This window comes from Lepus europaeus, chromosome 3 (genome assembly GCF_033115175.1).
Source record: "Lepus europaeus isolate LE1 chromosome 3, mLepTim1.pri, whole genome shotgun sequence".
In the NCBI taxonomy this organism is placed as follows: domain Eukaryota; kingdom Metazoa; phylum Chordata; class Mammalia; order Lagomorpha; family Leporidae; genus Lepus; species Lepus europaeus.
This window is the reverse complement of record NC_084829.1, coordinates 134,041,824-134,113,912: the sequence shown is the minus strand read 5'-3', so window position 1 is coordinate 134,113,912 and position 72,089 is coordinate 134,041,824. Positions and strand designations below refer to the sequence as shown.

The 72,089-nt window shown below is 38.5% G+C and overlaps 2 pseudogenes; one reads left to right on the top strand and one right to left on the bottom strand.

Moving 5' to 3' along the window:
- Positions 1-44,287: 44,287 nt before the first annotated feature.
- LOC133756668 (eukaryotic translation initiation factor 5-like) lies at positions 44,288-49,602 on the top strand (annotated as a pseudogene).
- A 3,566-nt stretch (positions 49,603-53,168) lies between these two features.
- Positions 53,169-55,555, bottom strand: LOC133756667 (cold shock domain-containing protein E1-like; annotated as a pseudogene).
- Between the last annotated feature and the right edge of the window lie 16,534 nt (positions 55,556-72,089).

The window sequence follows — 72,089 nt, the reverse complement described above, 5'->3', positions numbered from 1 at the left end:
AGGGTTGTTCCTTCATAATTTCCTAAACATTCCTGTACCTAGGCACTGATAACTACTTTTAATTCTTGCCCTCTCAATCTGCACATTTGAAAGTTGAGGCCTAAAGAGGTTAAATCCTAGGTTCACAATCATGTAAGTCGTCTGAGCCAGAATCAGGATCACTCACCAGGCTTAGGGATTTATTGACCTTATATCTAATTAGTTTCAAAGCCTCTATGCAATCTCGATAATGGCATAAATCCTTACATCCAGGCACTATTTCACTTGTTTTTTGTTATATCCTATAATCTTTCTCCTGGGTTATATCTGCATATTAACCATGGCTAAGACATGCTACATTGCTATCATTTTTTCATGGCTCTCTTGCTGAAGATATTGTCTCTGATCATTTTTTTCCCCAAATATAGTCTCGTCCATGAAAGATTTCTTCACACCCAGTCCTGGAATGGTCACTCCCTCTAGGTATAGAATTCTCTACAGAAGTCTGTGTCCAGACCCTTGTCTTGACTCATTATTTTGAGATTACGTCTACCTTGTACACACTTCAATGGCAGAAACAGCCTTATTCTCAATGTTCTGCCCACCCCTTATCACAGTCATTTAGCTGATGTTCGGTACTTACAGTTGGGTCTTAATTTTTACTGTTGCATCACTGCAGTGCATACTATTTTCAGCCAAAGGGACACTGATAATTCAAGTTCATCTATTTCATTCATCCAGACTGAGGCAACACACAGCTTCAAGCAACAAAGCTGTGCTGGAGACCATCTGGGAAAGAACAACAGAGACATGGGTCTGGCTTGCAGTGGTCAGGAAATGAAGTGGTTTGTTCCTAGCAACGGTCCACTTTGTATTTTGGAGGCAGAGATATAAACAATGAGCGACTCTGTGAAAAGCAGCTGCAGTCACAATTTCCCATATGTGCAAACTTCAGAAAGGACTCTGGTACCATATTGGGCTTCTCAGCCACACACAGGAGTGGAGTGATCACTGTCAGGGATATTGTCTTTGAATATGATGCAGAACAACGTGCCCATTTCCCACTTGCTGTGTGAGTGAAGGTAGAAGAGAAGTGGGGTAGTGTCACTGATACCAGCTGGTCAATTTTTAGGCTGCTTATTAACACTCTGCAAAATCTGGATGGAAATTTCATCCTTAAATGAAAAATACAAATTTTTAAAGTTTAAGTCAAGTCTAAGCTTTGAATTAAAGTCACACCAGTTTTATAGAGCATCCCTACCTTTGGGTTTCATTTTTTCAAGTGTTTGCTGATTGGTTGTCAAGTTGTTTGGGTTACTGCCTTCTCATCTGAACGTTTTATTGTGAAAGTGCAACATATGAGATCTAGCATGATGTATTAGGCATATAAGTAATCAGAGAAAAATGTAGTTAAGCCCATGGATTCTTTGGAAATATGCATAAATATTTACAAATTATAGAGTTAAATCCAACTTTTTTGGTAAATGAACTATATCCCCTCTTCTTCTTTTTTTTTTTTAATGAGAAACATCAAATTCTAGAAGGCAGTTGGACAGCAAAGCATAAAACACTGAGCAAATTGATTCACAACCTCAGTTACAAAGTTATCACACATAATTTTCTTTTTTTTAAATTAAACTTTTATTTAATGAATATAAATTTCCAAAGTACAGCTTATGGGTTACAATGGCTTCCCCCTCCCAAAACTTCCCTCCCACACACAACCCTCCCCTTTCCCGCTCCCTCTCCCTTCCAATCACATCATGATTCATTTTCAATTCTCTTTATATACAAAACATCAGTTTAGTATATATTAGGTAACGATTTCAACAGTTTGCCCCCATATAGCAACACAAAGTGAAAAAAAATACTGTTGGAGTACTAGTTATAGCATTAAATAAGAGTGTACAGCACATTAAAGACAGAGATCCTACATAATATTTTTTTAAAAATTAATTAATTTTCTATGCCATTTCCAGTTTAACACCAGGTTTTTTTTTTTTTTTCATTTCCAATTCTCTTTATATACAGAAGATCGATTCAGTATATAATTAGTAAAGATCTCATCAGTTTGTACCCACACAGAAACACAAAGTGTAAAAATACTGTTTCAGTACTAGTTATAGCATCACTGCACATTAGACAACACATTAAGGACAGTTCCCACATGGGATGTAAGTACACAGTGACTTCTGTTGCTGACTTAACAATTTGACACTCCTGTTCATGGCGTCAGTAATCTCCCTAGGCTCTAGTCATGAGTTGCCAGGGCTATGGAAGCCTTTAGAGTTCGCTGACTTTGATCTTATTCCGATAGGGTCATAGTCAAAGTGGAAGTTCTCTCCTCCCTTCAGAGAAAGGTATCTCCTTCTTTGATGGCCCCGTTCTTTCCACTGGGATCTCACTCACAGAGATCTTTCATTTAGGTCTTCTTTTTATTCTTTTCCATGGTGTCTTGGCTTTCCATGCCTACAATACTCTCATGGGCTCTTCCGCCAGATCCGAATGCCTTAAGGGCTGATTCTGAGGCCAGAGTGTTGTTTAGGACATCTGCCATTCTATGAGTCTGCTGTGTATCCCATTCCCATGCTGGATCTTTCTCTCCCTTTTTGATTCTATCAGTTAGTATTAGCAGACACTTGTCTTGTTATCACACATAATTTTCATAACCCTGTCTAATACCTTTATAGATTTTCGTGTTTACAATGTATTTCCTATATTTGTAACTAATTTTTGTAAGGATTTTTATGATGAGTTTTGCAATTGGATGAGGTGATCTAAAATCAAAGCTTTCATAAATATTAGACACTATTCATTATATTTCTGGCTTCTTAACTTTGTTATTCATGACTGATAATACCAAATGTCTAAATAGTTGAACTTGTGACCCATTTTCCAACTCTTTCCAGAATTTGCCTCAATACACAGAAATGAAACCAGAGTTTGTCTATATGTTGGCAGTATGGACAATAACTGATCAGTAGAAGCAACTCCTTCTAGATTTGGCTATTGATCAGAAAATGTTCATTATTCACTGCTTGGTGCATTTCGATTAAGTAATAAACTCTCCATGGAAGACATCCTTTAATTTAGAGGAAACATATTTGAAGTAATTATCTGTGGCTATTATATAAGCTTTAGTTAGCACTTCACATCATCTAATACACTAGAGAAAATGATACAAACGTTGGATAAAATAAGCTTGGACAGGATGGGAAGAAGAAACATTATTTCAGGAGTATCAAGGATTATATGCACCAGTAATAAAAGGAGTTGTTTTATATAAGTCCTAGAAACTAAAGATAAAATATGATGGATAATAGTATTTTCCATTTTATTAGTTGACTTAGAGTGATTATTTTGGGGACTCATTTCTACTAATATGTGTCAGTGCGCTGGAGAGATAAACATGCCACATTAGATGACAGTCCTTTGCAGAAATAACAAACCACGTTGTCTTATCATGCAGAGATGCCCATAAAATGATGAGTATACAGTGATTTCTCCTGATGAATGATTAAGAGCCCTTTCCAGAGGTAAGTACAAATTAACTGGACTACTTTATTGAATCAACCTATTCCATAAAAATTTGTACACAATAAATGTAATTTTTTAAATAAGGCAGCACAAATTCCTTTTTTGAATGCAAATAACTAATTACTTTAGTCAATGCAGGTAAACAAACATGAACATTTATACAAAGACTCTTGGAATTAGAATGGTGGGCTATGAAGGGAGCATATAAATGGTTTTCAAGAAGTTCACAAAAAATGCACATTGTGAAAAAAACTATGCATGGATTCAATTTTATGCATCAAAATGAAACCTTTTAAATATATTTACATAAACTTTATGAAATACTCATATAGAGAAATTGGTGGTGAAAGATTCCCATGGATCTGGGTTTACATGATCTGTTTCACAGTCAATAGGTCCTAGAAGCAAGAACCTGGACTTATTTTCAAGAGTGACATGTTCACATCCCAGAGAATAGTGGAATGAAAAAGAAAAAAAAAAGTTCTCACCCACACAATTAATGTTGGGCAGAACAAAGGAATTTAGCAAATCCTCTCTCATCTGACCTAGATTAGCAATGTCCATCTCTAAATGTGTCTTTTGTCGTAAGAAAATGGATTGAGAAAGGTTCATGATACTTTTGTATTCATAAGACAATCACCTGGATCAATCTTCCGTGACCAGCTAATGCATGGAACCGTACCAAGAATTCCAGGCTTTTTACAAGAATGGGATCACATGTGTACAATGTGTAATACATCAGGTTAATCACCATTTCCATTTCCTCAAATATTGTAATTTCTATGTATTTGGAGCCTTCAAACTCCTCACTAATTATTTTGAAGTATATTATTAATTATTGTAGAATATGGTTGTCCTAGTGTGCTATAGAATATTAGAGCTACATTTCCATCTCTGTATTTTGATATTCATTATCCATCCTTGCTTTATCTCTCTACCTCATACCTTTCCTAGATCCTCTGTTCTACTCTTTACGTCTATATGATCAACTTTTTAAGCTTCCAAAAATGAGTGAGCACACGAGCTAGTTGACATATAATTTTCTTTACATAGTACTTTTATATTTAAAAATGTTCATTTAAGTGACATTTCATTACTGGTAGTGGAACATTTCTTCTAGTTAGTTTGTTTATATATCTGTAGAGATATATGTATATATGTGCCCTTCTTAGTATACACACATGTATTTTTTTTTTGACAGGCAGAGTGGACAGAGAGAGAGAGAGAGAGAGAGAGAGAAAGGTCTTCCTTTTACCGTTGGTTCACTCCCCAATGGCTGCCGCGGCCAGTGTGCTGCAGCCGGTGCACTGCGCCAATCTGAAGCCAGGAGCCATGTGCTTCTCCTGGCCCCAAGCACTTGGGCCATCCTCCACTGCACTCCCTGGCCACAGCAGAGAGCTGGCCTGGAAGAGGGGCAACCGGGACAGAATCTGACGCCCCGACCGGGACTAGAACCCGGTGTGTGCCAGCGGCGCTAGGCGGAGGATTAGCCTATTGAGCCGCGGCGCCGGCCACACATGCATTTTTAAAATTACTTCAGTAGGTACTGTTTTTCTCTTGGTATTTTTAATTCATGATCATCCAATCTTCTTAAATTTGTTAGCTTTTAAAAAAACATTTTATTTAAATATGTATGTATACCAAAAAATGTACAGATCAATAAGGTTTTCTGTCATCTGTCATAACCACCACTTAAATTAAAAATAAAGTATTATTAGTAGGCCACAGGTCCTCAGTGTTCCCCCTCCATTTCTTTTTTTTAAAGAGTGAAATAAGATTATATTGTCATTTATATGGATGAGTCAGTGAAGCAATATTTATAACTGTGTACCAAAATGAATCTAGTAGTTACAATAACTTTTCAAATAATTCTTTTGGTATTTCTGGTAGAGATACACCAACAGTAAAACCTTGTTTTTCTTCTACAATATTTATAAATGTTTTTATTTTCCACACTTTAGTGATAATCTAAAATGCTAATGTTAATGCTAATCTGATTGTGTTTTTTAGGAGTGCCTCTTTCCCTAGTTGACCTGGGCAAGCTAGTAAGCATTAGGCTTGCTTTCTAAGTCATCATATTGATACCAGTAATTATTTTCTAAAAGAATGAGCCAATTAGTAGCTGTAATTAAGGCTGAATATAATCAGTTATATGATACTTGGATTTTCTAATCATTTGCATTTAAATTGCATGTTGAAATCCACATCACCAAACAGGCATCATGAGATGGTGATAGAAGAGAAATAACTGCAAAAGAAGTCTCTAACCTTGTTCCTCAAAGGTCTTGGTAGAGACTAGCCCATCCTATATTGTTAGAGGCAAAAGACAAATGGATTTAAGATTTCTGCAGATTCAGTTGTGTGCGTGTGTGTGTGTGTGGTGTGAGTGTTGACAGTGACAAGGGTAAGTCTCCAGTTAATTGCAAAATAACAGATCCCATTACATGTCTCTCCCTTTCCTTTTGCTATTTCCATGTTTCCTTGTAGGCAGCATAGAATCAGCTTGGGTGGTAATTAGGCTGTTCTTGCCCACACTGAAATTTGCTGCAGCGGGACCAGGCTATCACGTAACTCTTGCTTAGATCTCTTCACTGGGGATCTGAAGCTAAACCCTCCTAATGGGTAAGTAACAAACTCTCTTGGGAAAAGACCTTTTTCCTGCCATTACTACAGCTGAAGAATGGTTTTCATTCTGTCTTCTAACAATGACTCTTATTCAGACAACCTCTATATACAAAGGCATAGCTCACTGGGTTAGACCTTTTCCATGAAAGTCTTCACTCTTAGTCTTTCTTAGTCCCAGATGATCTGTGAAGGGTCAGGATCCTATTTCTTTACATTTACTAGCCTGGATTTACCTTTACATTTACTAGCCTTATAATAAATATAAGAATTTTTCTAGGTAACAATCCCCCTTAACTATGTTGTCTATACTCATTAGTTTGGGAAAATTCTACAGATCAAAAGAGAATGGGATATAATATTCAAGGTTTTTGGCCGGCGCTGCGGCTCAATAGGCTAATCCTCTGCCTTGCGGTGCTGGCACACACCGGGTTCTAGTCGCGGTCAGGGAGCCGGTTCTGTCCTGGTTGCCCCTCTTCCATGCCAGCTCTCTGCTGTGGCCTAGGAGTGCAGTGGAGGATGGCCCAAGTGTTTGGGCCCTGCACCCGCATTGGAGACCAGGAGAAGCACCTGGCTCCACTCTGCCTGTCACAAAAAAAAAAAAAAAAAAAAAAATTCAAGGTTTTAAAAGAAAAAAATCTTCTAATTAACAATATTATATCCAATGAAGCTATCTTTTAGAGATGAAAGAAAAACAAGTTATTCCCCATATGAGCAAAAATGAGAGAATGACAGGTGTTAATTCTTATCTATCAATACTAACCTTGATTGCAAGTTGATTTTGGGCCATCATTTGTTGCCCTTGTAGGCACATTAGCTGAGAGCTTGATAACAGCAGAACAGTGGGATCTCAAATCAGCCCATCAAATTGGGATGCTGGCATTGCAAGCAGGCAGCTTAACCCACTGTGTCACAATGCCAGCCCTGAAATCTTTATATTTAAGGTGTCATATCACCTAGCAACTAAGAGTGTATTGATAAAATGAAAATAACCTAGTGACATAAACCATAAATTAAGCTATCAAATCAGGCCCATAATAGAGGGACTTTATCTAAGAAATTAGAGAATAATTATGATACTTTAAAACTTTTGTGAAAAACTGAAAACTGAAACAACAGTGGCAAGCTTTTAATCTATGGAATTAAATGAATTTATGGAATTAAATGAATTTAAATTTAAATTTGACAGTTGGTTACAAAGTATTTACTACATCTGAATCGTGGTGTCAGGTACTAGTATAGCCAAGTATAAGAGACTGCTTTTCATTGGGGGCAAACTGTTGAAATCTTTACTTAATATATACTAAACTGATCTTCTGTATATAAAAATAATTGAAAATGAATCTTTTTTTTTTTTTTTTGTATACAGAAGATCAATTTAGTATATATTAGGTAAAGGTTTCAACATTTTGCCCATATAGCAACATCGAGTGAAAAAACTACCATTGGATTACTAATTATAGCATTAAATAGCAATGTACAGCACATTAAAGACAGAGATCCTACATAATTTTTTTTTTTTCAAAATAATTAATTTTCTATGCCATTTCCATTTTAACACCAGGTTGTTTTTTTTTTTTTTTCATTTCCAATTCTCTTTATATACAGAAGATCACTTCAGTATATAATTAGCAAAGACCTCATCAGTCTGCGCCCACACAGAAACGCAAAGTATAAAAATACTGTTTCAGTACCAGTCATAGCATCACTTGGCTTTAGACGACACATTAGGGACAGATCCCGCATGGGGTGTAAGTACACAGTGACTCCTGTTGCTGACTTAACAATTTGACACTCCTGTTCATGGCGTCAGTAATCTCCCTAGGCTCTAGTCATGAGTTGCCAGGGCTATGGAAGCCTTTAGAGTTCGCTGACTTTGGTCTTATTCCGATAGGGTCATAGTCAAAGTGGAGGTTCTCTCCTCCCTTCGGAGAAGGGTATCTCCTTCTTTGATGGCCCCGTTCTTTCCACTGGGATCTCACTCACAGAGATCATTCATTTAGGTCTTTTTTTTTTTTTCCCATGATATCTTGGCTTTCCATGCCTGCTATATTCTCATGGGCTCTTCAGCCAGATCTGAATGCCTTGAGGGCTGATTCTGAGGCCGGAGTGTTGTTTAGGACATCTGCCATCCTATGAGTCTGCTGTGTATCCCACTTCCCATGTTGGATCTTTCTCTCCCTTTTTGATTCTATCAGTTAGTATTAGCAGATACTTGTCTTGTTTGTGTGATCTCTTTGACTCTTAGACCTATCAGAGCTATCAATTGTGAGCTGAAATTGATCACTTGGACTAGTGCGATGGCATTGGTACATGCCATCTTGATGGAATTGTGTTGGAATCCCCTGCACATTTCTAACTCCACCATTTGCGGCCAGTCCGATTGAGCATGTTCCAAATTGTTCATCTCCTCCCTCTCTTTTTCCACTCTTAGATTTAACAGGGATCACTTTTCAGTTAAAATTTAAACACCTGAGAATAATTGTGTGTTAATTACTGAGTTCAACCAATAGTACTAGAACAACAACAACAACAACAAATACTAAAAAGGATAAAGTATTACATTGTACATCTAAAGTCAGGACAGGAGCTGATCAGTTCATTGTTGCTTATAGTGTCCATTTCACTTAACAGGTTTCCTCTTTGGCGCTCAGTTGTCATCGATCAGGGAAAACAAATGATATTTTTCTCTTTGGGACTGGCTTAATTCACTCAGCATGATGTTTTCCAGATTGCTCCATCTTGTTGCAAATGACTGGGTTTCGTTGTTTCTTACTGCTGTATAGTATTCTATGGAGTACATGTCCCATAATTTCTTTATCCAGTCTACTGTTGATGGGCATTTGGGTTGGTTCCAGGTCTTAGCTATTGTGAATTGAGCTGCAATAAACATTAATGTGCAGATGGCTTTTTTATTTGTCAAATTAAATTCCTTTGGGTAAATTCCAAGGAGTGGGATGGCTGGGTTGTATGGTAGGGTTATGTTCAGGTTTCTGAGGAATCTCCAGACAGACTTCCATAGTGGCTTAACCAGTTTGCATTCCCACCAACAGTGGGTTAGTGTCCCTTTTTCCCCACATCCTCTCCAGCATCTGTTGTTGGTAGATTTCTGAATGTGAGCTATTCTCACCGGGGTGAGATGGAACCTCATTGTGGTTTTGATTTGCATTTCTCTGATTGCTAGTGATCTTGAACATTTTTTCATGTATCTGTTGGCCATTTGGGTTTCCTCTTTCGAAAAATGTCTATTGAGGTCCTTGGCCCATTTCTTAAGTGGGTTGTTTGTTTTGTTGTTGTGGATTTTCTTGATTTCTTTGTAGATTCTGGTTATCAATCCTTTATCTGTAGTATAGTTTGCGAATATTTTTTCCCATTCTGTTGGTTGCCTCTTCACTTTCCTGACTGTTTCTTTTGAAGTACAGAAACTTCTCAATTTGATGCAATCCCAAATGTTAATTTTGGCTTTGACTGCCTGTGCTGCTGGGGTCTTTTCCAAGAAGTCTTTGCCTGTGCCTATATCTTGCAGGGTTTCTCCAATGCTCTCTAATAATTTGATGGTTTCGGGTCGTAGATTTAAGTCTTTAATCCATGTTGAGTGAATTTTTGTGTAAGGTGATAGGTATGGGTCTTGCTTCAAGCTTCTGCATGTGGAAATCCAATTTTCCCAGCACCATTTATTGAATAGACTGTCCTTATTCCAGGGATTAGATTTGGATCTTTGGTCAAATATAAGTTGGCTGTAGGTGTTTGGATTGATTTCTGGTGTTTCTATTCTGTTCCATTGGTCTATCCATCTGTTTCTGTACCAGTACCATGCTGTTTTGATAACAACTGCCCTGTAGTATGTCCTAAAGTCAGGTATTGTGATTCCTCCGGCTTTGTTTTTGTTGTACAGGATTGCTTTGGCTATTCGAGGTCTTCTGTGTCTCCATATGAATTTCAGCATCATTTTTTCTATATCTGAGAAGAAGGTCTTCGGGATCTTGATGGGTATTGCATTGAATGTATAAATTGCTTTTGGGAGGATAGACATTTTGATGATATTGATTCTTCCAATCCATGAGCATGGAAGATTTCTCCATTTTTTGGTATCCTCTTCTATTTCTTTCTTTAAGGTTTTGTAGTTTTCATCGTAGAGATCTTTAACGTCTTTGGTTAAGTTTATTCCAAGGTATTTGATTGTTTTTGAAGCTATTGTGAATGGGATTGATTTTAGAAGTTCTTCCTCAGCCGTGGCATTGCCTGTGTATACAAAGGCTGTTGATTTTTGTGCATTGATTTTATATCCTGCTACTTTGCCAAACTCTTCGATGAGTTCCAGCAGTCTCTTAGTAGAGTTCTTTGGGTCCCCTAAATAAAGAATCATATCATCTGCAAAGAGGGATAGTTTGAGTTCGTCCTTCCCGATTTGTATCCCTTTAATTTCTTTTTCTTGCCTAATAGCTCTGGCCAAAACTTCCAGAACTATATTGAATAGCAGTGGTGAGAGAGGGCATCCCTGTCTGGTACCAGATCTCAGTGGAAATGCTTCCAACTTTTCCCCATTCAATAGGATGTTGGCCATGGGTTTTTCATATATTGCTTTGATTGTATTAAGGAATGTTCCTTCCATACCCAGTTTGCTTAGAGTTTTCATCATGAAAGGGTGTTGTATTTTATCAAATGCTTTCTCTGCGTCTATTGAGAGAATCATATGGTTTTTCTTCTGCAGTCTGTTAATGTAGTGTATTACGTTGATTGTTTTGCGAATGTTGAACCATCCCTGCATACCGGGGATGAATCCCACTTGGTCTGGGTGGATGATCTTTCTGATATGTTGTTGCATTCTATTGGCCAGAATTTTATTTAGGATTTTTGCATCTATGTTCATCAGGGATATTGGTCTGTAATTCTCTTTCAATGTTGCGTCTCTTTCTGGCTTAGGAATTAAGGTGATGGTGGCTTCATAGAAGGAATTTGGGAGGATTCCCTCTTTTTCGATTGCTCTGAATAGTTTGAGAAGAATTGGAGTTAGTTCTTCTCTAAATGTCTGGTAGAACTCAGCAGTGAATCCATCTGGTCCTGGGCTTTTCTTTGTTGGGAGGGTCTTTATTACTGTTTCAATTTCTGTGTCAGTTATGGGTCTGTTTAGGTTTTCTATGTCTTCCTGGCTCAATTTAGGGAGGTTGTATGTGTCCAAGAATCTGTCCATTTCTGATAGATTTCCCTGTTTGCTGGCATACAAGTCCTTGTAGTAATTTCTGATGATTCTTTTTATTTCTGTGGCGTCTGTTGTTACGTTTCCCATTTCATCTCTGATCCTATTGATTTGGGTCTTTTCTCTTCTTTTTTTAGTTAGTTGGGCCAATGGGGTGTCAATTTTGTTTATTTTTTCAAAAAACCAGCTCCTCGTTTGGCTGATTTTTTGTAATGTTTTTTTGGATTCAATCCTGTTGATTTCTTCTCTGATTTTAATTATTTCTCTTCTCCTACTGGGTTTGGGTTTGGTTTGCTGCAGATTTTCTAGATCCTTGAGATGACTTGAAAGCTCGTCTATTTGGTGCCTTTCCAATTTCTTGATGTAGGCACCTATTGATATAAACTTTCCTCTTAACACTGCTTTTGTTGTATCCCATAGGTTTTGGTATGTTGTGCTGTTATCCTCATTTACTTCCAGAAAATTTTTGATTTCTCTTTTAATTTCTTCTATGACCCGTTGTTCATTCAGGAGCATGTTGTTCAATCTCCATGTGTTTACACGTGCTCTAGGGATTCCTGAGTTGCCAATTTCCAATTTCATTCCTTTGTGGTCTGAGAAGCTGCATGGTATGATTCTAATTCTTTTGAATTTGCTGAGACTTGCTTTATGGCCTAGTATGTGGTCAATCCTAGAGAGGGTTCCATGTACTGCTGAGAAGAATGTAAAGTCCTTAGATGTAGGATGAAATGTTCTGTAGATGTCTGTTAGATCCATTTGGGCTATAGTGTCATTTAAATCTACTGTCTCCTTGTTGATCTTCTGTCCTGTTGATCTGTCTATCTCTGAGAGTGGAGTATTGAAGTCCCCCAGTACTATTGTATTGGGGTCTAAGTCTCCCTTTAAGTCCCTTAACAAGTCTTTTAAATAAGCTGGTGCCCTGTAATTAGGTGCATATACGTTGATAATCGTTATATCTTCTTGTTGAATGGATCCCTTAATCATTATATAGTGCCCCTCTTTGTCTCTCCTAACAGTTTTTGTAGTAAAGTTTATGTTGTCCGATATTAAGATGGCTACGCCCGCTCTCTTTTCATTTCTGTTGGCGTGGTATATCTTTTTCCAGCCTTTCACTCTCAGCTTGTATGGATCATTGTTGGATAGATGGGTTTCTTGTAAGCAGCAAAAGGATGGGTTTTGTTCCTTAATCCAATCAGCCAATCGGTGTCTTTTAACTGGACAATTCAAGCCATTAACATTCAATGTGACTATTGAGAAGGAGTAACTTTGCCCTGCCATTTGCCAAAGATATTTTCTAATATCTGGTTTGAGATTCCTGTGATCTTTTGCTCTGAGGTTTCCTTCCTTTACCTTCTTTCATATTGGTGACCGTGTTTCTGTGTTTCTGTATGTAACACGTCTTTAAGCATCTTTTGCAGGGCTGGATGAGTGGCGACAAATTCTTTCAATTTCTGTTTGCTGTGAAAGGTCTTAATTTCACCTTCATTCACAAATGAGAGCTTTGCAGGATATAATATTCTGGGCTGGCAGTTTTTCTCTCTTAGTACCTGGGCTATATCTCGCCATTCTCTCCTGGCTTGTAGGGTTTCTGATGAGAAATCAGCTGTAAGTCTAATTGGAGATCCTCTGAGAGTAATCTGTCGTTTCTCTCTTGCACATTTTAGGATCTTTTCTTTGTGTTTCACTGTGGTGAGTTTGATTACGACGTGTCGTGGTGAGGATCTCTTTTGATCATGTTTATTAGGGGTTCTCTGAGCTTCCTGTACTAGGGTGTCTCTGTCCTTCTCCAAACTTGGGAAATTTTCTGCTAGTATCTCACTAAAAAGGCCTTCTAATCCTTTCTCCCTTTCCATGCCTTCAGGAACTCCTAGAACCCGATTGTTGGGTTTTTTAATAGTATCCTGTAGATTCCTGACAGTATTTTTTAGATTTCTGATTTCTTCTTCTTTTCTTTGGTTTGCCTGTTTCCTTTCCTGTTCTCTGTCTTCTAATTCCGATATTCTCTCCTCTGCTTCATCCATTCTGTTTTTAAGGCTCTCTAATGTGTTTGCCATTTGATCTATTGAGTTCTTCATTTCATTGAGGTTTTTTTTCACTATCGCAATTTCCTGTTCCACTAGTTGTTTCATTTCATTTTGATTCCTCCTTAATATTTCATTTTCACGGGAGAGATTTTCTATCTTGTCCATTAAGGATTTCTGTAGTTCAAGAATTTGTTTTTGAGAACTTCTTAATGTTCTTGTGAATTTTTTGAAATCTGCTTCTTGCATTTGCTCTATCTCTTCATCTTCATAATCTTGCATTGGCATGTCTTGTTCACTTGGGGGCGTCATAGTGCCTTCCTTGTTCTTGGTAGCTCCGCTTCTATGTTTCTTGCTTGGCATGTTAGAGATAATTTGTGGTGTTTTTGTTTTTGTTTTTTTTTCTCTGGTTATACTATGCCTCTAAGTGAGCTGTCTGTTTTGTTGGAGCCTTAGGGGCTGTGATGGGTGTGGTCAGAGGGCTATGCTTGTTTCTTGAGGTTTAAGGCTGTGTAAAGAGCGACTCTCCCAGATTATTTGCTCCTTGCTGGGACGCTCTCTCTCTCTCTCTTTTTTTTTTTTTGTTTTGACTTAGTTGGGAGTGGGGTTGAGGGTAGTTGAAATCTAGCCTCTGTGAGTATTCGTTTGATCTACCCCTGGGACCATACACAGCGTTTATGCAGCCCTCAATGTGTTCTCCAGTTTCGCTAAAGATACTGAGTTTGGCTGAGCTTTACATATGTAAAATCGCGGTGCTCTTTGTTTTGCTTGGTGAGTGAAGGGAGAGGCCTCTGTTCCCCCTCCCCCCAATGTCTCGGACTTCTCAGGTCTTTTGTCTTTCTTACCCTCCTCCGTTCCCGCTTGGCAAGTTAGAGATAATTTGTGGTGTTTTTGTTTTTTTTTTTCTCTCGTTATACTATGCCTCTAAGTGAGCTGTCTGTTTTGTTGGAGCCTTAGGGGCTGTGATGGGTATGGCCAGAGAGCTATGCTTGTTTCTTGAGGTTTAAGGCTGTGTAAAGAGCGACTCTCCCAGATTATTTGCTCCTTGCTGGGACGCTCTCTCTCTCTCTCTCTTTTTTTTTTTTTTTTTTGACTCAGTTGGGAGTGGAGTTGAGGGTAGTTGAAATCTAGCCTCTGTGAGTATTCGTTTGATCTACCCCTGGGGCCACACAAAGAGTTTATGCAGCCCTCAATGTGTTCTCCAGTTTCGCTAAAGATACTGAGTTTGGCTGAGCTTTACATATGTAAAATCGCGGTGCTCTTTGTTTTGCTTGGTGAGTGAAGGGAGAGGCCTCTGTTCCCCCTCCCCCCAATGTCTCGGACTTCTCAGGTCTTTTGTCTTTCTTACCCTCCTCCGTTCCCGCGCTGACGAGATTCTGTGGCTCTGCCTCCTCTCCCGCCGCTGCCGCTCGGCTTGTCTCGGTTGGTTTTCCACGCGGTGGGTTCCCTGTAAGTCCTCTGTGTTTCCTCCACAAGATCCGGAAGCGATTCCTCTGCAGTTTTTTTCTTGAGTTTTTTCCTGATGCTACAGTAATTCCGCTTTTATGAAAGTTTATTTTCCCAAACTAAGGCACACGTCCTCACTATCCGCCATCTTGGCTCCGCCCCCCTCTGAAAATGAATCTTGATGTGAATGGAAGGGGAGAGGGAGCGGGAAAGGGGAGGGTTGCGGGTGGGAGGGAAGTTATGGGGGGGGGGAAGCCATTATAATCCATAAGCTGTACTTTGGAAATTTATATTCATTAAATAAAAGTTTTAAAAAAAGAGACTGCTTTTTTTTTTGAAACAAGAGAAATTTTTCATTAAAGAGGAGGTAGTAGATAATGGGGTGGAAGAAAATTGGCAGACGCTGTGTGTGTGTGTGTGTGTATGAAGATTGGCCTCCTCATGACATCTCATTCAAGAGCACTGTAATTGATGGAGTGTTAAAAATGGTTAAGTATTTCTCATGGGTAACAATCCAAGGGAGATAATTCTGCTGTAGGGATATAAAAGTAAGGCCCACAGGGCATGATTTTAAAGTAGTACAAAAGATGAGGTACAGGAAAAGATAGAGGCAATGTCCACACATTGGAGTTTTTTGCCTGATGCTGCGAATTCTGCTTATGAGGTTTTGCTTTACAAACCTAAACATCTAAGACTTCCTTGTACTGATTCCTTGCTGAAAAATAGACAATCAGAGAAGGAGGAGAAGAAGGAGGGAGACAACTGGCTGAGGTGGAATTTCTTATCCTATTGTTTGCGTCTTAGGTGGGACCATTGTAAATGCAGCACAGTGAGGGTGCGCGTGAGCGCTAGTGTTTGTGAATGTGGCAGTGATGCAAGCACATCTAGAGCTGGGGAAGACTGAACAGTTCCAGAGAGCTGGAAGGTCATGGAGAAGCTTTAAAAAACGTATTTCCTCCATATAAAGGAAGAATCTATTTCTCTGCAACATAGGGCTGCCATATGTGACTGTGTGTGACTATGACTAAATTTAAGGACTATTTTATAGTTCCCATTTTATTCATCCATTCAGCAACAGTCAATGCTGGCGAGCAAGTCATCATCAACACTAGCACCAACACATAAACCACTTTTTCCTGATTTTCTTTCTTTGGGTTTTTCTTCTCAGTTTTATTTGGTAAATATTTCCTCTCTCCTCATCTATGAAGTGTAATTTTTTTCCAACTCTGAAATGCAATATCACATTGAATATCTGTTTGGGGCTCCATTTTGTTTTTCTTCTCTCACCTTATGTTTCTTCTGATATATTTTTCCTATTCCCATAGTTTCAGCTCTCCACTGGTCTCTGTCTCAAGGCTGTTTTCGATGAGTTCCAACAAACCGGTAAGTAAAGAGGTTTCTTTGGCTCATGATTCTGGTGATAAATTGGAACAGCATGATGCTGGTATTCTGGCAAGGTCCCATTGACTGCATCACAACAAGACAGAGAAGCAGAAAGGGAATTGCCCAAGGGTAGAAGACTTCGAATTGTGAGACAGGAAACAAGAGTTCCCACTCTTGCAGGAACTAATTCTCTCCTTCTAGACCTGCCTCACTGCTGTGAGATGACATTAATCAACTCACTAGAGTAGACATCTCCATGGCCCAATTGCCTTCTACTGGGCACTATCTCTTAGTGCTTCTATCACCCCAACATCTATCACCTTAGCATCACTGCACTGGGTCCCAAGCTTTCAGTTCATGAATCTCTGGAAGCCAAACCATAGCATTATCTACTTATCTATTATACATCCATCATCTCATTGTCACATTGATGAATTACATATACCTCAAATGAACATGTTGGAGAGTGATCTCATTACCTCTAGTTCCCTACTCCAAAACTGTCCCTTTTCTGGTTCCTTAGTCAATAAATATTTCATTCTTCATCTTGTAGCCCTAACAGCATTTCCATCAATATTCTTATGGCTCCTGGCTTCGGATCGGCATAGCTCCGGCTGTAGCGGCTATTTGGGGGGGGGCGGGTGAACCAACGGAAGGAAGACCTTTCTCTCTGTCTCTCCCTCTCACTGGCTGTAACTCTACCTCTCAAATAAATAAATAAATAAAAACTTGCAAACTGATGAAATCTTTACTTAATATATACTAAATCGATCTTCTGTATATAAAGATAATTGAAAATGAATCTTGATGTGAATGGAATGGGAGAGGGAGCGGGAGATGGGAGGGTTGTGGGTGGGAGGGAAGTTATGGGAGGGGGAAGCCATTGTAATCCATAAGCTGTACTTTGGAAATTTATATTTACTAAATAAAAGCTTTAAAAAAATAAAGTGATCTATTTGATATTCAAAAAAGAACCTCTTTCAAACTTCCAACATTTCATTAATCACACATCTCATTTTTTTCAGTAAAAGAGAAAACCTTTATTACATAATATGAAAAATCTCTATCAAAATATGATTTAATCTTTTGATATCTAAAAGAGCTAAGTTTAGCTTGATGAGGAAGGTCAGCTTCCTTGGTGGAATCCCAGTGGCTTCTTATCACATACCATGATACCCAGACTCTTGGTGTGATTAGAAAGTTCTGCCGCATTGGCCATCTTTCTGTTCACTAGCATGTCAAGCCCCTCCCCACCTCAGGATCTGTGCATGTGCCATACTGCCATGTTCTGTTTTCAGGTTTTCTCATGCTTTTTATTTTTCATAGAAAGCTTTTATTTAATAAATATAAGTTTCGTAAGTACAACTTTCAGATTATAGTGGTTCTTCCCCCCATACCTGACCTCCCACACCCACACCTTCCCAACTACTCCCTCTCCCATACCATTCTTCATTAAGGTTCACTTTTAATTATCTTTATATAAAGAAGATCAACTCTATACTAAGTAAGGATTTCAACAGTTTGCAGCCACACAGACACACAAAGTATAAAGTACTGTTTGAAGACCAATTTCACCATTAATTCTCATAGTAAAACACATTAAGGACAGAGGTCCTACATGGGGAGCAGGTACACAGTGACTTCTATTGTTGATTTAACAACTGACACTCTTATTTATGATGTCAGTTTTCACCCGAGGCTGTTGTCATGAGCTGTCAAGGCTATGGAGCCTCTTGACTCCACAAACTCCGACATTATTTAGAAAGGGCAATAATCAAAGTGGAAGTTCTCTCCTCCCTTCAAGAAGATTCCTCCTTCTTTTTTTGGCCCCTTCTTTCCACCAGGATCTCACTCACAGAGATTCTTCATACAGGTCATTTTTTGCCACAATGCCTGGGCTTTCAGTGCATGAAATGGTCTCATTGGCTTTTTAGACAGATCCAAATGCCTTAAGGGCTGATTCTGAGGCCAGAGTGCTGCTTAGGACATTTGTCATTCTATGAGTCTGCTGTGTGTCCTGCTTCCCATGTTGGATCATTCTCTCTTTTTTAATTCTATCAATTATTATTAGCAGACACTTGGTCTTATTTATGTGATCCCTTTGACACTTAATCCTATCTTTATGATCAATCATGAACTTAAACTGATCACTTTAACTAGTAAGATGAGATTGGTAACTGCCAACTTAGTGAGATTTGGAGTCCCATGATATGTTTTTAGCTTTACCATAGGGGTAAGTCCTACGGAATATATGCCAAACTGTACATCTCCTCCCTCTCTTATTCCCACTCTTATTATTATTATTATTATTATTATTATTATTATTGACAGGCAGAGTTAGACAGTGAGAGAGAGAGAGAGACAGAGAGAAAGGTCTTCCTTCTGTTGGTTCACCCTCCAAATGGCTGCTATGGCCAGCGCGGGGCACCAATCTGAAGCCAGGAGCCAGATGCTTCCTCCTGGTCTCCCATATGGGTTCAGGGCCCAAGGACCTGGGCCATCAACCACTGCCTTCCTGGACCACAGCAGAGAGCTGGACTAGAAGAGGAGCAACCAAGACAGAACTGACGCCCCAACCAGGACTAGAACCCGGGGTGCCAGCGCTGCAGGCGGAGGATTATCCTAGTGAGCTGCTGTACCGGCCTCCCACTCTTATTTTTAACAGGGTTCAATTTTCAATTGGATTTAAACACTTAAGAATAATTCTGTGTTAAGTAAAGAGTTCAACCACTGGTATTAAGTAGAAAAAGAAAATACTAAAGAGAATAAAATAGTAAGCTGTTACTTGTCAGTCAGGACAAGGGCTGATCAAGTCATTGATTCTCATAGTGTCAGTTTCACTACTACAGGTTTCCTTATAGGTGCTCAGTTAGTTGTCAAAGATCAGGAAGATCAGGGAGAACATATGATTTTTGTCCCTTTGGGACTGGCTCATTTTACTCAGTGTGATGTTTTCCAGATTCCTCCATTTTGTTGCAAATGACCGGATTTCTTTTTTTATAGTATAGTATTCCTTAGAGTACATATCCCATAATTTCTTTATCCAGTCTACTGTTGATGGGCATTTATGTTAATTCCATGTCTTACCTATTGTGAATTGAGCTGCAATAAACATTGAGGTGCAGATAGCTCTTTTATTTGCCAATTTAATTTCCCTTGGGTAAATTCTGAGGAGTGGGATGGCTGGGTCATATGGTAGGGCTATATTCAGATTTCTGAGGTATTTCCAAACTGTCTTCCATAGTGGCTTTATCACTTTGCATTCCCACCAACAGTAGATTAGTGTGCCTTTTGTTGTTTGATGATTTCTGTATGAAAGCCATTCTAACCAGGGTGGAGTGAAAACCTCATTGTGGTTTTGATTTGCATTTCCCTGATGGTTAGTGATCATGGCATTTTTTCATGTGTCTGTTGGCCATTTGGATTTCCTCTTTTGAAATGGTGCTGGGAAAACTGGATTTCCATATGCAGAAGTATAAAGCAAGACCCCTACCTTACACCTTACACAAAAATCCACTCAACATGGATTAAAGTTCTAAATCTATGACATGACACCATCAAATTATTAGAGAACATTGGAGAAACCCTGCATGGTATTGGCACAGGCAAAGACTTCTGGAAAAGACCCCAGAAGTACAGGCAGCCAAAGCTGTCTGGGATTACATAAAATTGAGAAATTTCTGTTCTGCAAAAGAAACAGAAAAATGAAGAAGCAACTGACAGAATGGGAGAAAATATTTGCAAATTATGCAATTGATAAATTATTAATTAACCTACAAAGAGATCGAAAAACTCCACCACAACAAAACAAACAACCCACTTAAGAGGTGGCCAAGGACTTAAAAAGACATTTTTCAAATCACCAAATCTTTTTAAAATTAAAATAAAGAGAGTAAATTTCATGTATTTCATAGGTACAGTTCTAAGAAGATAAGCATAATCTCCTCCTACTCCCTCTCTGAATTCCTCTCATTTTCTTCCTTCCTTCCTTTCTTTCTTCCTTCCTGGCTTATTTCACTAAGTTTAATGTTCTGTTGGTTGTATACCCAGTAGAGGGATTGCTGGATCATCTGGCAAGTCTATTTTTAGGTTTTAAAGAAATCTTCATATTTTTTACAATTATTGCACTAATTTATTAGTGTAAATTTTATGTTCTTTATAATATTTATTTATTGTGTCTTCAATTCTTGCTGTACAGAAGTTTTGCCATCTCTGCCTTCTGTTTTCAGATTTTATCTCAGTATAGACCAGAGCATTTGTTCATTTGTTAATGGATGGAAACCTAGGTATGTTAATTCTTTCAACTAATAATGAAATGCCCTAACCTCTTTATCACCATCACTTTCCTAAATTATCTGTCATGTGTTTTCTTCCTATATATTATTTTCTAATTTATTTGTAAAAACAAAGAAGGTCATTTCTGCTTCTCATACATTACTTCTAGAATAATTTTCCTCTTTTCAATGTATATTCATAAAAGTGGCTGGTTAAATAAGTAACTATATATTATTAATTTTATAACATAATTATCATTTAACCAATAAACTAAGATACTGAGATTTTTTTTAATTAACATTTTTTGGGTTAGTAAAGCTTTTAGCTATTCATATCACCTATTACATGTTTGTGTCACTTTGCAATATAAGGGGTCCCTGTCTTTGTGAGGATCCAAGACCCATGTTTAGATTTGTAAGGTAATAAGTTCAAGGGGGACTTAGCTGAAGTCTTTATACGCAAATGACTCTGCCTCAGTGTTTATACTTTATATTAAACATGTCTATTTTATGCTTTTGCATTTTTACAAAATCTTAATGACAAGGAATGCCAGTTCTGTACCTCTGGAAGTGGCGCTCATTTCCTCATTTCTAAGATAAGTGGACCTTTTAGAACATCTTCATGTATTTAATTAGCTCTGGGACATCAAAATATAACTTCCTTTATTGAACATGTAAATATTTGGAGTTTTTGGGTCTAATAGAAATTTTAATTATATTTTTATGATCAAACCTTTTCAATAGAAATGAAAAGGTGTCAGATTCATTATATAAGACAGGTAAATGTTATGTGCTAGAAGCTTGTAATATTTCAAAAAATTTTAGCTATATTGGAAACAACAATACTGTATTTTGTTTATTATTTTAAATTTAATATTGTCCACATTTGTACTTTCTTCCTCTTAATCCTAATCTCATGTAATTTAAATAGAAATTTCTTAATATTTTCTGCTTTATGAATAAAACACTTCAACTCACCTACAAAGATGATACCTTCCCTTTGCATGAACAATCTAGACTACAATGTCATAAATTATGTCTGAATTTATTGTCAGAAATTAGTCCCTTCAAGGTGATTGATGGCTAATCTGAAAGGCAAGAGAACACTAAGAGAGAAGGAGACAAGGAGAGAGAGGAGAGAGGGAGAGAGAGAAAATGAGAGTGAGAGTGAGAGAGAAGGATATATATATATATATATATATATATATAGAGAGAGAGAGAGAGAGAGAGAGAGAGATATTCTTCTATCCAATGGTTTACTCCCCAAATGTTGCAACAGCCCTATCTGGGCTGAAGGCAGGAACCAGGTAATCCATCTGATTCTGAGTCTTTCATGTTGGGTCAGGGGCTCAAGTACAAGGGCCATCATCTGCTTATGGCTCTTTGAACTTGACAGAATAGTCACACAATAGAATGTTCCCTAAAGCCTTGTTTATTTGGGCTTAAAGAGCAGTACGTGGGTTTATCAATACTCAGCCAAGATAAAGTTGTTTGAACTTCAGTCTCCCTTCCTGAAAGAATAAAATTTCTTGGTGCTGAGGTTCATTCAAGTTTAACCTGGTACTCATACCAAAATGCTCTATTATACTCATAGAAGTGTATCCATTTATTTCAACTTTACAGAAATAAACTTGTTTGAATAAATAAACAAACTTGTTCACATATGAAGTTACTTTTAATCATACCTGAAAGGGAAGCCAATGGATCACTTTCAAATAAGCTCAGATGTGAAACAGACTCCTTGGCAAGTTACTGGGACTTTCAGGGCAAAGAAATTATTTTTCTGTGAATGGATAGAGTTGAATATTGCATTGTTTTGATTATTACATTTTTCTGAGCAGAGACTGATATCGTTTTAACTGTCCAGCTACCAATGTTATCATGAACATGGATTGTGGGTCTTAATACTGATGTTTATACTGTGTCACATACCTGGTATGGATACATGGGTAATGTTTTGAGTTTCATGTTATATCTTAGCCCCAAATAAATGTGTGTCTTTAAAGAGAAGGAAATAATATTTAATATATTCTTTTGAATTCCTTTATCGAGGCAGATGCCTCAACTTTTTAAATCTCCAGTTTAACAGACACACTTTCACCAATTCATCTCTGGATGCTTGGAAAGCTGCAAATGAAGTCTATTCATAGGAACACTTCACTAATTTTATATCTGTTCTCAGGGAGCAGATTAATAGAATTAGTTATGGCACACTCTCATTCTATGTCCATTTGTTTCTGTTGTTTTATTTTATTTTTTCTTTTTCCATAGGCCAACATATTGCTTGTGGTGTTTATCATCGGATGTGAATGTGTCCTTTTAAATTTAATTTAATTAAAAAATAATGTGTATATATATATATATGTATATATGGTGTGCAATATGATCTTGTGATATTTGCATATATTGCGGATGTATATGTTTTTAAAAATGCATATTGTTATTTTATGTGTGAGTTTGACACAATAGTATTGTGCTATAGAACTTATTCATTTTTTCATAATATCTAAGAACTGTTCATGTCTATATTGTTTCCAATTAGTGGGTAATATCACATGGTACATATTCACCACAATTACTTTCAAATTTCCTAGTTATGGACATTTGAGTTACCTCCAAGCAGCACCATTATGAGTATGCTGGACCAGTTCCTTCAGTTTTATGCATAGAGTAGGATTTCTATATCATCACATGGGCAATAATTATTCTAGGAAAAGGCAATTGTCAGCAGTACATGAACTTTCATGTTTCCAAGTTTCTAAATTTTATAATCTCTTGGCATTAAAAAGCATATCATAATTATTTTAATTTATTTTTCTTTGATGTTTAATGAGGCTAATATCTCTACATATTAAAATTTTATGCTGTCAATGCATATCATTTTTTAAATTTCTTGATTTTTTTTCCTTTTATAAGAATTCCATATATATGAGAGAGCAGCAAGATGGCGGAATAGGAAGGGAGCACATTGATAGTTCGTCAAGACACACGTTAATAAAAGTGGAGATACTGCAGGGTCAAGGAAGAGTAGGGGAAGAAACAGCAGAGGAAACTCTTCTGGAACTAGTGATTCACAGTGGACCTGCGTGGAGAGCGTGGGAGCCCAAGTTCAGGACACCAGCGGCAGACTCAACGCACCAGCGCTGGAACGCGAGGTGAGCCGAACCTCAATAGCCCGAGACACCAGCCGGCAAGCGGAAAGAGGAGACTAGAGGGAACGAGGCTTGAAACTCCGTGGGGAAAAGTTCACCAGGCTAACTAGAAGAGAGAGAGGAAAAAAAAAAAAGTGACCGATACGGACACGAGTTTCTCTCTCTCCGCTCACCTCTCAAAGGCGAGCAAGACAAAGAGCAGGCGCCATTTTGGAGATACGTCATAAGCAGGGCGACCTCACGTCTGCACCAGCCCTGAGCCTAGCAGAAAAACCTGACTCTGGGGGGAGGGGTGAAATAACAGGAGATTAGCATCTAACTTGGCAACCCAGTGGGAGACTGCAGGAGAATTGGAGCCCACACTGAGGGCAGCACAGATTCCCTGTGTGGTCCTTGGGAAAGAGCTTCCGATCTCTGGCTCCTGTGGGTATATCATTTGCCTGCTAACTACCTCCAATTACGTTCAGCTGTGCGGAATTACTTCCCTTTTGAATAAAAAAAAGAAAGAAAGAAAGAGAGATTTACCACACATAACCTGGGAGTGTCATCTTTGACACATCCTCAGCCCTGAGGAACCAAACACAGCTCTCAGTCCACACTCATCTCAAGCCTCTAGGGCTCCACCGAAAGCAGACAGTCCACTTAATATAGAGCCATAGTGTAACAAGAAAAAACACCACAGTGAAGAAACCAAATATCTCCAACATGCCAAACAACAAATGCAAAAATCGAGGTAACAAGAACAAGGAAGACACTATGACGCCCCCAAATGAAAAAGACACCCCAATTCAAGTTTATGAAGATGATGAGATAGAAGAAATGCAAGAAACGGATCTCAAAAAATTGATAAGAACATTAAAAAGTTCTCAAAAACAAATTCTTGAACTACAGAAATCCTTCATGGACAAGATAGAAAATCTCTCTCGTGAAAATGAAATATTAAGGAGGAATCAAAATGAAATGAAACAACTAGTGGAACAAGAAACTGAGATAGTGACGAGAAATCATAATGAAATGAAGAATTCAATAGATCAAATGACAAACTCATTAGAGAGCCTTAAAAACAGAAAGGGCGAAGCAGAAGAGAGAATATCGGACTTAGAAGACAGAGAACAGGAAAGGAAACAGGCAAAACAAAGAAAAGAAGAAGAAATTAGAAATCTAAAAAATATTGTCGGGAATCTACAGGATACTATTAAAAAACCCAACATTCGGGTTCTAGGAGTTCCTGAAGGCATGGAGAGGGAGAAAGGATTAGAAGGCATTTTCAGTGAGATACTAGCAGAAAATTTCCCAGGTTTGGAGAAGGACAGAGGCATCTTAGTACAGGAAGCTTATAGAACCCCTAATAAACATGACCAAAAGAGATCCTCACCACGACATGTTGTGATCAAACTCACCACAGTGAAACACAAAGAAAAGATCCTAAAATGTGCAAGAGAGAAACGTCAGATCACTCTTAGAGGATCTCCAATTAGACTCACAGCAGACTTCTCATCAGAAACCCTACAAGCTAGAAGGGAATGGCGAGACATAGCCCAGGTACTAAGAGAGAAAAACTGCCAGCCCAGAATATTATATTCAGCAAAGCTCTCATTTGTGAATGAAGGTGAAATTAAGACTTTTCATAGCAAACAGAAACTGAAAGAATTTGTTGCCACTCATCCTGCCCTGCAAAAGATGCTTAAAGATGTGTTACACACAGAAACACAGAAACATGGTCACCAATATGAAAGAAGGTAAAGGAAGGAAACCTCACCGCAAAAGATCACAGGAAGCTCAATTTCTCTTTGACATAGAATTAAACTCTGATGCTCTGTTAAAGCAATGTGTTAAAGTAATCTATTATGTTCTCTTGATGTCTGTTAAATTCTAATTGTTCAAAAACAGCTGAATTTTTATTAAGAGCTACGGGTTATGTAAATATGTGCTTATTTTCAAAGATCTGAATAATCACCTTGTAACAAGATCAGATTTGGTCTATGTTATGTCATGATTTTAAGGAATCTTATTTCAACCAGATATTTTGGATTTTGAACCTTCTTGGCATTCTTGACAGGCATTCAAAAAATCAAAGTTTCAAACAATCTGGTCTCTAAAATTTCCAGTAAATCCTGGACTTTGGTTTTTCCAGTTTGGGCCCAACTGAAAAAAATCGAAGGACCTATGTCTCTCATCTTATAGAGACACCAACTAATCAGGCTATTTGGATCATATTAGAAGTACTGCCAAGATGTGATGTGGTACCAAACTTTAGTTTCTATAATGGAAAATGCTATTAATACAAATGTTTGAGAATTAAAAAGTCTAATGATCTTGTGTTACTAGACATGATAGTTATCTTAATGAGAAAGCCCCAGAGGCCTAAAAGGTTAAATACTTGTAAAATCCTACAGGGGCTTTCAAAAATACTGTGAAGTAAGCAAGTGCCTCTTGTTGGTTGATGAGTTTATAATTTTTAACATGGCGACTTAAAGTCTTTTGTCATCCACAGTTATATATGATGTGCTGCTCATAAAACTAAAGCGTTGTTGGTTCTGTGTTTAGCTGTCCTCCTATAGGTTCCTATGGAATTTTTCCAGCCACTTTTATTGTATTCAGTACTTTGGGATGGCTCTGTAAACAGATGAAGCCAATAATGTATTAACAGTACCAACTGAGAGAAAGTAGGGTTAACTGAGGTTACTAAAAACAAAAAGCAATTCAAATCAATTGGCAATTTACAAAAAGAGTTAGATTTTAAAAGCTATTATTAAAATTGCTATATTGGTTTATTATGCTATGTTATATGTGTGTACATATTGTATGTCCACATGGGGAAATTTTATTAAGAGTTTTATTTTAAATGGCTTATAGAGAAGATTGTTCATAAATTTAAGCTGCTAAAATCAATCAAAGATACATTTTAATTTGTGTGACCTGAATCTGTGTATCATATGTTTTATACTTGTTGGTAGAAAGAAACTAAAAACATTTTAGATGGTTGTGCTTAAGTTTACTGGCTAAACAAACTACACCATGTTAGATACTTAAGAGGTGTTTTCAAATACATGATTCTTTAAATTTATAGAAGGCATTGGACCTTCTGGTAAATGTTTTCTTAAGTTGTTATCTAATGGTTGAAACTGTTTGCTAAGTATTCATGTGATATTGCTAATGTCAGCAAGCGATCTAGGACTTGCTCCCTCATTTCTCTATTCTAAGCCCAACTTGTTCTTTCATTTCTCTATTCTCTTCAAGGTAGGAAACTAATTCTATTATGCAGGAATCTGTAGGACGCACAATTTAATCTTTAGACCTTATAAAAGAGATGGCTAACATTTTTCTGTAATAGCATAGCCAAAATAAGAACTTAAATAATAATCTCATAGCTAGATTCACTTCGCCATCAGCAAAGTATACAGTAAGTAGAGAAACCTCCCTTTCAGACCAAAGGGAAAGAAAGTTTTAAAGTGAGAATATAATTTTCCTCATGGGCATTGTCTACCTTAGAAAAACTACTACAGAACATGCCTGAGAGTATAGACTTGTAGTTCAGGCCACCGAAGATTAGAGATGGGACACGGGCACTCCCTTGACTTGCATCCTCTGGTCTGCTTTAACACAAACCAGGAGGAAAAGAAAGCTGGGCATCAGAAGCAACGGGTGGCAGGCCTATTACTGGCTGATCTGTACAGTGATCTGCCCTCAAGGAGACCCAACAGGCCAGTCCGCTGCAGTGGCTTTCAATGTGGTAAGCCTGGGCTTCAGCAGAAGTCAGCTTGTGAAGAGCCCTGGCAGCTCTGCCAAGAGTTGGATCACTGGAAATGGACCTGCCCTGGAGTCGAAGGATGCCCAGGTCAGAGCCACAGATCTTATTGGCTCTAAGCTGAAAAGCCCTTCACTCAGCCCAACTTCCAAAGTGACCACTGCAGCTGAGGGGATGGTCAAGTAGGGTCAGCAACATTGCAGGCAGAACTGTAAATTTCTTGTTAGAGATGCCCCCTGCCTTTACCTGGCCAGCTCTCCTCCCAGGCCAGCCAAGTAATGAAAGTCAACAGAGTGCCTTCCCCTAGGAGGTTCACACCTCCCTTAGGATATACCCCATGTGAAGAGATAGATAGGTCTGGGCCTCTTAACTTACAAGGCCTAAAGCCCACCAGATTATCATCAAGCCCCTTCTGTCAGGTTCTATTTGCCTCTCAATCAGAAAAATTACTTGTAGCTTAGACAGCACCTTTCTTAGCTCCTCTAATAATGACTCTGTCCTTTGTTCTAGACCTTGTCTAGCGAACTTGGGCCTCATTCCTTTGTAATCATAACCTCTATTCTACCACCAATGGCTCTACTCCCAACCTGTGTGTACTGATGGTCCTCTTCCCCACTTAATGCTGTATAATTGTTCAAACCTGGTAAATGCCACTCTTAGGATCATTGGTTACTATCCTCACCCTGTCTTTTATGACCTTGTCTAAATATGATCAGAGTCGGCAAACTTGGAAGGCTTCCATAGCCTTGGCAACTCATGACGACAGCCTAGGGTGGTTACTGGCACCATAAACTAGAGTGTCAATGTGTTGGGTCAACAACAGGAGCCACTGTGCACTTGCTCCTCATGTGGGATCTCTGTCCTTAATGTGCTGTACATTGTGATTTAATGCTATAACTAGTACTCAAACAGTATGTTTCACTTTGTGTTTCTATGTGGGTGCAAACTATTGAAATCTTTATACTAAATTGATCTTCTGTATATAAAGAGAATTGAAAATGAATCTTGATGCAAATGGAAGGTGAGAGGGAGCGGGAGAGGGGAGGGTTGCGGGTGGGAGGGAAGTTATGGGAGGGGGAAGCCATTGTAACCCATAAGCTGTACACTGGAAATTCATATTCATTAAATAAATGTTAAAAAAAAAAACCCTGTAGATAAATTTGGGGTAAAATGATTCTCTTTGTCAGATTATATCATTTATCCATGAACACAGTATCTTTTATAAATTTATTGAACTCTTCTTTTATGTCCAAAAATTAAACTTCAAAATCATTCATAAATTTTACACATTTCCTTTAGATTCATTCCTAAATCATTTTTATTTGTTTCTGTAACTTTTTTTTAGACAGGCAGAGTGGATAGTGAGAGAGAGAGAGACAGAGAGAAAGGTCTTCCTTTTTTGCCGTTGGTTCACCCTCCAATGGCCGCTGCGGTCGGCGCATCGCGCTGAACCGAAGCCAGGAGCCAGGTGCTTCTCCTGGTCTCCCATGCGGGTGCAGGGCCCAAGCACTTGGGCCATCCTCCACTGCCTTCCCGGGCCATAGCAGAGAGCTGGCCTGGAAGGGGGGCAACCGGGTTAGAATCCGACGCCCCGACTGGGATTAGAACCCGGTGTGCCGGCGCCACAAGCCGGAGGATTAGCCTGTTGAGCCACAGCGCCAGCCTTGTTTCTGTAACTTTAATGAATAGTATCTACAGCATTTTGCACCATGTCAATTTGATCAAACTGTAACTGTTTCCTAGAGTCCCTTTTCATGTTGTTTAGAGTTGGTGGAAAGAGGGATTTGCACAAGATCTGGAAGGTTGAATTCAGGAGTGGCTATCAGTTTCCAGGGGTTATTGTGCTTACATGAGTAGCAACAGACCTGGAGATGTCATTGGGTGCCAGCTTTTCCTCAGTGATGTCTGCTTCAAGTCTAGCACTTCCCAACCACTAACCCTGTTAACTCATAGAAATCCCATGCTGACCCCCAGATGCTTGGCTGTGAATTTCTAGAGGTGGTAGAGACACAGTTTCCCATAGACTTTCTCAGGAAACTTCCTTTCACAATCTGATTTAAATGATATTTTGCTTCCTTACTTCCTCCCACAGGGGTTTATTGTCTAATCCCTGTAATAAATCCTTATCCCATAACTCACTGGTTCTGCAACCTGTATTGAACACTGATTAATATAGTACCATATTTTCTAAGGTATTTTTTTTCTTGTCACTTACTATTACTGATTGTTAATTTTGAAGTTACATTATAGTTAGAGGACTTTGTTAATCTTGAACTTTTGAAAATATTGGATTTTATGTGGCCCAGAGTGTGGTAGTTTTATGAACAATTCACAAGAAATTCAAAAAAGAAATTTCATATACACTTTTTATTAATGTGAGATTAGTAATCATGGTATTCACATTTGTATTTTTGTTTGCCTTTAGAATCAAGACAAATATCTATTTATATCTCTAACTAAATAATTGTCCTATCACTATCTCCTAGGTGTGTTCATTTTTTAATACTTTTAGATCATATTATTAGATGCATATTCATTTAGAATAATCAAATTTTTTGATCAGTTACTTACTTTGCTTGGATGAATATCCATCTCCATGTTCTAAAATATTTCCATTTTAAGTTTTCAATAAATTTTCTTTTGGTACATATTTTCATTTTTTAAGATTTTTTATTTGAAAGGCAGTGTAACAGAGAGAGGGTGCGACACAGAGCAAGCAAGAGGGAGAGAGAGAGAGAGATCTCCCATCTCTTGGTTCACTGTTCAGATGGCTGCAACAGTCAGCTCTGGGTCAGGCCAAAGCCAGGATCCAGGAATTCCATCCTGTTCTCCCACCAGGATAGCAGGAGCCCAAGTCCTTGGGCCATTTTCTGTTGCCTTCCCAGGTACAAAAACAGAAAGCTGGATCAGGCCGGCGCCGCGGCTCACTAGGCTAATCCTCCGCCTTGCGGCGCCGGCACACCGGGTTCTAGTCCCGGTTGGGGCACCGATCCTGTCCCGGTTGCCCCTCTTCCAGGCCAGCTCTCTGCTGTGGCCAGGGAGTGCAGTGGAGGATGGCCCAAGTGCTTGGGCCCTGCACCCCATGGGAGACCAGGAGAAGCACCTGGCTCCTGCCATCGGAACAGCGCGGTGCGCTGGCCGCAGCGCGCTACCGCGGCGGCCATTGGAGGGTGAACCAACGGCAAAAGGAAGACCTTTCTCTCTATCTCTCTCTCTCACTGTCCACTCTGCCTGTCAAAAAAAAAAAAAAAAAAAAAAAGAAAGCTGGATCAGAAGCAGAGCAGCTGGAAATCAAATTGGTACTCCAATATGGAATATAGAGGACTCAAGTCTTCAGTCTGCGGATACAGGACTGGGGGAAGAGACCTAGGGGCCCTGTCTGACTCTAAATTTTGTCACAGAGGGTCTCACGCTAGAGTTCAAGTTTAAGGACTGCTTAATTTGGAGCTGAGGGAGGGGTGACTAGGCAAAACTTTTCTTCCTGCTTCTTCAATGCAACTTTTCTTATTAGTATAAATAAACCAGGAACACACAACACAGTTTTTTTTTTATCTGTCACCCTAGTGCTTATGAAGGTGACTTGGTGGATGAGTAGCAGTCCAGTTTGTTGTGCCTGTAAGGAGATGGTCACTGGAGCATTTTACTCAGCTGTCATTTTGCTCCAATTATCCACAATGAACTCGTTTGTCACATTTAGGAATGGTTTCTGCAACATTATTTCTTATTTGTCATACTTTCTTTTTTTTAAGCTTTATTTATTTATTTGAAAGTCAGTGTTACACTGAGTGAAGGAGAAGCAGAGAGAAAGAGAAAGAGAGAAAGAGAGAGAGGTCTTCCATCCACTGGTTCACTTCCCAATTGGTTGCAACAGCTGGAGCTAGGCCAATCTGAAGCCAGGAGCCACGAACTTCTTCCTGGTCTCCCACATGGGTGTAGGGGCCCAAGCACTTGGGCCATCTTTTACTGCCTTCCCAGGCCATAGCAGAGATCTGGATCAGAAGTGGAACATCCGGAGTTCAAACCAGCGCCCAAATGGGATGCTGGACCTGCAGGCGGTGGCTTTATCCACTATGCCATAGCACTGGCCCCTTGCCATATTTCATTTCACCCTTTTATTTGACTAAATCAAATGCTGTCTCACTTATTTGAAAAGATTCCATTTATTTTCCCGATTATTATGATAACTTATGATTCACACCTTTTTTATCATCTTCATTAAGGAATAATTTACATAGAAAAAGTACAACCATGTAAGTGCACATTTTGAGGCATTTTGACGCATTTGAACAACTGTGTGACTATCACTACAATCAAAATATTAAGCCATCCCATCAGTGCAAACACTTACAATTCAATTTTACCACTTTCTTTCCCTCCATATCTCCATCCAGCCCATTTCTGCAAAACATTTATCTGAAATCTAAAAGTAGATTTCTATTGAGGGAAAGAGTTGCTGTAAATAAAATAGGGTTTTCTGCTCTTTTGTGTTTGTCTTCTTTTTCATGGAGTGCTTTGGAAGTTTACCTATGTTGTGGGTATGAATAGCTTGTTTCTTTTTGCAGTATTCAATTGTATCAATATATCAGGAATTTTCCTGTGGATGGACATTTGGATTCTTTTGGGTTTTTGATATTTATGAATAGAAGTATGGTGAATCTTCATCTACGAGTCTTTGTGTTCACATACATTTTCATTTCTCATGGGTATACATTGAGGAGAGAAAATTGGGGAGTCATATCAGTTTAACTGTATAAAAGACTGCAAACTAATTACAAAGTATCTCCACCTGCATTGTATAAGCTTTGTTTTATTCCTCATTTGTTTCATATCCTCTGTCCAATTTCTGTTGTGTTGTTTGTCTTTCTACCATATAGAGATACATGAAGAAACCTTTATATATTCTCTTACATTTTTTAATATAAAGAGAACAGATTTTTGTGTATTTCATAGATACAGTTCTAAGATGATTCCCTCTCTCTCCTACTCCCTCTCTCAATCTTCTCCTTCCTTCCTTTTTTTCTTTAATTTTTCAAAGACATATTTTAAATTCCCTCTATAATCACAGTTTTATTTCACCACGAACAATTCAACAAGTAAAAAGTGGGAAGACCATGGTTCCATAGGAAGGCTAAAAACTATAATCATATCACAAGATGTCCATTTTATCTCTATTTGCAATTTTTTTATATTCTACACTAACTGCCAGATATCAGAGAGAACATATGATTTTTGTCTCTTTGGAACTGGCTTATTTTACTAAGTCTTATGGTTTCCAGTTGCATATATTTTGTTGCAAAAGAAAAGATTTCACTCTCATTTAAGTGGTTGAATAGTGTTTCATAGTGTATTTATATCACATTTTTAAAATCCATTCAGTTGATGGACATCTTGTTTGATTTGAATCTTAGCTATTGTCAATTAAACTACAATTCACATAGGGGTACAGATAATTCTTTCATGTGCTAATTTCATTTTTTTTGACAGGCAGAGTTAGATAGAGACAGACAGAGAGAAAAGTCTTCCTTCCATTGGTTCACCCTCCAAATGGCTGCTACGGCTGCTGCATTGCGCCGATCCAAAGCCAGGAGCCAGGTACTTCCTCCTGGTCTCCCATGTGGGTGCAGGGCCCAAGCGCTTGGGCCATCCTCCACTGCCTTTCCGGGCCACAGCAGAGAGCTGGACTATCCTTACTGCATTTATTTATTTATTTATTTTTTTGACAGGCAGAGTGGACAGTGAGAGAGAGAGACAGAGTAAAAGGTCTTCTTTTTCTGTTGGTTCACTCTCCAATGGCCGTCATGGCCAGTGCGCTGTGGCTGGTGCACTGTGCTGATCCAAAGCCAGGAACCAGGTGCTTCTCCTGGTCTCCCATGCGGGTGCAGAGCCCAGGCACCCCATTGGCCCAACTAACCAAAAAAAAAAAAAAAAAAAAAAAGAAGGGAAAAGACCCAAATCAGTAAGATCAGAGATGAAAAAGGAAATGTAACAACAGACACCACAGAAATAAAAAGAATAATCAGAAATTACTACAAGGACTTGTATGCCAGCAAACAGGGCAATCTGTTAGAAATGGATGGATTCCTGGACACATACAACCTACCTAAATTGACCCAGGAAGACATAGAAAACCTAAACAGACCCATAACTGAGACAGAAATTGAAACAGTCACAAAGGTCCTCCCAACAAAGAAAAGCCCAGGACCAGATGGATTCACTGCTGAATTCTACTAGATATTTAAAGAAGAACTAACTCCAATTCTTCTCAAACTATTCACAACAATCGAAAAAGAGGGAATCCTCCCAAATTCTTTCTATGAAGCCAGCATCACCTTAATTCCTAAGCCAGAAAAAAATGCAACATTGAAAGAGAATTACAGACCAATATCCTTGATGAACACAGATGCAAAAATCCTCAATAAAATTCTGGCCAATAGAATGCAACAACACATCAGAAAGATCATCCACCCAGACCAAGTGGGATTTATCCCTGGTATGCAGGGATGGTTCAATGTTCGCAAAACAATCAATGTGATACACCACATTAACAGACTGCAGAAGAAAAACCATATGATTCTCTCAATAGACGCAGAGAAAGCATTTGATAAAACACAACACCCTTTCATGATGAAAACTCTAAGCAAACTGGGTATGGAAGGAACATTCCTCAATACAATCAAAGCAATTTATGAAAAACCCACAGCCAACATCCTATTGAATGGGGAAAAGTTGGAAGCATTTCCACTGATTTCTGGTACCAGACAGGGATGCCCACTCTCATCACTGCTATTCAATATAGTTCTGGAAGTTTTAGCCAGAGCTATTAGGCAAGAAAAAGAAATTAAAGGGATACAAATTGGGAAGGAAGAACTCAAACTATCCCTCTTTGCAGATGATATGATTCTTTATTTAGGGGACCCAAAGAACTCTCTTAAGAGACTATTGGAAGTCATAGAAGAGTTTGGCAAAGCAGCAGGATATAAAATCAATGCACAAAAATCAACAGCCTTTGTATACACAGACAATGCCATGGCTGAGAAAGAACTTCTAAGAACAATCCCATTCACGATAGCTACAAAAACAATCAAATACATTGAAATAAACTTAACAAGGACGTCAAAAATCTCTACAATGATAATTAGAAAATCTTAAAGAATGAATTAGAAGAGGATACCAAAAAATGGAAAAATCTTCCATGCTCATGGATTGGAAGAATCAATATAATCAAAATGTCCATTCTCCCAAAAGCAATTTATAGATTCAATGCAATACCAATCAAAATACTGTAGGCATTCTTCTCAGATCTGGAAAAAATGATGCTAAAATTCATATGGAGACACAGGAGACCTCGAATAGCCAAAGCAATCTTGTACAACATAAACAAAGCTGGAGGCATCACAATACCAGATTTCAGGACATAATGCAGGGCAGTTGTAATAAAAACATCATGGTACTGGTACAGAAACAGATGAATAGACCAATGGAACAGAATAGAAACACCAGAAATCAATCCAAACATCTACAGCCAACTTATATTTGATCAAGGATCCAAAACCAATCCCTGGAGTAAGGACAGTCTATTCAATAAATGGTGTTGGGAAAATTGGATTTACACATGCAGAAGCATGAAGCAAGATCCCTACCTTTCACCTTACACAGAAATCCACTTAACATAGATTAAAGACCTAAATCTATGACCCAACACCATGAAATTATTAGAGAATATTGGAGAAACCCTGCAAGATATAGGCACAGGTAAAGACTTCTTAGAAAAGACCATGGAAGCACAGGTAGTCAAAGCCAAAATTAACATTTGGGATTGGTTCAAATTGAGAAGTTTCTTTACTGCAAAAGAAACAGTCAGGAAAGTGAAGAGGCTACCGAAAGAATGGGAATAAATATTTGCAAACTTTGCAACAGATAAAGGGTCGATAACCAGAATCTACAAAGAAATCAAGAAACTTCACAACAACAAAACAAACAAGCCACTTAAGAGATGGGCCAAGGACCTCAATAGACATTTTTCCAAAGAGGAAATCCAGATGGCCAACAGACACATGAAAAAATATTCAGGATCACTAGCAATCAGGGAAATGCAGATGAAAACCACAATGAGGTTTCACCTCACCCCGGTGAGAATGGCTCACATTCAGAAATCTACCAATAACATATGCTGGTGAGGATGTGGGGAAAAAGGGACACTAACCCACTGTTGGTGGGAATGAAAACTGGTTAAGCCACTATGGAAGCCAGTCTGGAGATTCCTCAGAAAGCTGAATATAACCCTACCATAGAATCCAGCCATACCACTCCTTGGAATTTACCCAAAGGAAATTAAATTGGCAAAACATAAGCTGCACCTTAATGTTTATTGCAGCTCAATTCACAATAGCTAAGACCTGGAATCAACTCAAATGCCCATCAACAGTAGACTGGATAAAGAAATTATGGGACATGTACTCTATAGAATACTATACAGCAGTCAAAAACAATGAAATCTGGTCATTTGCAACAAGATGGAGGAATCTGGAAAACATCATGATGCGTGAAATGAGGCAGTCCCAGAGGGACAAATATCATATGTTCTCCCTGATTTGTGACAACTAATGGAGCATCAAATAGGAAATCTGGTGAAGTGAAATGTAAACTATGAGAAACAATGATTTGATCAGCCCTTGTCCTGGCTGTTGATGAACAACTTAATACTTTATCCCTTTTAGTATTTTTGTTTGTTCTACTTAATACCATTAGTTGAGCTTTGTAATTAACACACAATTATTCTTAGGTGTTTAAATTTAACTGAAAAGTGATCCCTATTAAATATAAGAGTGGGAATAATAGAGGAAAGGGGTGTACAATTTGGGACATGCTCAAACGGACTTGCCCCAAATGGTAGAGTTAGAAATGTGCCAGGAGATTCCAATACAGTCCCATCAGTTGGCATGTACCAATGCCATCTCACTAGTCCAAGTGATCAATTTCAGTTCACAATAGACCATAATCATAGGTCTAAGAGTCAAAGGGATCACATAAGCAAGACTAGTGTCTGATAATACTAACTGATAGAATTAAAAAGGGAGAGAACAATCCAACATTGGAAGCAGGATACACAGCAGACTCATAGAATGGCAGTTGTCCTAAATAGCACTCTGGCCTCAGAATCAGCCCTTACGGCATTCGGATCTGGCTGAAGAGTCCATGAGAGTATTTTAGGCATGGAAAGCCAAGACATTCTGGGAAGAAAAAAAAGATGACCTAAATGAAAGATCTCTGTGAGTGAGATCCCAGTGGAAAGAACGTGCCATCAAAGAAGGAGGTATCTTTCTCTGAAGTGAGGAGAGAACTTCCACTTTGACTATGGCCTTGTTGAAATAAAATCAAAGATGGCGAGCTCAGGGGGCTTCCATGGCCTTGGCAACTCATGACTAGACCCTGGGAAGATTGCTGATGCCTTAAACAAGAGTGGCAACTTTTTTTAAATTTATTTTTTATTAAACATTTATTTAATGAATATAAATTTCCAAAGTGCAGCTTATGGATTACAATGGCTCCCCCCACATAACTTCCCTCCCTACCCCAACCCTCCCCTTTACTGCTCCCTCTCCCCTCCCATTCACATCAAGATTCATTTTCAATTCTCTTTATATACAGAAGATCACTTTACCATATATTAAGTAAAGATTTCAACAGTTTGCCCCCACATAGTAACAGAAAGTGAAAAATACTGTTGGAGTACTAGTTATAGCATTAAATCACAATGTACAGCACATTAAAGACAGAGATCCTACATGATATTTTTTAAAAATTGATTAATTTTCTATGCAATTTCCAATTTAAAACCAAGGTTTTTTTTTTCATTTTCAATTCTCTTTATATACGGAAGATCGATTCAGTATATACTAAGTAAGGATTTCATCAGTTTGCACCCACACAGAAACACAAAGTGTAAAAATACTGTTTCAGTACTAGTTATAGCATTACTTCACATTGGACAACACATTAAGGACAGATCTCACATGAGACGTAAGTACACAGTGACTCCTGTGGGAGTGGCAATTTGTTAAATCAACAACAGGAGTCACTGTGCACTTATTCCCTGTGTAGGATCTCTGTCCTTAATGTGTAGTTCAGTGTGAATTAATGCTGTAACTAGTACTCAAACAGTATTTTACATTTTGTGTTTTGGTGTGGGTGCAAACTGTTGAAATCTTTACTTAATATATACTAAATTGATCTTCTGTATATAAAGAGAATTGAAAATGAATCTTGATGTGAATGGAATGGGAGAGGGAGCAGGAGATGGGAGGGGTGTGGGTGGGAGAGAAGTTATGGGGGGAAAAAAGCCATTGTAATCCACAAACTGTACTTTGGAAATTTACATCTACTAAATAAAAGTTTTAAAAAAAGAATAATTGCAATGTATACTGAATACACTTTTTTAAAGCAGGGTTTCCAGATAAAATACAGAGCAAACAGGTAAATTTGAACCTTAGGTAAACAATGTATAATGTGTCAGTATACAGGTGTTTCAAATATTACATGATACAAACATATATACAAAATTATTTATTTATCTAAAAATTTGAAGAGGTGCTCTTGTTCTTGTTAAATGTATTGACCTTATTTGTAGGAAATATGTGTTGAAAATGTTTGTTCCATTCTCTAGTTGGTATTCAATTTCTTAATAATATTTTCCGAAGAGAAGACATTTAACATTTTTATTCAAATGAAGTTTATCAGCATTTTCATGCTTTTTGTTTATTATATAAGAAATATTTACCTACTCTCAGATCATAAAGATTTTGTCCTTACATTATCTTGTATGAGTTTTACAGTTTTGATTTTTTCATATAGGACTACAATTCATTTTGGGTTGTGATTGGTGTAAAAAAAGTACCTATGTTCTTTTTAAACCTATGTTATTCCATAGTTAACAGAACCATGTAGTGAACAGACATTTCTTTCTGCATTAAAATTTCTTGCATCCTTTGCTTAAAGTTAATTTTGACTTGGCACTGTATTTCCGTTAATTTTTATGTCTATCTTGCATATACAAGGATACTTCAAAAGGTTTGTGAGAAAACTAAATTAAATCATAAATTTACTTTGGTGTAAAAAATTTGAAATGCATGCACACTTGTATGTCTTTATGTTACTCTCAGAATCTATTGATGGCTACAATTTGTATTGAAATCAGATAGTTTAAGTCCTGCAAATTCATTCTTATTTTAAACAATTGTTTTGGCTGTGCTAGGCATTTTATATGAGTTTATTCTATGTAATTAAAATATGGTTTTATTATGGATAATTTAAACAGATGGTCTAGATTTTATCTATAATGAACTTTGATATAATCTTCAGTAGCCAAAATTATATAAATTTTGGAAAGGTTTTTATTTTAGCCAAAGGGTAGAAACACATCTTTGGATCAACAGGAATAAATCCTCAAAGTAGGCTGTTGAAGACATAAAATATTTGACTTAGGATAGTCATTTTCAAGTTACCTGTTTTTTTGAAAATCAGAGTGACAGAAGTAAAGGTAGAGGGAGAAAGAGAGAGGGAAGAAGTGAGAGAGAAGACAAGAGGGGGAGGGAGAGAGACAGAGAGAAAAGGGAGAGAGATACATCTTCTGTCCTCTGGTTTATTCCTAATTCCTACAGCAGCCAGGGCTGAACCAGGTTGAAGCCAGGAGACACTCCATCTAGTTTCCTCATGTTGGTGGCAGAAATTCAAGTAGTCAGACCATCATCTGCTGCCTGCCAGGCACATTAGCAGGGAGCTGGCATCAGAAACAGAGGCAGGACTCCATCCCAGGCACAGTGATATGAAATGTGGGCCTTGCAAGTGGCAGCTTAACCCATTGCACCATAATGCCTGCCTCATGATCTAACAATCAACATTTCTTTTCCACTACTTAACTTTTAGTTGAAATTTCCCCTTTTTCTTGTTTCTTAAGGTGGAAATATGGATGAATGTTTTGTAGAGATTTTTAAAAATGTAATATATGCATTTAATGTAGCACTTTAGCTTTATGCCATAATTTTGGTATATTTCATTTTATTTTCATGCAATTAAATTCCTTTTTAATCTTGTGATTTATTTTTTAACATTGTATAATTTTCAATAGAACATTGTTTTCAAATATTCTCTTATTGATTTCTAGTTTAATTTCCTTGTGTTCAGAAAATATATTTTGTATAGTTCCAATTTTAAAAAATTTATTCAGTAGCTTTATGGGACATAATGTGATCTGTGTACACGAATGTTCCATGTACCCTTCAAGAGAATGTTTATTCTACTTCCAGAGACTGAATAATTGCCCCTGTGATATCAGATCCTAGCCTCTCTGGCACTTGTAAATGTTACCTTATTTGGCAGAATTGTCTTTGCAAAAGTGGTTAAGTTAAGGATCTTGAGACAGGAAGATTACCTTGGGTTGTTTCTGTGAGTGTAAGGTAATCACAAGAGTCACAAGTGTCCTTGCAATGCTTTATAAAGAACTAAGAGGGAGACAGGAGAGTAAGCAAAGGAGATGTGACCTCAAAGTTCAGAGATGCGATTTATGGCTTTAAACATGGAAGATGAGCACGAGCTAAGAAATGTGGGCATCCCTTAGTGGCTGGAAAGGCTAGAAACTGATTCCTCCCTAGAGCTCTGGGAAGGAATGCAAGATTGCCCAGCACCACAATTTTAGCTCAATGACAATTCTGACATCCAACACTGTAAGGTAATAAGTTTGTATTTGTATTTGTGGTTTGTAGTATTTATTGCCTAAGTTTATTGTCAGTTGTTATTGTAGCTTAGGGAGTTAACACATATGGAGTGTATAATTTTTTAGCAAGTTATAATTATCACTGTCTCTTTATGAATTACTAAGGAGACACTAATAATTATCCAGGTTATAGGATAGCTTTTAGAATGAAGAATAATACTGAATAGAACAGAACATACCCCAACTCCAGCTACAAAATAAATATTCCACACAAATCAATTCCCTTTGCTCTCCTCATGATAGGAAGTACAGCATCATTATGGAGTTATGTAAAATCAGGGAAAATGACAATTGGAATAATGCTCTACAATGACAAACTTTACAGCAGCCCCAGATGGGTGAGCAGCCTGGGGTTGCTGCAATGATCTTAGCTTAGATTGATGAGGTCCTGAGCTAGAGTGATGACAAAAGTAATAGAAAATGAAGGAAAAGTCCAAGAGATGTTACAGAAGAGTTGGTGAAATATTGAATGAAGGAAATAAAAGAGAGGCAAGAGCCAAGGATAACTCTTAGCAAATATGCTCCTGCCAGCATTAAATACAAAAGCATGTTTAAACCCGGAGAATCTGGGAAAATTAGCAAGAGAAAAAAGGTGATTGTCATCTCTGACTTTGATCTAATGTGAGAAGACTCTGTTTCTGGTCTCTGTACCATCTTTGAATTGCTCTGATCTTCTCCGATGGGCCCTTGACAGTGACTCGGTGAGATACGCTCTAGGACAGTGCTTTCAAACTGTGATCATGACACATTGATGTCATGAAACTAAGATGAAAACAGCATCTCAAAACATAACAGGATAAAATAATAGAGAAAATGTGTATATCAACAGTTGTTAATATAGGGATTATTTTATTTTAATTTTTATTGTATATGTGTGCTGCATGCACCCATACTGGGTTGCAATGCAAAATGTATTTCTTGTAGATTGTTGTCAAAAATGTTTGAGAAGTCTAGTATAAGAGACACAATTATTGATGTCCATTTCACACTACTGGGGAGGTAGGAATTTAGGGCAATAAAGAGATTGCAATTTTTGTTTCATTTTTCACTGCCAGAGATTGATCTTGGGTTAACAGAAGACAAATAAGCATTTTAATACTCTATTAGTTGACTTTTACAAAGTAAATCCATCTTTATAATTACATGTTTATGAGGTATGCCCTTAGATAACCTTTCGTTCACTTCATAGTTAATACCATTTATGGGGCTGGTGCTGTGGCATAGCAGGAAAAGCTGCCACCTGCGATGCCAGCATCCCCTATGGGTGTCAGTTCATGTCCAGGCTGTTCCATAGCAATACAGCTCCTTGATAATGGCCAGGGAAAAGCAGCAGAAGTTATCCCATGTGCTTGGGCCCCTGCTACCCATGTGGGGGACCTGGGAGAAGCTCTTGGCTCCTGGCTTTGGCCTGACCCAGCCCAGGCCATTGCAGCCATCTGGGGAGTGAACCAGAAGATGGACAATCTCTCTCTGTCTCTGTCTCTCCCTCTCTCTAAGTAAGTCTGACTTTTAAACAAATAAATAAATCTTTTTAAAAATGCCATTTATTTAATATTCATTGGAGAGATGCATACTTTCATGTATAAGTTGGTTAATTGGTTTTTGGTGGCATCCCAATTTTTTTCATGAGCATATTTTAATCACTATAATTTCAATATTAACTCATAGTATCAGAGTCCATACTTCAGCATGGTTTTATGATGGGTATCTAGAAATTATTTATATTGAACTTTGATAAAAACATTAGTAGCCAAAATTGTGTGTAGTTTTATGAGGCTTTTTTACTTCATCTAAAGAAGAAAATATTTTTTAGTTAATTATGAATTAATCTGTAAAATAGCTAGTTGGAGGTATATAATATATGTAAATATGAGTTTACTAAACTTCAGAGAGCATAATATACTTTCAAAAATGTTTGCTTCTTACTTTATGAATATGGAAAGTTAATTATAATCAACATTTCAGACATTAGCTGCAATCATGTAAGGAGAAGTTAATGATAACAGATTTCTTTTGTAAATAGGAAAAACAATAAAAGAAATTGAAATGAATATAGGGAAAACTGCTATTTGAATAAGAGCTTGGAACATTCAGGGTCTTTCTCAAAGCAAAATGTTTGACAAAGTATCAAATTCAAATTTTAAAGGCCAAGATAAATCTTTTTAAAAAGACTCATTTATTTATTTGAAAGACACAACTGGGGGGGGGGAGAGAGAGAGAGAGAGTCTGATCTTCCATCTGTTTGTTGACTCCCTAGGTGGCTGCAATGGCCAGGGTTGGGCTGGACCAAAGCCAGGAGCCAGGAGCTTCTTCCAGGTCTCTCATGTGGGTGCAGGGCCCAAGGTCTTGGGCCATCTTCTGCTGCCTTCTTTGGGATATTAGCAGGGACCTGGATTGGAAGTGGAACATCTGGGACTCAAACTGGCATCCATATGGGATGCAGGTATCACAGGTGGTGGCCTCACCTGCTATACCACAATTCCAAACCCAAGATAAATATTAATAGGATAAAGTAAGATCCAAATTTTAGAATTAATTAGTACTTATTCAAGCAAACTAGAAGCAACTTGACAGTAAAACAATGCTAGCTGATTCTCTGACCCATTTTTACTTATTTTACAATCATATGGATATTCCTAAAAAGAAGAGAGGAGATAATTTTTTACTTTATAATTATGTTTTCACATAGCTAGGAAGAAACTTCTACGGAGACTCTGCCTTGATTCTTGGTCACATTTGTTGCACTTTTTTTTTTTCCATTTCATGGGATTTAGTGTTACCAGTCTCTAACATTTCAGTTTTGAATAGAATTCAAAACAAATCAACAGACACATTGGGACATTGGTTATTTTGGGCTAGTGTCAGATAAATGAATATTCGAGCAGATTCTGACACTGTGCCAAATGTCTTTAAGCTATAGAGTTTTCTTTCTTTCTTTTTTTTATGAAAGTTTGAGGTTTGCCAAGAGGTATTTTTTTTTATATTGTTACCCATTACTACATTCAAAGAACTTGTCTACAGAGATGTGGATAGAGGGCAGTCAAGTCTTTTGCACTGCATAAATTATATCATTAGGTGTCTGCATATGGATTGACTTGTTCTCAAGACCTAAAAACTAAACACAGCTGAGAGCTAAATCCCATGACAAATGAAAGTTCTGTGTAAAGATCACAAACAGCATATAGCAAATGGAATTTTTAAAAAAACCACACTATCCTCTAATATGCACCTGATAAATGGCCCTCTAAAACTTAATTTGGGGGAAAAAAAGCTGAATGTTACTGCTTCAGGATAACAGGGGTCACTTAAAGGAAAAATGTAGCAAATATATCCAAAGCAGAAAAGATTGATGAATTCAATTTAGTGTTCAATGTACAGAAATTTGGAATGAGGAGAATAAATGATGAAAACAGATTTAAGTCGATGCATTAGGCTGTTCCTCCCAGGATTCCCGCTGAAAAACTATTGGAAAAGGCAGCCTATTGATTAGGAGAAAATATTTGCAACCATGTATCTGACAAGCAGGTGATATCCAAAACATATAAGGAACTCATACAATTCAATTAAATAAAAAACCCCAAAAACCAAATTAAAAATGGGCAAGGGACCTGAAATAGACATTTCTCCAATAGAGTCATAAAATGGCTAATAGGTATTTGAAAAGGCACTCAACTTGACTAATCATCAGGGAAACACAAATCAAAACCATAATGAGATGTCATATCCCATCTTTTAGGATGTCTTTTACCACAAAGACAAGTTTTGGTGAAGAACATTTATACACTAAGGGTGTATACAGATTGTTATAGCCATTGTGTAAAACAGCTTAAAGTCCTAAAGAAATAAAAATAGAGCTACCATTTCACCTAGCAATCCCTCTCAAGAGGAAGTGAAATCAACTTGTAAGGGTATCTCTACTTCAGTCAGAGCGAGAACATTCCAGAGAGCTGTTGCACAGCCATTGGTACCTGAATACCTGTGCTGGGGACACATAGCATATAAGCAAGGAGCTTACAGTCCCAGTGGTGAAAATTTTTCATATCTGAGTCCACAAACTCTTGCAGTTGTTTATGTCATCCCTTTTTCTCCAGACAGAAGATACCAAAAATGTGCAATAAAGATCTCTTCATCCTAATGACAAAGTCACTAATAAGGCAAAATGTCTGTCAATGTCAACCGCAGTGTGTCACACCAGTTCTATCATTTCAATATCTGATTGCCAAGGTTGAGGGCAAAGGAGATGGAATCAACAGTTATAATCAATATGGTTGGTGTTGCAAAGGCCTCCAACATATTCCACCAAGTATTTTGGTTGTAAGCTGGGAGTACAGACCCAGTTTGACGTTAACAATGACTGTTATATTGTCGATGGATCTCATGAGGCAAATAAGCTGCAAGATATGTTGGATGGATTCATTAAAAAGTTTGTTCTCTATCCTGAGTGTAAGAATCCTGAAACAGATCTGCATGTCGAGCCAAAGAAGCAAACAACAGGTAATTCTTGTAAAGCCTGTGGCTATCGAAGCATGATTCACACATCATAAACTCTACATTTTCATTCTCAAAAACTTACCTGAGAACAATGACAGTGGTACAGGAAAGAAAGAAATGGAAAAGAAAAGCAAGAAGGGCAAAGACAAGGAAAATGGCTCTGTATCCAGCAGTGAAACACCACTTTCACCATAGAGTGAAATCAGTCCTCCACATACTGAGGAAGAGGAGGACAATGATGACTGGAGGGAGGATACGACTGAGGAAGCTCAAAGGTGCAGAATGGATGAAATCAGTGACCAGGTGAAAGTTCTGATGCTCAGTGATGATATGGAAAGAACTGTAGAAGATTTTGTTAAGAAAAAGAAAGAGGGTGTTATTGACTCCTTTGACAAGGAAATTGTTGCTGACACAGAAATACTGGATGTAAAAGTTGTGGGTCCTCTTGTTCTGGCATAGGTTCTTTTTAATGAGAAGATTAGAGACCCAATTAAGAAATACAGGCACCATTTCCCAATATTTTGTGACAACGACAAAAAAGCTCGATGGTAATTTCTTCAGTTTGGAGTGTGTGTGGTAGCAATGCATCAAGCTCATCTCATCTCCAAGATTCCACATACCTCGAAGGAGATGTATAATGCATACCTTTAAGAAGAAGAGGACATCATCAAGTGGTTGGAAAATGCTTCTAAGAAATACATCTCAAAAGAACTTGCCAGGGACTGGCACTGTGGCAAAGTGGGTAAAGCTGTCACCTGCAGTGCCGGCATCCCATATGAGTGCCAGTTTGAGTCCTGGCTGCTCTACTTCTGATCCAGCTCTCTGCCATGGCCTGGGAAAGCAGTAGAAGATGGCAGAAATCCTTGGGCCCCTGTACCCATGTGGGAGACCCACAGGAAGCACCTGGCTTTGGATTGGTGCAGCTCTGGCCGTTGAGGCCAATTGGGGAGTGAACCAGTGGATGGAAGACCCGCCCTCCTCTGTTTCCCTCTCCTTCTCTCTCTGTGTAATTCTTTCAAATAAATCGATAAATCTTAAAAACATTGCCAAAGATTCATGTCAAAGCAGAACCATTTATTAAATGGCTGAAGGAGGCATAAGAAGAATCTTCTGGTGATGAAGACGAGAACATTGAGTTGGTGTATTTTCCCAAATACTATGGTTTTTTTCAATGCCTTTTCTACTTGAACCATGTAGCTTAAACTTTCTAGATTTTGGTTGCTATCTTTTCAAAATAAGTGTTACTGTGTTTCAAACTTGATTTTTTTTCTCAATGTTAAATAAGGTTAAAAGCATGTTTCAAAGTCAGAGCCTCCATTTTGGTATAAGATCTGGGATATTGTATCATCTGCAAAGAGGGATAGTTTGATTTCTGCCTTCCCAATTTGTATCTCTTTAATTTCATTTTCTTGCCTGATGGCTCTGGTTAAAACTTCCAGAACTGGCTGGCGCTGTGGCTCAACAGGCTAATCCTCTGCCTATCTGCGCCTGCACACTGGGTTCTAGTCCTGGTCAGGGCGCCAGATTCTGTCCCGGTTGCCCCTCTTCCAGGCCAGCTCTCTGCTATGGCCCGGGAGTGCAGTGGAGGATGGTCCAAGTCCTTGGGCCCTGCACCCGCATGGGAGACCAGGAGAAGCACCTGGCTCCTGCCTTCGGATCAGCGCAGTGTGCTGGCCGCAGCGTGCCGGCTGTGGCAGCCATTGGAGGGTGAACTAATGGCAAAGGAAGCCCTTTCTCTCTGTCTCTCTCTCTCTCACTGTCCATTCTGCCTGTCAAAAATAATAAAATAAAATAAAATAAAATAAAACAAACCAAAAGGAAAAAAAAACCCTTCCAACACTATAGTGAATAGCAGTGGTGAGAGTGGGCATCCCTGTCTGAAACCTGTTGAAGTGAAATGGACACTACGAGAAACAATGACTTGATCAGCCCTTGTCCTGACTGTTGATGAACAACTTAATACTTTATCCCTTTTAGTATTTTTTTGTCCTACTTAATACTATTGGTTGAACTCTATAATTAACACACAATTATTCTTAGGTGTTTAAATTTAACTGAAAAGTGATCCCTGTTAAATATAAGAGTGGGAATAATAGAGGGAAGGGATGTACAATTTGGGACATGCTCAAACGGACTTGCCCCAAATGGTAGAGTTAGAAATGTGCTTGGGGATTCCAATCCAATCCCATCAAGGTGGCATGTACCAATGCCATCTCACTAGTCCAAGTGATCAATTTCAGTTCACATTCGATGGCTCAGATAGGTCTAAGAGTCAAAGGGATCACATAAACAAGACCAGTGTCTGATAATACTATCTGATAGAATTAAGAAGGAGAGAACGATCCAACATGGGAAGCAGGATACACAGCAGACTCATAGAATGACAGTTGCCCTAAATAGCACTCTGGCCTCAGAATCAGCCCTTAAGGCATTCGGATCTGGTTGAAGTCCATGAGAGTATTTTAGGCATGCAAAGCCAAGACACTCTGGGAAAAAAAAAAAGAGACCTAAATGAAAGATCTCTGCGAGTGAGATCCCAGTGGAAAGAACGTGCCATCAAAGAAGGAGGTACCTTTCTCTGAAGGGAGGAGAGAACTTCCTCTTTGACTATGACCTTGTCTAAATAAGATCGGAACTGGCGAACTTGAATGGCTTCCATGGCCTTGGCAACTCATGACAAGAGCCTAGGGTGATTACTGAAGCCATAAACAAGAGTGTCAATTTGCAAGGTCAACAACAGGAGTCACTGTGCACTTACTCCTCATGTAGGATCTCTGTCCTTAATGTGTTGTTCAATGTGAATTAATGCTGTAACTAGTACTAAAACAGTATTTTACACTTTGTGTTTTGGTGTGGGTGCAAACTGCTGAAATCTTTACTTAATATATACTAAATTGATCTTCTGTATATAAAGAGAATTGAAAATGAATCTTGATGTGAATGGAATGGGAGAGGGAGCGGGAGATGGGAGGGATGCAGGTTGGGGGAGAATGGGGGGAAAAGCCATTGTAATCCATAAAGTGTACTATGGAAATTTATATTTATTAAATAAAAGTTAAAAAATGATTTGGGATATTTTTTACCTCTCTTTGAATCTAGGCAGACACCCATGAGTTCTGTGATGATGGCCACTGAGTGCAGGCAACTAGGGCCTATACCAGCCCCTGAAGGTCTTCAGATTTGGACCTGTGAGAGAATTCCTTGACCAATGAGCTAATGTAAACTCACCGGATCTGAGTTCTGACTATATTTGAGTAATCATCTTCAAGATGGAAATGTGTTATGTTTATTCCTTTCTGAAAAAAGTGCTCTGAGGGAATTGGGAATCCATATGGTTAAGCTTTGTTTGGAGGATTGGATTCACAGAATTCCCTTATTTCGTTATGACCCATATCACAGACTTTAATAACAAATGTATGTAATTTCACATTGAAATTCTACAGTTGATAAAATAAAGCCTTGTTAACTCGATATTTTAAGGAATTGAAACCTAGCAATATTATTTGAGAGAGTTTGTTTACAACTGCCTTTTGATAGATTCTGGTTAGAGTAGAACAGGAGCCATATACCTGGGATAGAATGTGTTGTGTTAAACCAGCTCCATCCTTATTGCTACAGATGACAGGAATTCATTTTTTGTGGTGGAATAATATTTCACTGTGAATGCACACCACAAGTTCTTTAAATGCTGTGCCAAATGCCCATGACATTACATTTTCTTTATCTGTTCCATCCATCGATGAACACATGGGTTGCTTCTGTATCTTTTTTTTTTTTTTTGAGAGGCAGAGTTAGACAGTGAGAGAGAGAGAGAGAGAGAGAGAGAGAGAGAGAGAAAGAGGTCTTCCTTCCATTGGTTCACTCCCCAAATGGCTGCCATGGCCCGTGCACTGCACTGATCTGAAGCCAGGAGCCAGGTCCTTCCTCCTGGTCTCCCACGCGGGTGCAGGGCCCAAGCACTTGGGCCATCCTCCACTGCTTCCCTGGGCCACAGCAGAGAGCTGGACTGGAAGAGGAGCAACCAGGACAGAATCCGGTGCCCCAACTGGTACTAGAACCCAGGGTGCTGGCACTGCAGGCGGAGGATTAGCCAATTGAGCTGCGGCACCAGCCGCTTCTGTATTTTAACCATTGTGAACAGTGCTGCTATAAACAAATGAGTGCAGGTGACTCTTTGATATATAATTTCATTTCTTTGGAAGTGTACTTAGTAGTGAGAATGCTGAGAAACTTGGTAGTTCTGGCTTCTTTAGGAAGTTTCATACTGTCCTCCATAATAGTTGTATTATATTCTCCAGTGAGGTATTTGCCACAGTGGTTAAGATGTCATTGAAATGGTCGTATCCTGTATTGGAGTATCAGTCTTTGAGTCCTTGCTCTACTGTTTTTTTAAGAAACCTTTTTATTTAATGAATACAAATTTTATAAGTACAACTTTAGGAATATAGTGGTTCTTCCCCCCATCCCTGCCCTCCTACTCCCACTCCCATCCCACCTCCTCTTCCTCCACCCACCCCATTCTTCATTAAGATTCATTTTTAATTAACTTTATATATAGAAGACCAACTCTATAACAAGTAAAGATTTTTACAATTTGCATCCCCCCGGAAAATATAAAGAACTGTTTGAGAACAAGTTTTATAGTTCATTTTCATAGTCAAGAGCCTCAGGTGATCACTGACATCATACATAAGAGTGTTAATTGTTAAATTAACAACAGGAGTCACCGTGCATGCAACAGGCATCCTCCCCATGCAGGACCTCTGTCCTTAATGAGCTGCAGCCAGGACCAGTCCTAGTTGTTGCAGGCATTGGGAGAGTAAAGCAGCAGTTGGAAGATCTTTGTCTTTCTGTCCTTCAAAATAAATAAAAATCTCTGCCTTCAAAATAAATAAAAGTAAATAAATTTATATTTCCAACAACAACCTATTAGAGTTTACTTGTTTTTTTTTTTTTCACAATAGCCCTTCTATACAAGAATGAGATTGTATCTCATTGTGTTTTGAAAAATTACTTATTTGAGAGGGAAGAGGGGGGGGAGAGAGAGAGAGAGAGAGAAAGAGAGAGAGAGAGAGAGAGAGAGAGAGAGAGAGAGAGAAACACAAACTTCTGTTCACTTACTTACTCCCCAGATGCCAACAGCATCCAGTACTGGGCTGAGGCTACTCAGAAGCTGCGAACTAACACCTGATCTTGCACATGCATGGCGGAGACCATTATTTGAACATCACCTCGGTCTCTCAGGGTCCATATTAGCAGGAAGCTTGAAGCAGAAGTTGAAGGTAAGTACTAAACCCAGGTGGTCTGATATAGGAGTCAGGTGTGTCAGTTTGCTACTTAAATGCTAGGCCAAGAGCCCCACATTGTTTTGATTTCCATCTGTTTAATGATTAGAGGTGTTGAGAACTTTTTCATATACTTGTTGGCTATTTGTATATTTCCTTTTGAGAAATGTCAATTTAGGTCATTTGCCCATTTTTTTTCAGGCACAACTTTAAGAATTTTTTACCCATTTTGCTTTTAGATAAGTAAAAGAAACTGGTCCCTAGAAACTGCAGTGGTCTAAAGAGCAACAAGTTTGTGAGTGCTTCTTTTTTTGCCTGTTTGAATACCTTTAAATTATCACACAGCTGGCACACCTCATTTGTATGAAATTCGACACCATAAATACTAATTATAGTAAAGTTATTTACTCCCCTATCCATGGAGAAAAACTACTATGGAGGATAATTTTCTCTGAAATCTAACTAAATTTCTTTAAGTGGATTGTTACACTATTATTAATGATATAAAAAATAACACTTTAACATTTGGCCACTAAGTTAAAAATGATTTGCCTATACAAGTTTTTCTGCTTTTAAAAAGGTAATTTATTCTCATGCAGATGAGTGCTGAACACACTGGGGAACAATACCCAGATACTGCTCAGCTAGAAGGAGAGGACGTGAGGGAATGATCACACCAGCAGATGTGACAATCCCCCTGCCACTCCGTTAATAAGAGGAGAGCTCCCCCTCCAAACTTAGATGATACCCTGGACATTCACTATACCTTGGAGCACTGAACAGAGCTTTCTGACCACACCTAACACATGCCTCTGGGTATTCATTGGAAGGACAGACACTCTATTAAATCACAGAGGCATAGTCCAAAGATAAAAGCCATCAAAGGGGGGAAAAAAAGACAAGTATCTCCACAAATGCCAAAAAATAAATGCAGCAATTCAAGAATCAAGAGCAAGGAAGACAACCTGATGCCTCCCAAGGAACACAACTCTTCAGTACTAGATTGTGAAGATGAGGAGATTAGCGAAATCCTGGAAATGGAATTCAAAAGATTAATCGTAGGATTACTCAGAAGCAAAGAAAAGCAAATTCACGAACTAAAGAAAACCATACATGGGGGCCGGAGCTGTGGCACAGCAGGTTAAAGCCCTGGCCTGAAGCACCGGCATCCCATATGGGCACTGGTTCTGGTCCCAGCTGCTCCTTTTATGGTCCGGCTCTCTGCTGTGGCCTGGGATAGCAGTGGAAGGTGCCCCAAGTCCTTGGGCCCCTGCACTCCTGTGGGAGATCCAGAGGAGCTCCTGGCTCCTGGCTCCTGGCTTCAGATCAGTGCAGCTCTGACCATTGCGGCCCTCTGGGGAGTGAACCAGCGGATGAAAGACCTCTCTCTCTGTCTCTACCTCTTTCTGTAACTCTGTCTTTCAAATAAATAAAATAAAAATCTTTAAAAAAAAGGAAACCATACGTGACATGAATGAAAATTTTTTCCATGAAGTTGAGATTTTAAAGGGAATCAAAATAAAATATTAGAAATGAAAAACTCAATAGATCAAGTAAAAATGCAGTGGGAAGCCTTAACAGCAGACTTGGTTAGGCAGAAGAAAGAAAACCCAAACTAGAAGATACATCTTTGGAAATACTACAGTCAGACAAAAATAAAATAGAAAACTTACAATCAGTGTTGGAGATTTATGGGATACCATCATATGACCCAACATACAGATCTTAGGATTTCCTGAAGGTGTGGAAAAGGAGAATGGACTAGAAGACCTATTAGTGAAATAATTACAGAAAACCACCCCAATTTAGAAAAAGAAAAGGGCATCTAACTAGAGGAAGCACAAAGAATTCCTAATAGACATGACCAGAAAAGATCCTCACCACAACAAATTATAGTCAAACTCTCCATAGTAAAACATAAAGAAAAGATTCTAAAATATGCATGAGAGAAATGCCAGATTACTTTTAGATTATTTCCAATGAGACTGAGAGCTGTCTTCTCGTCAGAAAACTACTGGCTAGAAGGCAATGACAAGATATAGTCCAAGTATTAAAAGAAAAAAAAAAAACTGTTAACCCAGAATACTGTACCCTGCAAAGCTCTCATTTATGAATGCAGGTGAACGAAAGAACTTCCATAACAAAAAGAAATTGAATGAATTTGTCACCACTCATCCAGCCTTACAAAAGATGTTTAAGAATGTGCTACACACAAACACACAGAAAGGCAGACATCATTATGAAAGAATGAGAAGGCAGAAAGTCCCCCAGTAGAACAGTACTTTGTTTAGCTTTGTTATGTTTTCTTCTCATACTATCTGTTGAATTCTGTTACGTAAGGTAGCTTTAACTATAAGAGCATTACTATTGAAAAAAGATTATTGTAAAAATTAAAAGTGGGAATACGAGAGGCAGGGGGAGGAAGGGTTGGAGCATGGGTGGGAGGAAGGGTGGGGGGAAGTGCCACTATGTTCCTATAATGGTATAAGGGAAATATATGCAACTTGTATAACTTAAATAAAATATATATTTAAAAATATATATTTTAAAAATATATATTTTAATAAAATATATATTTTAAAAAGTAATGTGTAATTTTAAAAAGTAATGGGGGCAAACTGTTGAAATCTTTACTTAATATATACTAAACTGATCTTCTGTATATAAAGAGAATTGAAAATGAATCTTGATGTGAATGGAAGGGAAGAGGGAGCGGGAAAGGGGAGGGTTGCGGGTGGGAGGGAAGTTATGGGAGGGGGGAAGCCATTGTAATCCATAAGCTGTATTTTGGAAATTTATATTCATTAAATAAAAGTTTAATAAAAGAAAAAGTAATGTATTTTGCCATCCTATGGTCCTCAGAATAGAAGCATACTGAACAGGAAGGAAAGGAAAAGAATGCAACTCAATGCTTAGGCAGAACACCTTACCAGAAGTTACGAAGGTCGTGTATATGCTAAATATCAAATGCAGAATTTCATAGGGCTAAAAAGATCCTTCTGTATTTTTCAATCACATAGGTGAAGTGGGTTTCACAATTACCAATTGCACTAAATGCACCAAGTGAAGCTCCTTAAATTGATACAGTAAGTTGCCATATTAAGTTTTCCAGGCTGAAAATGTGCATAATTTTAAAGTAGGTTTCTTAAATTTATTTATGTTTTTAAGCATAACACAAGGAAGGTGTTATGATTGTTGCAATAGATGAACAGAGTAAGTATTCTAGATTTTGGGAGTAATGAAGAGGGAGATACTCAATACCCTTCACCAGATGCCCCCAGCTAGATTATAACACATTAGTGATCCATTATGCTTTGTAGATGCTGTTAGTCCATGACACCCCTTGAGAGTTCTTTCTGCACCAAATCTCATTGAGTTATCTGGTCCCCTTGGCTGATGATGAACTGTTAGGTTGGAGGCTTCATCCAAGGTGGTGCTTTTCAAATGACTGACCATGCAATCAGGCCAGTGAGCTGCAACAGCCTTGGGACCCTCACAGACTCACCAAACATAACAGCTGCTGCACTTGCTAGTGTACTGGTTAAGAATCACCAAGAACTCCACTTCATCTGCCTCTAGCTCAGTGCCATCCTGAACTTTCACGTGGCAAAAGAGCTTCATGTTGTCTCCTACTTCATACTTTGTGAAGCCAAACTGATCTTTCACACACTCCACCCTGGCCATACACATTAATATGATGATGTAGGCCATACTCTGCATTTTGGCTCAGGACACAGACCTGGGAATTGACTGTCTTCCCTCTCTGCAAGCAGTCTTCTTTGTTTCTTCCAACTAGGCAAAATAGATAGGCCTCACCTTTCATATCTCCCTCCTCCACAATCTCAATCATTCCTCGGCGCTCTGTCTGTGCTGGATCAACACTCCTTAGCGGGTAAATGACTTTACCAGAGTAGAAGGTGGTATCAACTCTCTCAATACTGCTACTCACTGAGTGTGCTTTGTCCTCTTTTTCAGCACTGATTCTGCTGCCTTTGCCTCTAGATAAACTGCACTCAACCATGTCTCCAGTTCCAGGCTGTCAACATCACCAGAGAATTCACTGTAATTGAAAAAGATTTCCTTACCATGATTGGCTGCTTTAACAAATCCAAAATTACCCTTCAGAGTTGCCATATACCCCAAGAGCCTCATGGAGTTTCCATTATGATTGAAAAGTCACACAGAAGCTGGTCAGGGCCTTGTTTGCCACAAATACTAAATTCAACCTGACCTTCTATTTGAGGAGAAGTAGGTCCTTCCACATCTTTGGCTTGAAAGTGAAGGTCAGGTTCACCCAAACATCGTAAGTAATAATGCCACCCTTAGCTTCCATCTCTCTACCTTTATCTGGGCTAGTGTTTTAGAACTAGAACTAGTGGCTTCGTTTTCTACAGTGCCCAAATAATGACTATCTAAGAGAGAATGGAATGAAACTGTGACCTTGTGAAGCTTTTCAATCCTAATAGTATGATATTTTAGGGCAGAGAAATGTCAGGAACTGCAGTAGACTCTACTTCATCTGCAATATGGAATGGGTCCCCATCTAGAATTTCACTAAAATAAAAAACATTAGAGCATCACAATCCACACACTCGATGAAACCCAAACCATCTCTCATGGCAGCAGTCACACCCATTTCTCTGGCTTCATTAGTGAACTGAAATGTATTTGATAGAATTTCTATGCTGGTTGTTTATTCTAAATGTTCATATTGATCTATTGAAATATTGAACTTAATATGGTTGCCTACTAGCAAGGTTACCTTGGATTTGTTATCTTTGGCTCCAAAGGGAAGATCTTCAGGAATCAACTTTGGTGTATCCTGGCAATGTGTCATTCTGATTTTTTAATGGCTGCTTTTGTTATAACTTTGGTTACAGTTTCTTCAAAATGTTTGATAGCGATATCTTTAAAATTGACCATTCCTTGAAGCAATTGTCTGACATCTGTTGCAACTTCTTTACCATTTCTATCCACGAGAGTGAATTGCATGTCACCTCCAAACTGTCATTTTTCTATATTCACCATAGCAAAAGAGTACTTATTTTCCAATTTCATCTTTCTCAATAAAGCCTCCTTCATGGAAGGAACTACTCCCTGACAGAAGGCTTGTTTCTTTGTCAACAGCATAATGTCCAAATACTTTCAGGACCAGTATGTTTATTGTTATCAATTGCAATGATAATTTTATCTCTAGTTTCCTGCTGAACATTCCCTTCAACATCTATAGGGACATAAGTCAGATAAAACACTTCCCATTGTTTTTGTAGCATGCACTCTCGATTGGATTCTGGCATGAGTAAAGCAGATGGAGATATACTAAATTATGAGGAATATCACATACAACTCGTACAATCATTCATTCTTCAAGGAGGATTTCTGATTTTATCTTCACTAGTTTAACTGCAATGTGTTTCCCTGTCCGCCTGTCAGATGACATTTCAAACTCATCATCATCTCCTGCTTTTAAGACTTGCAGGTTGCCTTTATACCGTGAACAGTATAAGAAAAGTCTAGTTTTTTTGTCCTAGAAACTGAATAAATCTACACAAGGTAATATTTTTCAATAAACCTAGTTTTATACAGGGCTGCTGATGTACCTTTGGGTGCCCAATGTGCACATTGCTGTGAAGATTTGGATTGGAGCTCATCTTGCTTAGATAATCAAACACTGCTTGTTTGGTAGTATTTGCTGATTTTTCTTTAACACAAGTTTCAAAGGATGAAAGTTACTAGTATTAAAGAGCAAGAAAAAATGATCTATCAAGTTAATAAAGAATATAACTGCTGCTGCATCCAAATTTGCCCATTTTTATAGGATTATTTGAATTTTTTCCGATTAGGTATTTCAATTCCTGATGCATTTTGGTTGACTAATTTGCAAATATTTTACTCCATTCCAGAGATTGTCTTTTTTACTCTTTTTATTTTGTCCTTTATAGAACAGATGTTTTGTTTTGTTCTAAGTGTGATATAATCTCATTGTCAAATTCTGCTTTCCTTGCCTGTGATCTTGGGGTCATATCCAAAAAACTTTTATCTGGGCCAATGTCCTGAGACATTTTTCCTCTTTTCCTCATAGCTTCATAGTTTTGTTACTAATATTTAAGTCTTTGATCCACTTGGAGATAATGTTTGTATATGGGGAGGGGTTAAAGTTTAATCTTTCTTCATACAGGCATTCAGTTTTCCCAGCACCATATATTGAAGAGACTTTTCCTTTTCCCAATGTATGTTCTTGTTGCCTTTCAAAATCAGTTTATTTCTACATGGGTTTATTTCTGAGTGCTCCATGTTGCTCCATTGGTGTGTGTGCTCTTTTCATCTTCCTGCTCCTCCTCTTCTTTTCCTTCTCTTCCTCCTCCTCCTCCTTCTTCTCATTTTCTTCCTCCTCCTCCTCTTTCTCCTTTTTTAATGTGATTATTATGCTGTTTTGGCTATTATTACTTTGCAGGGTGTTTTGAAGTCAGAGCCCATTTTTTTCTTTTTTTCAGAATTGATTTGGCCATTATGCGGTATTTTGTATTTATAAATTTCAGTTTGATTTCTCTTCAATATCTCCATTTCCTGGTAGAATTTCTTATCTTTATCATGTATGGATTTCTTTATCTCATGCATTTGCTTCTCTGTGTTTTTGAATAATCTTATGATCATCCTATCATTCTTCTGAATTCCTTTCTAGGCATTTCATCAATCTCTTAATCTTCATATTATAATACTGAAGTATTTTTTTTTGTTCCTTTTGGGGACTCATATTATATTCCTTACTGGTGTTTCTAGCATTTCTGTGATAACTTTTAGGCATTTGTGGAAACACTTGTTGGTTTTCTCTTCTGATGGCTTTTATCTTTGAAATATGCCTTTATGGATTAGTGGAGTGTCTGCTCCTTCAGGGGATATCTAGAGGCATGTACTAGGTGGGGTCTGGGAGCTCTAGCTTGTGCTTGATGATATCACAAAACTCCTGAGTGACACCCAAGTTGGGGGTGGTAGATCTCCTCTATCATAAGCAAGGGAGAGTATAATCACGTTGGCTCATGTGATCACAGCCTCCCCTCTTGCCAAAGTGAACTAACTGTCCAGGGTGAATCCTCTGTGGCTACACACCCCACCCACAGAGGCACATGAACCACACAAAGAATCTGTGCACTCCTCAATGTGAGTGTTATACCTTCTGCCTTGACCCACCCAGGCACTCAGAGTAATCTGAATCTCTGAGACCAGACACAGGGATTGCCCAAAGACCCAGCTGTATCCCATTCCCTGTTGCACAGTCACAGAATTCTCATAGTAATAGCTCACAGAGCTTCCACAGTCACAGGGAGCAGGGGATACATTCTCAGCCATGCAAACCTCTTGCATCCATGGAGAGAGCCATGGCATTCCCAGAGCCAACTGACTGCCTAATAGAAGCTGCCAGTGCTCCACCTTGGCAGGTTGAGTCCTGGTGCCCTGATGGAATGAGGAAAGGGGAGTGCATCACATACCTAAGTGGATGCCCCATCAACCACCAGCCTTCCAGGCCAGACTCAAAGGCAGTGGGGCCCATAGATGTACCCCCCAATAAAATTCCCCAGCCGTGTGCAGGTTACAGTAGCCTCTAGTCAGCTGATTAAGGTGGCAACTTCCTTCCTACTAGTTACAGCACACCTTTGTGGGGAGAAAAGCAATGCACTCTCCCTTCATGGGGTGAGGCAGGCACCTTATCCATCTCCCCCCACCCCCAGCATTTCAAAGAATTCTAATATTTTGTATATTGATTTTGAATCCTATTACTTTCCTGAATTGGTTTATCAGTCCTAGCAACTTTTTCTGGCTGCATGTCTAGGGTTTTCAGTGTACATCATGTCACTTGCAAACACGGATATTTTGACTTCTCATTTTCCAATTTCAAACTCCATTATTTCTTCTACCTACTTGCTCTTGCTAGTAATTCCCATACTGTATTGAGTAAGAATTATGAAAGTGAACATCCTGATCTGAGGGGGGAATGCTTTCCACTTTTCCTTGCTCAGTACAGCTTATGGATTACAATGGCTCCCTCCCCCATAACTTCCCTCCCACCTGCAACCTCCCATCTCCTGCTCCCTCTACCATTCCATTCACATCAAGATTCATTTTCTTTCTTTTTTTTTTTTTAAGGGAAAGGGTTTATTGGGGAGCACCCTACAGACCGGAGTGAAGGGGCGGCGAAGGAAAAAGGGGAGACTGTAAAAGAGACAGACAGAGAGGAGGGAGAAGAGAGGAGAGGTGGAGAGAAGCCAAGAGAGGCCAAGAGAGCAGGGAGCAGAGACAAGAGAGCTTTGCCTGAGGGCGGGCAGGGAAGCAGGAGCAGTGAATCCCATTAGGATGGGGGTGGAGCCTGGTTCAGGTAGCTGGGCCGTGCGGCCACCTGGCTAAAACTGTGCATGATTCATTTTCAATTATCTTTACCTACAGAAGATCAACTTAGTATATATTAAGTAAAGATTTCATCAGTTTACACCCACACAGAACATAAAGTGTAAAATACTGTTTCACTACTAGTTATAGCATTAATTCACATTGAACAACACATTAAGGAAAGAGATACTACACAAGGAGTAAGTACACAGTGACTCCTGTTGTTGACTTAACAAATTGACACTCTTGTTTATGGCATCAGAAATCTCCCTAGGCTCTAGTCATGAGTTGCCAGGACTATGGAAGCCTTTTGAGTTCACCGACTTCAATCTTATTTAGACAAGGTCATAGTCAAAGTGAACATCCTTGTCCTATTTCAGACCTGAGGGGGAAGTGTTTTCCACTTTTCCTTGCTCAGTGTGATATTGGCTGTTTGTTTATCATACATAGTCCTTTATAATTTTGAGGTATTTTCCTTTTTTCCCTAATTTATTATTTTAAATCATGGAGAAATGCTGAGTCCTTTTTTTTTTGAAAGATTTGTTTATTTATTTGAAAGTCAGAGTTACAGAGAGGCAGAGGTAGAGAGAAAGAGAGAGATCCTCCATTCAATGGTTCATTTCCCCGATGGCTACAACGGCTGGCGCTACACCGATCTGAAGCCAGGAGCTAGGAGCCAGGAGCTTCTTCCAGGTCTCCCACATGGGTGCAGGGGCCCAAGGACTTGAGCCATCCTCTACTGCTTTCCCAGGCCATTGCAGAGAGCTGGATCAGAAATGGAGCATCCAGGATTCGAACCGGTGCCCATATGGAATGCTGGCACTGCAGGGGGAGGCTTTACCCACTATGCCACAGCGCTGGCCCCAAAATGCTGAATCTTAATGAGTGATTTCTCTGTGCATCTTAATGAGTGATTTCTCTGCGCCCGTTGAGATGATCATATGGCTTTCGTTCTTTATTCTGTTGATGTGATTTGTGATATTCATTCATTTTTGACTGTTGAAGCACTCTCACATCTCTGGGATAAATCCACTTTGATTTGATATATGATTTTGTGGATACAGGGTTGGATTCAGTTTCTCTCTCTCTCTCTCTCTCTCTCTCTCTCTCTCTCCTCTCCCTTTCTCTGTAAATAAATAAATAATAAACAGATGCAATGTGGGATGTCACTGAAATTATTGATTTGGATTTAGTTTTAAATGAGCCCTGAAATGTTACCTCTGGGTGATTACTTCAGTGGAAATCAGTGCCAGTAGAGTATAAAATGGGCACAGTTGTCTATTCTACAGCAGTTTGTGGAGATAGTAGTATGATTTTGAAATGGATGTGAACTTGCAAAGGTGTGTGTTTAGTTTCCAGATATGTGGGTGTCAATCACTCTAGGGTTTTTGATGGATATAGTCATATTTTGGATGCTCTTGGGACACAATGGAGGCTGTTTGCTTGACTACCAGGCAAGTCAGTATGATGCTGGGGATTGTGGCACTAATAGTTAGGGTCTTTTAATTGTATGATGTGGATACCCCCAGGTCCTTCTGTGTGCACAAGACTAATTCTGAAGCTTGTGATACCCAAAGCCTAAGTCCCAGCACTGAGACCTTGCCCAAATACTATAGGGTGAATACAGATTGTGTTGAAGATTATACACTGGGAGACATGGGTCTGGATTATTTTGGAATGCAGGTAGGCTCTTCTCTAGGTCCTGAAGGGTATGTTTCCATGACTCTGGGTAATAGAGTACTAACAGTCATAGTTCTGTAGCTGCAGGATATAGTGGATTCTTTACTCAGCCTTCAAAGTTTGAGTTCCAGACAGTTGCTGGGGATTGTGTACTGGCAGTCACCTGCCTGATGCACAGAAAAGCAGGTCGCACTCTCTAGATCCCACAGATGAGTGTGAGTTACTACAGGACTTATATCATCAGCAGCAACAATCCCAGTTTTAGGGCACAGAGGAGGATGTCCCAGTTCCTGCAGGGGATGCAAAAGTGAAGCTGGGGTTTGTGCACCTTGAAGTAAGACCTGAAATAGGAGTTTCCTCAATTGGGATTGTGTATGGGCTGCTGCCTGTTTCTAGTCCCAAGAAGCCAAGTGAAGTTCCCCAGATGGCACAGAGCAATCAAATGTAGCTCCAAGGCTTGTGCCCAGAACTCCTGTGGCTGAAGGATTATACCGTCTCCTCACTGCCACGGATAATGTTCTTACTATTGCTGGGGGCTTCTGGTAGCATAGGGGCTGCTTGCTTCCTCATAAGACACATGAGATTTGGGTTTAGAGATTTGTGGATGTAGGCAGGCAGTGAGGGTTCAATTTTTTGGAGCAAAGTAATTGCACAGATTTCATTCAGCTCTATAGACTTGATTTAAATTCAGTAAGAGCTATGGAATTCTCCTGTAGTTGGAGCTGCCCATCTGTGACAGTGGTGGTAGTTGTGCCACTTTTTGCTTACCTGTTTCAGGCAAGATGACATCTCCCAGCTGGAGACCTAAGGAGGGAGTGGTAGGTAATGGATTGTGCTCTTTGTTCTCTGTCTACTGGCCTTGAGAATCAGTGCTGTTAGCAGGTCTTGTCACTTTTCTTCACTAAAGCTTTTCCCACAGTCAGTCTTCTCAATGCTAATATATTACGTAGAGAACTCTTTTCCTGGGAAGATGGTGTCCCCTGGCCAGAAAACCAGAATAGGAGTGGAAAGGGGGATCAGCTGGCAATGTCAATGTCATGCTTTGTTTCTCTCTCTGCTGGCTTTTGGAGTCTGTGTGCTGTTTGCGGTTCTTGTTACCTCTTTTCTGAAGTGTTACTTCAGTCAGCATCCTCAGATCTAATATTCTGTGTGCAGAACCCCTTTTCCAGCAAGATGGTGTCTTCTGGCCAGGATATTGTGTTTGGAGAAGTGATAATAGCAGTGGTAGAAGTAACGTGTTTTTTTTGTTTTGTTTTGTTTTCTCTCTTGCCAACTGCTGATTTTTTTATTTTTTTGAGTCTCCATGCTATATGTACTTCCCTTCACTTCTTTACTGAAGATTTCCCTTAGAAAATCACCTGGAAATGTGGTTTTTCATCCCTTTTTTGTAATATTTTTTTCTAAGGAGGATGCAGATCTTTTCTATTCAGCCATATTGATTCTGAGTATTAGACTTTGTTGTTGATTTGCTGGTATTTTGTTGAGAAATTTTGCATCGATGTTCATTGGAAATATTGGTCTTTAGTTTTCTCCTTTTTTGTTGAATCCTTATCTGGCTTTGGTATTGGAGTAAAGCTGGCCTCATAAAATGAGTTTGAAAGGGTTCCATATATTTCAATTATCTGGAATAGTTTGATAATAAAATTGTATTAATTCTTCTTTTAAGGTGTGATAAAATTCAGCCATGAAATCATTCAATCCTGGCTTTTCTTTGTTGGGAGTTTTATTGTTGATTCAGTCTCATGGCTTGTTATTTGTCGCTCATGTTTTCATTGTGCTTAGGACTCAATTTTGGTAGTTATATATGCTCAGAAATTTATTCATTTCTTCTAGGTTTTACAATTTGTTGATATACAGTTCATAAAAATTTTTTGTGATAGTTTGCTGTTTTAAAGATTATTTTTTTGTGGGCCGGCGCCGCGGCTCACTAGGCTAATCCTCCGCCTTGCGGCGCCGGCACACCGGGTTCTAGTCCCGGTCAGGGCACCGATCCTGTCCCGGTTGCCCCTCTTCCAGGCCAACTCTCTGCTGTGGCCAGGGAGTGCAGTGGAGGATGGCCCAAGTCCTTGGGTCCTGCACCCCATGGGAGACCAGGAGAAGCACCTGGCTCCTGCCATCGGAACAGCACGGTGCGCTGGCCGCAGCGCGCTACCACGGCGGCCATTGGAGGGTGAACCAACGGCAAAAGGAAGACCTTTCTCTCTGTCTCTCTCTCTCTCACTGTCCACTCTGCCTGTCAAAAAAAAAAAAAAAGATTATTTTTTTGAGAGTCAGAGAGAGAGAGAGGGAGAGAGAGACAGAGAGACAGAGAGAGAGAGAGAGAGGGCAGGGGGATCTTCCATCCTCTGGTTCATCCCCCCAGATGGCTGCAATGGCCAGGACTGGGCCAGGCTGACACAAGGAACCAGGCTGTTCATCCAGGACTCCCACAAGGAGGGCAAGGGCCCAAACACTCGGGCCATCTTCCACTGCTTTTCCCAAGCACATTAACAGGGAGCTGCATATTTGAAGTGGAGCAGACAGGACATAAACAGGAGCCCATATATATTTATCTGCTACACCATAATGCCAACACTGGATCTTTTGCTTTTTGTGACATCAGTTTTAATATCTCATCTTTCATTGCTGATTTCATTGATTTGGGTCTGCTCTTTTTTCCATTGATTAGTCCAGAAGATCTGTCAGTTTTGTTTATCTTTTCTTTTTTTTTTTTTTTTTTTTTTTTTTTTAATTTTTGACAGGCAGAGTGGACAGTGAGAGACAGAGACAGAGAGAAAGGTCTTCCTTTTGCCGTTGGTTCACCCTCCAATGGCCGCCGCGGTAACGCGCTGCGGCCGGCGCACCGCGCTGATCCGATGGCAGGAGCCAGGTGTTTATCCTGGTCTCCCATGGGGTGCAGGGCCCAAGCACTTGGGCCATCCTCCACTGCACTCCCTGGCCACAGCAGAGAGCTGGCCTGGAAGAGGGGCAACCGGGACAGGATCGGTGCCCTGACCGGGATTAGAACCCGGTGTGCCGGCGCCGCTAGGCGGAAGATTAGCCTATTGAGCCGCGGCGCCGGCCTATCTTTTCAATAAGCTAACTTTTCTTTTTAGTGATCTTTGCACATTTGCTAGTTTTTTTTTTTCAGTGTTTATTGCTGCTCTGATCTTTGTTATTTAATTTCTTCTGAAAATCTTGGGTTTGGTTTATTTTTCTTTCCTAGTTTCAAGATTTGCATCATTGGGTTTTGCATTTGAAATTTTTTCTTTTTTAAAATTTTATTTAAGTCATATAAGTTTCAGATGTTTCATATATACAGATTTAGTAACATAGTGATATTTCCCATTCTACCCTCTCTCTCACCCACACTTCAACCATTCTTCTCCTCCATCTCCCTTTCCCACTCTTAATTTTTATAAAGATCTATTCTCAGTTCACTCAATGGTCATAAGGTTAACCCTAGAGTAAGTGAAAAGTTCAACAAATAGTATGAAGGAAAAATCACCATTACTCAACAGAAGAGACTAGGGCTGTAAGAAATAATTGAAACTCAAAATGTTTATTGCACTCCAATGCATTACATTTTAAGTACTCTATTAGTTACCCCAGATCTGGGAAAATAGATCTGGGCAAATATATTGTATTTGTTTTTTGGGACTGGCTTATTTCACTAAGTATGATGGCTACTAGTTACATCCATTTTGTGTAAAAGACAAGATTTCATTTTTTTTTACAACTGAATGTTACTCTATAGTGTATATATACCATCAATTCTTTATCCAGTCCTCAGTTGATGGACAACTGGATTTGTTTCGCTCTTTTTAGATGTAGTTACCACTTTAAACTTTTCTCTTAGTACTGCTTTTACAATATCCCATAGGCTTTAATGTGTTGTGCTTTAATTTTCATTCATTTCAGGAATTTTAAAATTTTCCTCTTGATTTCTTCATATTTTTATTGATTAGTCAAAAGAATGCTGTTTAATTTCCATGTATTTGTATAATGTATAAAATTCCTTTGATTTTTAGTTTTCTTTCATTGTTATCATAGAAGACATGCTTCAAGATATTTTTTTGAATTTTTTGACTCATTTTATGCCCTAACATATATCCTAACCTGGAGAATGTTCCATGTGTTGATAAGAAGAAGATGTACTCTGCAGTTGTTGAATGAAATGTTCTGTAAAAGTCTGTTAGGTTTATTTGATTGATAGCATACTTTAGCTATGATATTTCTTTATTGATTTATTGCATGTATTTTCTGTCCACTGATGAATATGACAGTGTTCAAGTACCCAACTAGTATTTATGAAGGAATATCTTGGGGCCAGCGCTGTGGTGTAGTATATAAAGCCACCGCATGTGTTGATATTCCATATGGGCACTAATTGGAGTCCCAGCTGTTCTACTTCTGATCCAGCTCTCTGATATGGCCTGAGAAAGCAGTGAAAGATTGCCGAAGTCTTTGGGCCCCTGTACTCACATGGGAGACTGGAAGAAGCTCCTGGCTTCTGGCTTTGGATTGGTACATCTCTGGCTATTGCAGCTATCTGAGGAATGAACCAGTGGATGGAAGACCTCTCTTTCTCTCTCTCTCTCTCTCTCTCTCCCTGTCCCTCTCCCTCTCTCTATCTCTGCATTTGCCTCTCTGTAACTCTGCCTTTCAAATAAATAAATAAATAAATAAATCTTTAAAACTAAATTCTGGAAAAAAGAATATCTCTCCTTTAGAAGTAATACTTGCTATATATAATTAGGTGCTGCAGAATTTGGTGCATATTTATTTAAAATTATTCTTTTCCCTTGTTAAATTTATGTATTTATCCTTATAGAGTGTCCTTTTCCGTATCTTTCTACATTTTTTTAACTTAAAATTTACTTTATTTGATATAAGTTACTCATTCCTGCTTTGGGTTTCCATTTGTATGGCTGTTCTTTTTTTCCATCCCTTTACTTTCAACCTACATGTGTCTTTACTGGTGATTCGTATTTCTTTTAGGTAACATATCATTGAATCTATTTTCTTATCCATTGATTCCATCTTATCTTTTTTTTAAATTAATTAATTAATTAATTAATTTTTTGACAGGCAGAGTGGACAGTGAGAGAGAGACAGAGAGAAAGGTCTTCCTTTTGCCGTTGGTTCACCCTCCAATGGCCGCCGCGGTAGGCGCACTGCGGCCGGCGCACCGCGCTGATCCGATGGCAGGAGCCAGGTGCTTCTCCTGGTCTCCCATGGGGTGCAGGGCCCAAGGACTTGGGTCATCCTCCACTGCACTCCCTGGCCACAGCAGAGAGCTGGCCTGGAAGAGGGGCAACTGGGACAGGATCGGTGCCCCAACCGGGACTAGAACCCGGTGTGCCAGTGCCGCAAGGCGGAGGATTAGCCTAGTGAGCCGCGGCACCGGCCTCCATCTTATCTTTAATAAGAATATTTCATTTGCTTATAGTCAAGGTTAATTTTGAAAGTAAAGGTATACTGTCGTTTTGTACTCTTTTCTGGTTGTTTTGAATATCATTTGTTCTTTTCTTCTTTCATGTTCATGTTTGTGATTTTGCAGTTTTCTTTACTGATAAGTTCTTGTTCTCTTCTTTTTTTTTTTTTAATTTATCTGCTCTGCCAGTGAGTTTTGTATTTTTGTGTGGTTTTGTGATTGATTGTATTTTTTGTCCTCTCACTTCTAATGTAAGACTTACTTAAGCATTTTCTGTAGGACTAGTCTGTTGATGAATTCGCTCCACTTTTGCTTCTCTTGAAAGGATTTCATTTATTTTTCATTTCTGAAGGATCGCTTTGCTCAGTAGAGTCTTCTTGTTTGGCAGACTTATTTTCCCTTTAAATACTTAGAATATATCATTACATTCTCTCTAATGTTTAAGGTTTCTATTGAGAAGTTTGTTGTTAGTCTAATGAAGATTCATTTATATGTGCCTTAACAGATTACTCGTGAAGTTTTAGGAACTGATCTTGGTCTTTTTCTTTAGTCAATTTGACTGTAAATGTCTTGGACAGAATACTTTTTGAACAAATCTAATAGAAGTCTTTTGAGCTTGCTAGACCTAGATGTCTATTTATTTCCCAGATTTAGAAAGTTTTAGCAATTATTTCATTAAGTAGGTTTTTTATGTCCTTTTCTTTTTTCCTCATTAAATGCTCATAGTGGGAAGGATTACTGGCTTAATACAGTCCCATAAGTTTCATAGGCTTTCTTCATTCTTTTAAATATTTCTCACTCTCTCTCTTTCCCCCTCTCTCTGACTGTCTCTCAGGATCCAGAGGAATTTTTCACTTAGTGAAGGCTGCCCAGTTGATTTCTAGGATCAGTGGTGGGTGTTTAGTATTTCCAATATTACTTCCAGGGTCTTTGCAGGCTGATCTTCTTGGGGATGGCCTCATGGCTGCTTCAAGGCACAAAAGTGGGTGATCAGGGCCACCTTGTGATTCAAAAAGAGCAAAACGGGAAGCTTTCTTCAAATCTTATCATGGTGCTAAATATGGAAACCTGCAATGTTGATACTGAGTGAAAACATAAATAAAAACAAAATTCATAGTTTGAAATTATTTGGAAGTCACAGTCTAATCATTTAGTTCTATAGATCAAAAAGAAGTTAGGTGACTTACTCAAGAACCAGTGAGTGACAAAGGCAGGACTGGAACCAGGATCCTTTACTTGGGCTCAGGTCTTTTTAAAGGCATGCTTTACTGCTTCTAGAAAATTTTTACAGAAAGTTTTAAGGGTAAATTTAAACTATGATGTTATACCAGAAATTACAACTACATTATATTAAATATGTATATTTAATGTAATTGATTGGAAAATGATATGTGAGAGGACTACATGGGTGGTGAGTTGGGGAAAGAACAATGATATTTAACTTAATGGACAAGTCTGATTATACGAAAATATCTTCAGAGATGAAGGAAATATGAAGATTATAAGGAATCAAAAAACCATTACATAAATTTAAATAAATTACAGAGTTAAGGTTTTAGCATGTGAATGGATAATATATGTCTTCAGTTGACAGAGAGGAGATAAAAGTGGAAATCATTTGAGAATATATTTTCTGAAGTTTCTGTTTCTGTTTTAAAATTGGAAGTAGAAGCTTTAGAATATCATTCATCTTTGTTATAAATAGAAATTTTAGTACATTTAAGCCTATTTTTAAATTTGGATTACTATAGAAGAAATGCAGTTTTATGAATTAATTAAAGTGATATTTATTCAAAAGGTATATGTTCTTTTTATTAGAGAATTGAATGAATTAGCCTAAGATATAACTATAATATTTATTTATTTTTATTTAGCATGTTTATTGAAATATAGTATACATAATAAAACATACACTTAAGTGTACAGGTGAATGAGTTTTTTGTCCTCAGAGCACACTCATAACCAATGCCCAAATTAAGAATAAAATAAAAAACTAATGCCGTAAGAGTCTTTGTTATTATACCTTCAGTGTTCTTGTTTTTTCTTTCTCTTTCTTTCTTTCTTTCTTTCTTTCTTTCTTTCTTTCTTTTTTTTTTTTTTTTACAGGCAGAGTGGATAGTGAGAGAGAGAGAGACAGAGAGAAAGGTCTTCCTTTTGCCGTTGGTTCACCCTCCAATGGCTGCTGCGGCTGGCGCACCGCGCTGATCTGAAGCTTGGAGCCAGGTGCTTCTCCTGGTCTCCCATGCGGGTGCAGGGCCCAAGGACTTGGGCCATCCTCCACTGCCTTCCCGGGCCATAGCAGAGAGCTGGCCTGGAAGAGGGGCAACCAGGACAGAATCCGGCGCCCTGACCGGGACTAGAACCTGGTGTGCCAGAGCCGCAAGGTGGAGGATTAGCCTGTTAAGCCATGGCGCCAGCCTTTTCTTTTTTTTAATATGGGAAATTAAGAGTATATTGTCATTTACATGTACATAGTATGATTCAATGAAGCAATATTTATAGCTAAATACCAAATGACATGGCATCCACAAATTTTTATACTCTGCATATGTATACATATGTATTTGTGTATATATATACATTTATACACATATATATATGTGTGTGTGTGTGTGTGTGTATATATATAGATATAAAAACTACAAATAAGAGAAAATGTGATGTTTGTGTTTTTGGGTCTGGCTTAGTATAATGATTTCCAGTTTCATCCATTTTTGGTCAATGTCAGGATTTCATTCATTTTGTGTTTGAGTAATATTTCATTGTGTATATGTATCACATTTTTATTATCTAATCATCAGCTAATGTCTATCTAGGTTGATTTTATGTATTTGCTACTGTGAATTCAGCTGTTATACATATGAGAGTACAGATATCTATTTCATATATTGATTTCATTTACCTTGGATATATTCCCAGGAGTGGTATAGCTGGGTCATATGATAGATCCATTTTTAGTTTTCTCAGGAATCACCATCCTGTTTTCCAGAAAGATTGTACCAATTTGCATTCCCAGCAATAGTGTATTAGTGCACCTTTTTCTGTTTTTTTCTTTTTTCTCTTTTTTGAGAGAGGGACCTTCCATCGGCTAGTTTATTCTCCAAATGCTTCCAATAGCCAGATCTGGGCCATTCTGAACCAGAATCCCAGAACATAATTTACATCTCCCACATTGGTGACAGGCTCTCAGTACTTTAGTTTTTTAGAGGCTTCCCAGGGTGCATGTGCACATAAACGGGAAAATGGATAAGAAGCAGAAGAATTGAGACTCACTCTTGGCACCATGATATAGGGTACAGGTATCTTAAGTGGTGTCTTAAGCATAGCACCAACCATCCACCCAAATTTTCTTTTTTCTCATACTAACACAAAATTTATTTATTTATTTAGTTTTACATTTTCTTTCTCAATTTTTAAAAATTTATATTTAAGGTATACAAATTTCATATACACAGACTTAGGAACATAGTGATAACTCCAAGCCTACCCTCTCTCCTGCCCATGTTCCCACCCTACCCCCTCCTTTCTTTCCTATTCCCTGTATTAATTTTTACAATGTTCTACTTTTAGCTTACTTTATACTCAATTTATAAAATTAACCCTACACTAAATAAGGAGTTCAACAAATTGTAAGAAAAAAACACTGTTCCTCAACAGTAGAGACAAGTACAGCAAAAATCACTGAGACTGAAAATGTCAATCTCACTCCTATACATTACATTTGTGATACTCCATTAATTACCACAGATCAAGGAAAACATACAGTATTTGTGTTTTGGGACTGGCTTATTTCACTAAGTATAATGGTTTCCAGTTTCATCCATTTTATTGAGAAAGACAGCATTTTCTCTTTTTTATGGATGAGTAGTATTCCACAGTTTATATATACCACAGTTTTTTAAAAAAAATTAAAAATTTTATTTAAGCTATACAAATTTCATATATTTAATATATACATATATTTAGGAACATAGTGGGATTCCCCCTCATCACCTCCCATGCACCCCACACTCCAACCCTTCCTCCCACTCCCTCTCGGATTCCCACTCTTAACCTTTACCATGATCTATTTTCAGTATACTAAATGATCATAGAGCTAACCCTACTTTAAGTAATAGAACTCAACAGATACTATGGAGAAAAAGAAAGCAAAACAGAACAAAACTAAAGAAAACACTGTTCCTCAATGAAAGTGACAAGGGTTATAAACAATCATCGAATCTCAAGATGTCTGTTTCAGTTCAATACATTACATTTCAGGTACTCTATTTGTTACATCGAATCAGGGGAAACACGATATCTGTCTTTTTGTGATTGGCTTATTTCACTAAGTATAATGGAATCCAGTTGTGACCATCTTGTTGTGAAAGACAGGATTTCATTTTTTTTTTTTTACAGCTGAGTAGTGTTGCATGGTGTATATATACCATGATTTCTTTATCTAGTCAACAGTTGAGGAACATCTTGGTTGGTTCCATATCTTTGCTATTGTGACTTGTGCTGCGATGAACGTGAGGGTACAGATGACCCTTTCATATAGTGATTTCTCAGGAGTGGATGGCTGGATCATATAGCAGGTTTATACTCAGATCTGAGGTATCTCCATACTATCTTCTACAGTGGTTGCACCAGTTTACATTCCCACCAGCAGTGGATCAGGGTAACTTTTTCCCCACATCCTCACCAGCATTTGTCATTTGATGATTTCTGCAAGTGGGACATTCTAACTGGAGTGAGGAGAAAACTCATTGTTGTTTTATTTGCATTTCCCTTATGGCTATTGATCCTGCGCATTTTTTCAAGTATCTATAGGCCATTTGAGTTTTCTTCCATGAAAAATGCCTGCTTAAGTATTTTTTCCATTTCTTCACTGGATCATTTGTTTTGTTGTTGTTGAATTTGTTGAGCTCTTTATATGTTCTGGATGTTAACCTTTTATCAGCTACATAGTTTGCCAATATTTTCTCCCACTCTACCAGTGTCTCTTCAGTTTGCTGAGTGTTTCCCCTGCAGTGCAGAAGCTTTTTAGCTTGATGCAATCCCATTTATCAATTTTGGCTTTGATTACCTGAACTTTTGCAGTCTTTTCCAAGAAGTCTTTGCCTATGCCAATGTCTTGTAGAGTTTTCCCCATGTTCTCCAATAATTTGTGGTATTGGATCATAGATTTAGGTCTTTGAAGATTCCATCACCTTAATACCTAAACCTGGGCCCGTGCCGTGGCTCACTAGGCTAATCCTCCACCTGCGGCACTGGCAATCTGGGTTCCAGTCCCGGTTGGGGTGCCGGATTCTGTCCCGGTTGCTCCTCTTCCAGTCCACCTCTCTGCTGTGGCCCAGGAAGGCAGTGGAGGATGGCCCAAGTGCTTGGGCCCTGTACCTGTATGGGAGACCAGGAGGAAGCACCTGCTCTTGGCTTTGGATTGGCGTGGCATGCCAGCTGCAGCGGCCATTTAGGGTGTGAACTGACAGAAGGAAGACCTTTCTTTCTTTCTTTCTCTCTCTCTCTCTCACTGTCTAAATCTGCCTGTTAAAAAAATATCTAAACCTCAAAAAGTTGTAATAGAGAAAGAGAACTATAGACCAATATCCCTGATAAACACAGATGCACAAATCCTCAACAAAATACTGCCTACTAGAATCCAGCAATCCATCAGAAAAATCATTCACCTGGACCAAGTGGGTTTTTTTCCTGGTACGTAGGGATGGTTCAAAATTTGCATATCAATCAATGTGATATGTCACATTAACAAACTGCAGAACAAAAACCATGTGATTCTCTCAACAGATGCAGAGAAAGCATTTGATAAAAACAGCATACTTTCATCATGAAAACCTTAAGTAAAATGGGGATAGAACGGTGCTGGAAAAACTGGATCTCCACATGCAGAAGCATGATACTATAACCCGATGTTACACCTAAACAAAAATCCACTTCATAAAAAGAGTTTGGATAACCCATAGCTCTTAATAAAAATACAGCTGTTTTTGAACAATTAGAATTTAACAGACATCAACAGAACATAATGGATTATTTTAACACATTGCTTTAATAGAGAATCAGATTTTAATTCTATGTCAAAGAGAAACAGATTAGTATACTTGCAACATTTTCCATCTGCCAATGTCCTTGATTTAAATTTTGAAATAAACTGTTAAAAATCTCCAAATTAGGATAACGTTTTGAATAAGATAACACAAATTTTAGCCTGAGCTTTTTTCATTTCTGTTGGCATGGTATATCTTTTTCCAGCCTTTCACTTTCAGTCTGTATGCATCTATGTTGGAAAGATGTGTTTCTTGTAAGCAGCAAATAGATGGGTTTTGTTCCTTAACCCAATCAGCCAATCTGTGTCTTTTAACTGGAGAGTTGAGGCCATGAACGTTCAATGTGACTATTGATAAGTAGTAACTTTGCCCTGCCATTTGCCAAAGATATTTTCTAATATACACTTTGAGCTTCCTGTGATCTTTTGCTGTGAGGTTTCCTTCTTTTACCTTCTTTCATATTGATGACCATGTTTCTGTGTTTCTGTGGGTAACACATCTTTAAGCATCTTTTGCAGGACTGGACGAGTGGCAACAAATTCTTTCAATTTCTGTTTGCTATGAAAGGTCTTTATTTCACCTTCATTCACAAATGAGAGCTTTTCAGGATATAATATTCTGGGCTGGCAGTTTTTCTCTCTTAGTACCTGGGCTATGTCT